Source organism: Oncorhynchus gorbuscha, linkage group LG04 (genome assembly GCF_021184085.1).
Source record: "Oncorhynchus gorbuscha isolate QuinsamMale2020 ecotype Even-year linkage group LG04, OgorEven_v1.0, whole genome shotgun sequence".
NCBI lineage: Eukaryota > Metazoa > Chordata > Actinopteri > Salmoniformes > Salmonidae > Oncorhynchus > Oncorhynchus gorbuscha.
Window position 1 is genome coordinate 68,560,198 of NC_060176.1, and position 72,089 is coordinate 68,632,286.

The 72,089-nt window shown below is 43.9% G+C and overlaps 1 protein-coding gene across 3 annotated transcripts; it reads right to left on the reverse strand.

Moving 5' to 3' along the window:
• Window positions 1–20,448: 20,448 nt before the first annotated feature.
• Window positions 20,449–44,284, reverse strand: LOC124034584 (noelin-like). Of its 3 annotated transcripts, none has more exons than XM_046347973.1 (6): window positions 43,859–44,284; window positions 36,966–37,115; window positions 36,055–36,210; window positions 34,654–34,873; window positions 23,212–23,318; window positions 20,449–22,641 (listed from the first exon to the last, which is right to left on the reverse strand). In XM_046347973.1, the coding sequence occupies exons 1-6, from the start codon at window positions 43,922–43,924 to the stop codon at window positions 21,964–21,966; spliced, it is 1,377 nt and encodes a 458-aa protein (XP_046203929.1). In that variant the 5' UTR covers window positions 43,925–44,284; the 3' UTR covers window positions 20,449–21,963. The 3 variants fall into 3 exon arrangements, with proteins under 3 accessions (XP_046203929.1, XP_046203928.1, XP_046203931.1); XM_046347972.1 differs by lacking the exon at window positions 43,859–44,284 and adding an exon at window positions 41,159–41,566; XM_046347975.1 differs by lacking the exons at window positions 20,449–22,641; window positions 23,212–23,318; window positions 34,654–34,873 and adding an exon at window positions 35,062–35,439 and having other exon boundaries at window positions 43,859–44,268.
• Between the last annotated feature and the right edge of the window lie 27,805 nt (window positions 44,285–72,089).

Genomic DNA, 72,089 nt, shown 5'->3' on the forward strand with positions numbered 1-72,089 from the left:
ATCCTAATGAACTGGAAATGGGATTGGAGTCACATCAATTAATTTATATTAATCTTTCTATTATTTATAGAGAGCGGGTTTCTTCAAAGCAGGTTTTTCGCTCCTTTGATTAGATTTTTTGGCACAGCCCTACTGAATGCATTACATGTAAGCCTTAAAAATGCACTTGCAGTTGCCTTTGTGGATACACTAGTTATGTATTGACAACATGAGTTTAGTGGTACTGGTGCTGGATGAGTATGTCTACCATGTTGGGGAGCATAATATGATTGCAAATGACTAGGCTACCAAGGAAAATACATGCCTTGTTCTCAACCCTTAGGCTACATAGCTTTGAACAAAACCCATCAGCAAATGCTGTAGTACAGAATATTACAAACATCAAATTTAGATTTTTCTCCCACGGAGAACTGTGCTGTGCTTGTCAACTAGGTTGTTTGAGGAGAACTCAGTCACTTGACACAGGAATAGAAGCTGTGGAATACACATACGACCATGCCATGCCAGGGTAGTCTCGATGTGCCTAAAGTGTCCTTAGCTCTCATTGTCTTGGCTTCAGCTAAAGCAAAATGAGAGCACTCCCCAGTACTTGTCTCCTTTCTCTTGGAAGCCTTTTAAATATTAATAACTGTGTTCCCTTCCACAAGGCATTGTTTGCCAATGTGGCCCTCTCTTTGGTTATGTATTCTGAGTGAACATAGGGTCAAAAGACTGATTAGATTTGACCGTTATATTGTAGGCCTACCTACCCCTTTTCTACATTTGGAAATATGAAGCATTGCTGCTATTTTTGTGATTAACTAGCTCAATGTCAATCCTGGTGCAATGGAAATCTTATTAAAAAACATATGCAAAAACCCACTTGAATGGAATAATGTGAAAATAAGTTTTCTCAGCTGTCAGTTTTTGTATCAATCTTTGATAGATAGGCGGCAGGTGATGTTTGATTCCTGACAGAACATTGTTGGTCTCCTCCACAATTCCTTCATATCGTTAATGTTTTTCCTTTTTCATCCTATTACTCACCAGAAATTCAGAGTGCCAACCTGCACATACCACAGGACTTGAGCCTCTGACATATGGCATTTGAAGTTCAGAGACCATCTGGGCCTTAGCCCTTCTATGGCACATTGCCCTGCTTCTCTCCTCAGTTGAGTAGGCAAATACTGGAGCTCATCCAGAATGTCAACCAAATGAGAAACTATGAGCAGACTTCAGCCAAAACAGAAATACTACATGTATCATTTATTTATAATAATCTGTATTCATCATGTTTTTATATATTGGAAGGGATCACATTTTGCATGTGGTCCAACTGTCAGTCCAGGTTATAATTGTGGATGATGAGTTGAGCCCCTGAGTTAAACAGCTCATTTCTAGTTTCCTATATTCCATCCTCTTCCGTGTAACCATCCTCACATTATCTGAGCATTCTAATTTCCCCCAAGTATATCTCCATATTACCCCTTTGATTTAGTCTGTGATGCATTCAACCCCCCCCCCCCCTTAGAGCAAGAGAAGCTCATCGCTTTCACTGAATACTGTTCATTCTCCTTAATTTGTTTCACAATATAATGTTTAGAAGGTGCAGCACAATTATTGCCCTTGAGCTATAGGCTAAGCTGGCTATTTATCTGAAAAGAACACCCCTATGTGAGTTTTTACAAAGCTTTGATAAAAACAGTAGTTCAGTCAGTTCATTTCCATTCATCTTATCATATCATTTGTTCTCTGTCGCTCTTAGGGGCTTCTAAATATCCTAATCACTTGAGAGGTCTAATGAGTTACTGCTGTGTTGTTTGCTGTCACTAAGCAGATGTGGCCTGGCATAGTAACGCATTATGCACAATGCCCTGTTGATATGTAATCTTGTACCCATTTCTTTGAACCACACTCTTAGATCTGCTATTGTTAGCTCAAAAGAGAAGCCAACTGGGGTCTGCTTACCCAGTGCTTTTAGTTCAAATGTGAATTCCATAAACTTGAATGTCGCCTCGGTTTTCAAATCACGCAGAGTGCGTGGGCTGTTGCACGATAGCAACCAAATATAACATTCTATCATTGGTTACACTGAGAGATCCTCATATTGACATTGGCTGGGGCCTTAGGCCCTTTGGTGCTAACTTTAGAAAAGTCAAATGTCTTGTCCTTCCTCTAATACTAATAGGGATAGATAGACCAAATGGTGTAGTTCTATGCAATCTTATAGCCATACCAACTACAGTATATCAATATCAACCATGAGACAGGGCCCGCAACTGCCTATTGAACGTAGCTTGCTTGCATGTGAATTTAAAAATTGTAAAGGACTTGATGAATCTGGACATTAGGAGCTTACTTCCTAAACTGGATTACATTAAGATCTAGGCTATGCAGACAAATCCGGACATTCTGGTACTGACTGAAACTTGGATCTCTGGGGACATTCTGGACTTGGATATTAATATTGAAGGTTACAGGGTAGAAGGTAGAGGTGGTGGAATGGCCATTTCTATTAAAAAAATAATTTCTCTGTCTCTTTACTGAAATCCATTTCCCTTGCCCATTTTTTTTAAACCTTCTATCTTTAAGACTTTATCTGGGGAAAAACATATCTATAACTGTTATAGGGGTTAACTAGTTGGTTGCTTTCTTTCACGATATCAGAAGTTATTATTCTGGGTGACCTGAATTATGATTGGGAAATGTACAATCTACAGTAAAACAAAACATGTGTAATGATCTAAACCTAACAAGGATGGTGACTAAGCCTACACGGCCCAACCCTAAAGACCCTTCAAGTAAACTCGAAACTCTGATTGATCTTATTTGAATGAATACACCAGATAAATATGTTTCTACTGGTGTCTTCACCCAAGACATTAGTGATCCTTGTCCAGTTGTTTGTGTTAGAGATGTGAGAATACAAAAATCGAAGCCTCGTGTCATCACAAAGAGAAACTTAAAAAACTTCAGTGAACAGGCTTTTTTACACAACCTTTATTTCCGTGACCTTGATTGTATTACAGCTGTCCCTGAACCTGATTTAGTTTTGAGTCTTTTTGCAGATTTCTTCAGTACTATTGTGGATAACATTCTCCCTTCCAAAAATGAAGGGTTAAAGGTAGATCGAATGCCTGGTATACTCTGGAATTATCAGAAGTAATTCATTAAATATATTATGCTTGGGTTAAGGCCCACTGATTAATCATTAATCATTGTGTAAAAAAATCTGAAAGGCTAAATCTGATTATTATGTAACTGCTCTTTCAGATTGTAATGAGAACTGGGCAAAATTCTGGAAAACTGTCAAATCCCTGAAGGGTTCTACTTCCTCATCTCTGCCACAACAAATTAATTCAGGCACTGGCCTCATTACGGAAAAAATCCATAATTGATGCATTTAATCAGAGGACTATCTCTGAAATAACTTCTAAGCCTATTCACAATGATATTGGGGTGGATGCTGATAAGGAAAACTTGCTGAATGATCAGAGAAATTATAGTCAAAGCATTTATTTTCGGCTATTTACAGAAAAATAAGTCCTGGATGCTTAGCTGGCAATCGACAACAAGAAATCCACAGGAGCAGACCAATTGGATCCTGGTCTGCTTACACCCTAACCATAGAGAGCACATCCCCAGTCCGGTACGTCCTGTGCCTCCAAGGCCGGAGCCTTCCTCTGCGCCAATGCCCAGTCCAGACACGGCATTCAGCCCGGTGCCATGGCCGGATCCGGGGTCTGGGCAGGGGCTACGACCCGCACCGGAGCCGCCACCGACACTAGGCACCCCCGCTACCCTCCCCATTTGATTTCAGGTTTTGCGGCCGTAGTCCGCACCTTTGGGGGGAGGGGAGGGGGGGGTGTTTAGGGCAGAGCATGACTAGGGCGGTGTTCTAGTCATTTTGTTTCTATGTTTTGGGATTGAGTATGGTTCCCAATTAGAAGCAGCTGATTATTGTTGTCTCTAATTGGGGATCATACTTAAGGGTTCCCTGTTCTCACCTGTTTTGTGGGATATTATTTTGTGTTTTGTGCATGTGCACCACGTAGTCACATTTCATTGTTAGTTTATTGATTTATTGTTTAAAAAAAATTAAGTTTCACTTTATTAATAAATTATGTGGAACTCAACATCCGCTGCGCCTTGGTTCGTCTCTCCACACAAACGTGACATTAAGTGTGCATTTTTGGCTCAATAACCCACATTCTTTTATTTAACATTGTCATTAGGAAATATTTAAAAAATATGGAAATCAGCTCTGATGCTGCCACTCCATAATGGTAGGGATAGTAGTGATCTTAATTATTGTCGCTCCATTTCAAGGCTTCCTTGTCTAGCTAAGATTCTCAAATTCTTGGTAAATGTAGACCTTTGTATGTTTAGACCTGGGCATAGCTGTAATGAGTGTGCTGAGAGTCGGGGAGCAAGTTCAGGGATTGAGTTTTTTAATAAATAAACGCAACTATATACAAAACAGGAAACTTGAACAGCACACAGAAAAGAAACAATGACACCTGGGGAAGTATCCAAAGGGAGTGACAAACTGTATTTAGGGCTGGTAATCAAGGAGTCCAGGTGAGTGATGACGCGCAGGTGCGTGTAACGATGGTGACAGGTGTGCGCCATAACGAGCAGCCTGAGAGGGAGCACACGTGACAATAACACTATTACTATTACATAGCACTATTTATTGTTCATGCTTTAGACGCTAAAATGAAATGTGCTGCTTTGTTTATGGACCTGTCATAAGCTTTTGATACTGTTGATCAGGCTATTTTATTGAATAAGTTGTCCCCGATAGGCCTGAGCTCTAACGCCTGTTCATGGTTTTATGATTATCTTAGTGACAGAACTCAGGCCATTGTGATTGATGGGTTTAAGTCTGAATTTCTTGAAGTCCATAAAGGTGTACCACAGGGGTTGATTTTGGGACCTGTTCTCTTCACTATTTATATAAACACCATTGGTCAATCTGTAAAAAATGAAAAATAATCTATATGCGGATGATACTGTTATGTATGCTATTGCCCGACTTGATCTGGCTGTGTCAAAACTACAGTCAGATTGTACAGCTATGCAGGAATCCCTTGCTGATTTAAAACTTGTGCTTAATACGGGCAAAACGAAATTCACGTTGTTTTTAACTCTCGTAAGAATGTTTCAGATTAATAAAATGTTCACTCATTAGATGGTTCTCCAATTTAATGTGTTCCCGCAATAAATACTTGATATGGATTTGACTTTAAAAAACATATAGATTAGCTGGCTAAGAAGCTAAGGTTTATAGTTGTTTATTTCTACAAACAGATCGTGCATTTCTCTAAGCAGTAGGAAGTAGATTATTCAGTCAACCTTTTTATCTGCTCTTGATTATAGTGATATTATTAATTATGTGCAGCTGCTACTACTCTTCAATCTTTGGATGCCATCTACCATAGTGCTCTTCGTTTTGTTACAGGCGGCAGTTTTGATACTCATCACTGTATCAAAAGGCTGTGTAGCTCAGTTGGTAGAGCATGGCGCTTGTAACGCCAGGGTAGTGGGTTCGATCCCCGGGACCACCCATACGTAGAATGTATGCACACATGACTGTAAGTCGCTTTGGATAAAAGCGTCTGCTAAATGGCATATATTATTATTATTATTATTATTAAAAAGGTTGGCTGGACTTCGCTAAAGACACATAGATCTCTACATTACTTCCGTTTTGTTTACAAGGCCCTACTTCATAAACTTCCTTCTTATCAAATGTGTCTGTTGACCTATAGACACCTTGCCTAACCCGTTCACAGGAGTGGTTAACTCTCCACCGTCTCCACCGAGTCTCCACCGAGCTACGTAAATCTGCTTTTAGTTTTAATGCATCGTATTGCTGGAACAAACTTATACATGCATTTCATCTTGATGTTCTGGTGCCGTTTGAGCAATTTAAAGTATTAATTGGGGACTTACTTGTGGAGGAATGTAACTGTTTTGGGTGATTTGTGATGTTTTATTTGTGCTTCCCATGCCTGTTTTTTTTATTAATGTGTACACTATGTGTATTTTTATGTTGTATTATTTAGGGCACATTTGGAAAAGAGACCTATGTCTCTTCAATGTCAAAATAAATGTTGATAAAATAAACACTTGTATTGAGCTTCCCAATGTCACTGTAAAGGCCACTGTCGTACATGTTTGACTTTTATCACAATTTTGTGCTTTATCTGCATGACCAAAAGCAGGTAGTATTGATGGATGGCAGTGAATGAGGCTGCAATCATGGCATTGTTTTTTCTCTTAGTGTGGACTTGAGGAATGGGAGAAAGTATTTCATACAGTATACTAGGTTGTCTTAGTTTTGGAAATGATGTGGTTGGCATATTAAGTATGTTACTGCTAATTACTGATTCATACCAACATTTAGTGCAGCGAAATACCAACATTTGCATTTCATAAGGATTTGTTACTTCAATGTCTGAAGTCCCCATGTGACATACTGCACAACAGGGAAACATACTTAATATGCCAACCCCATCTTTAGGAATCACAAGAGATGTGGTGGCTGACACAGAGGTGTATGTTCACTATTGTCACTTATTAAATAGTTTACATGTTGTTGCAGAAGCTTTCACAGCTATTAAGTAGACATGGCCCAGTTCTCTGACACGTTTCCAAGAGGATTAAGAGCAGCAGCTCCTACAGTACTTCTCCTTCTGTGAGAATCTTTAGCATCCTGACTGTCGGTACGCCTTTGTAGTCTGTGCTTTGACTCTCCCAAGACATCAACATCACAGCTCTGTACTGTACATCATCATCTGAAATTCCTTTAGATTTGAGATTTTCACTCAAGTCCTTAGGGATATCATACAAGTACAGACCTTTCACATGTATAAGGCTGAACAGAGAATTGGATAGAAGTTTAATTTCTCACACCTTGTGGGAAATAATATTTTAACATCAATGTGACACACAAAAACTGCATCACAAACACCCTCCTGTTTTGCATCACACACACCCTCCTGTTTTGCATCACACCCTCCTGTTTTGCATCACACCCTCCTGTTTGCATCACACCCTCCTGTGTTGCATCACACACACCGTACTGTTTTGTATCACAAACACCCCCCTGTTTTGCATCACACCCTCCTGTGTTGCGTCACACACAACCTCCTGATTTGAATCACACACAACCTCCTGTTTTGCATCACACACACACCCTCCTGTTTTGCATCACACACACCCTCCTGTTTTGCATCACACACACCCTCCTGTTTTGCATCACACACACACACCCTCCTGTTTTGCATCACACACACACACACTACTGTTTTGCATCACACACACACCCTACTGTTTTGCATCACACACAGACCCTACTGTTTTGCATCACACACACCCTCCTGTTTTGCATCACACACACACACTACTGTTTTGCATCACACACACACACACTACTGTTTTGCATCACACACACCCTCCTGTTTTGCATCACACACACACACTACTGTTTTGCATCACACACACCCTCCTGTTTTGCATCACACACACCCTCCTGTTTTGCATCACACACACACCCTCCTGTTTCACATCACACACACCCTCCTGTTTCGCATCACACACACCCTCCTGTTTTGCATCACACACACACCCTCCTGTTTTGCATCACACACACACACCCTACTGTTTTGCATCACAAACCCCCTCCTGTAATACGCAGTGATCTTTCAGGGAAGCCATGACATTGACCATAATCTCAGGGAAAATTTGCATGGAGCTTCTTTATTAGTGGCAAGATAACCTACTTATTTTTCCTTGCTTGTCTCCTTTAGCTTCTTTGCATGTCTTGAAGGTTCTGTGCTCCTATCCAACCCCCCCCCCCCCAGTCAAAACCATCACAGGGAGATGTGTGAAAGAGGTAAATACAAGAGCAAATACATTATTTTATTTTTTACCTCAAGCCATTATCAGTAGTCTGAGGTGTGGCTCTGGAGACTGGCACAGAGATGTCCTTTTAACACTTTACCACACTGACAAAGCGCAAGGTGATAGATAGCTGGATGATGACAGAAGTGTTAGAGAAAGTAGTAAGGCTGAATATGGGTGAAAAAGCAGGAAAAACATTTGCCTGAACTAGTGTGCATTACTTAAAATGTAATGTTTTATATTCCACGTACAGTACATATCCATTTATAAATTACGTAAACTGTTATGGATTGAACATTTAGAGATGATACTTTGAAATGGTAGAAAATCCAGAATGAATGAGTGATTGCCATCCCAGGTCATAAGAGGATGAAGAGCATGTAAACTCAGTACAGTTGATGTTGTGAGGATTGGAAAAACAAAGTGCACACTTAAGGCATTTCCACAGGGAAGAGATTCACTCTGTATTTTAGAGATTTATGTGTTAGTGCTGACCTCCTTTTCTAAGCACTGTAACTCATTCTAACGTAACATATTGTAGCATAGCCTCTAATAATAAAATATATAATTTCCAGACAACTAAGACTTGAAGGGGGTATACATTAGGCATTGATACCCTATTTATATTGGATGTCATCTTTTTTCATAAACAACTGTACAGATTCTATGAAGGCTTAATGTGCTTATGTACACTGTGGACATTCTGACAAGCTGACATCCAGAGCAGAATCTATTTCACATTGATATCTGGAAATTCAACAGATGCAAGACTCAATCCTGGTGATAAATATTTTAAATTAATTGGATTGAACTTTTCTGGCTCTGAAAGGAAATGCCTTTGTAGGCCTGCCGTTGTTATTGTGAATACTGAGGATAATACCGGATGATATTGCTATTCCTATTTGCCATATTTTCAATTTAGGCCTCCTAGAAAGTGTGTGCCCCCAGGCTTGGAGAGAAGAAAAGTCATTCTGCTACCTAAGAATAGTAAAGACACTTGTATGTTCATACGATTTTGTCATTTGAATTTGGCGCACTCCAATTTCACTGGATGTTGTCGACAGGTGTCCTGCTAGCGGTTTGCACGCCCTAAGAGGTTGGCTCAGATAGCCGACCAATCAGCCTGTTACCAACCCTTAGTAAACGTTTGGAAAATATTGTGTTTGATAAGATACAATGCTACAGTGCTTTACAGCAAACAAATTGACAAAAAACTTTCAGCATGCTTATAGGGAAGGACTTTTAACAAGCACAGCACTCAGACAAATATGACTGATGATTGGCTCAGAGAAATTTATGATAAAAAGATTGTGGGGGTGTATTTGTTAGACTTCAGTGCGGCTTTAGACATTTATCGTATGTGTTATGGCTTTACACCCCAATGCTATATTGTGAATAAAGAGTTATCTGTCTCACAGAACATAGAGGGTGTTCTTTAATGGAAGCCTCTCCAACGTTATCCAGGTAGAATCAGGAATTCCCCAGGGCAGCTGTCTAGGCCCCTTACTTATTTCAATCTTTACTAATGACACACATTTACATTACATTTAAGTCATTTAGCAGACGCTCTTATCCAGAGCGACTTACAAATTGGTGCATTCACCTTATGACATCCAGTGGAACAGTCACTTTACAATAGTGCATCTAAATCTTAAGGGGGGGGGGTGAGAGGGATTACTTATCCTATCCTAGGTATTCCTTAAAGAGGTGGGGTTTCAGGTGTCTCCGGAAGGTGGTGATTGACTCCGCTGTCCTGGCGTCGTGAGGGAGTTTGTTCCACCATTGGGGGGCCAGGGCAGCGAACAGTTTTGACTGGGCTGAGCGGGAGCTGTACTTCCTCAGTGGTAGGGAGGCGAGCAGGCCAGAGGTGGATGAACGCAGTGCCCTTGTTTGGGTGTAGGGCCTGATCAGAGCCTGGAGGTACTGAGGTGCCGTTCCCCTCACAGCTCCGTAGGCAAGCACCATGGTCTTGTAGCGGATGCGAGCTTCAACTGGAAGCCAGTGGAGAGAACGGAGGAGCGGGGTGACGTGAGAGAACTTGGGAAGGTTGAACACCAGACGGGCTGCGGCGTTCTGGATGAGTTGAAGGGGTTTAATGGCACAGGCAGGGAGCCCAGCCAACAGCGAGTTGCAGTAATCCAGACGGGAGATGACAAGTGCCTGGATTAGGACCTGCGCCGCTTCCTGTGTGAGGCAGGGTCGTACTCTGCGGATGTTGTAGAGCATGAACCTACAGGAACGGGCCACCGCCTTGATGTTGGTTGAGAACGACAGGGTGTTGTCCAGGATCACGCCAAGGTTCTTGGCGCTCTGGGAGGAGGACACAATGGAGTTGTCAACCGTGATGGCGAGATCATGGAACGGGCAGTCCTTCCCTGGGAGGAAGAGCAGCTCCGTCTTGCCAAGGTTCAGCTTGAGGTGGTGATCCGTCATCCACACTGATATGTCTGCCAGACATGCAGAGATGCGATTCGCCACCTGGTCATCAGAAGGGGGAAAGGAGAAGATTAATTGTGTGTCGTCTGCATAGCAATGATAAGAGAGACCATGTGAGGTTATGACAGAGCCAAGTGACTTGGTGTATAGCGAGAATAGGAGAGGGCCAAGAACAGAGCCCTGGGGGACACCAGTGGTGAGAGCGCGTGGTGAGGAGACAGATTCTCGCCACGCCACCTGGTAGGAGCGACCTGTCAGGTAGGACGCAATCCAAGCGTGGGCCGCGCCGGAGATGCCCAACTCGGAGAGGGTGGAGAGGAGGATCTGATGGTTCACAGTATCGAAGGCAGCCGATAGATCTAGAAGGATGAGAGCAGAGGAGAGAGAGTTAGCTTTAGCAGTGCAGAGCGCCTCCGTGATACAGAGGAGAGCAGTCTCAGTTGAATGACTAGTCTTGAAACCTGACTGATTTGGATCAAGAAGGTCATTCAGAGAGAGATAGCGGGAGAGCTGGCCAAGGACGGCACGTTCAAGAGTTTTGGAGAGAAAAGAAAGAAGGGATACTGGTCTGTAATTGTTGACATCGGAGGGATCGAGTGTAGGTTTTTTCAGAAGGGGTGCAACTCTCGCTCTCTTGAAGACGGAAGGGATGTAGCCAGCGGTCAGGGATGAGTTGATGAGCGAGGTGAGGTAAGGGAGAAGGTCTCCGGAAATGGTCTGGAGAAGAGAGGAGGGGATAGGGTCAAGCGGGCAGGTTGTTGGGCGGCCGGCCGTCACAAGACGCGAGATTTCATCTGGAGAGAGAGGGGAGAAAGAGGTCAGAGCACAGGGTAGGGCAGTGTGAGCAGAACCAGCGGTGTCGTTTGACTTAGCAAACGAGGATCGGATGTCGTCGACCTTCTTTTCAAAATGGTTGACGAAGTCATCTGCAGAGAGGGAGGAGGGGGGGGGGGGAGGAGGATTCAGGAGTTAGGAGAATGTTAGAAGAGCTTCCTAGGGTTAGAGGCAGATGCTTGGAATTTAGCGTGGTAGAAAGTGGCTTTAGCAGCAGAGACAGAGGAGGAAAATGTAGAGAGGAGGGAGTGAAAGGATGCCAGGTCCGCAGGGAGGCGAGTTTTCCTCCATTTCCGCTCGGCTGCCCGGAGCCCTGTTCTGTGAGCTCGCAATGAGTCATCGAGCCACGGAGCGGGAGGGGAGGACCGAGCCGGCCTGGAGGATAGGGGACATAGAGAGTCAAGGGATGCAGAGAGGGAGGAGAGCAGGGTTGAGGAGGCAGAATCAGGAGATAGGTGGGAGAAGGTTTGAGCGGAGGGAAAAGATGATAGGATGGAAGAGGAGAGAGTAGCGGGGGAGAGAGAGCGAAGGTTGGGACGGCGCGATACCATCCGAGTAGGGGCAGTGTGGGAGGTGTTGGATGAGAGCGAGAGGGAAAAGGATACAAGGTAGTGGTCGGAGACTTGGAGGGGAGTTGCAATGAGGTTAGTGGAAGAACAGCATCTAGTAAAGATGAGGTCGAGCGTATTGCCTGCCTTGTGAGTAGGGGGGGAAGGTGAGAGGGTGAGGTCAAAAGAGGAGAGGAGTCGAAAGAAGGAGGCAGAGAGGAATGAGTCAAAGGTAGACGTGGGGAGGTTAAAGTCGCCCAGAACTGTGAGAGGTGAGCCGTCCTCAGGAAAGGAGCTTATCAAGGCATCAAGCTCATTGATGAACTCTCCGAGGGAACCTGGAGGGCGATAAATGATAAGGATGTTAAGCTTAAAAGGGCTAGTAACTGTGACAGCATGGAATTCAAAGGAGGCGATAGACAGATGGGTAAGGGGAGAAAGAGATAATGACCACTTGGGAGAGATGAGGATCCCGGTGCCACCACCCCGCTGACCAGACGCTCTCGGGGTGTGCGAGAACACGTGGGCGGACGAAGAGAGAGCAGTAGGAGTAGCAGTGTTGTCTGTGGTGATCCATGTTTCCGTCAGTGCCAAGAAGTCGAGGGACTGGAGGGAGGCATAGGCTGAGATGAACTCTGCCTTGTTGACCGCAGATTGGCAGTTCCAGAGGCTACCGGAGACCTGGAACTCCACGTGGGTCGTGCGCGCTGGGACCACCAGAGTAGGGTGGCCGCGGCCACGCGGTGTGGAGCGTTTGTATGGTCTGTGCAGAGAGAAGAGAACAGGGATAAACAGACACATAGTTGACAGGCTACAGAAGAGGGTACGCTAATGCAAAGGAGATTGGAATGACAAGTGGACTACACGTCTCGAATGTTCAGAAAGTTAAGCTACGTAGCAAGAATCTTATTGACTAAAATGATTAAAATGATACAGTACTGCTGAAGTAGGCCAGCTGGCAGTGGGTGCGTTGTTGACACTACACTAATCAAGTCGTTCCGTTGAGTGTAATAGTTTCTGCAGTGTTGCTATTCGGGGGCTAGCTGGCTAGCTAGCAGTGTTGTTTACGTTACGTTGCGTTAAAAGAACGACAATAGCTGGCTAGCGAACCTAGAAAATCGCTATAGACTACACAATTATCTTTGATACAAAGACGGCTATGTAGCTAGCTATGTAGCTAGCTACGATCAAACAAATCAAACCGTTGTACTGTAATGAAATGAAGTGAAAATGTGATACTACCTGTGAATGCGACCGGGTTGTTGAGTTCTATTCAGAAGACGTTGGCTAGCGTTGGCTAGCTAGCAGAGTCTCCTACGTTAAGGACGACAAATAGCTGGCTAGCTAACCTCGGTAAATTAAGATAATCACTCTAAGACTACACACTCTAAACCTAATCAACACAATTATCTTGGATACGATGATACGAAGACAGCAAAGACAGCTATGTAGCTAGCTAACACTACACTAATCAAGTCGTTCAGTTGAGTGTAATAGTTTCTCCAGTGCAGCTAATCAGTGGACGTTAGCTAGCTGGCTAGTGAAGACTACGTTAGGACGGCGAAATACGATAATTACGCAATTATCTTTGATAGAAAGACGGCTATGTAGCTAGCTGAGAAGAAATTGCTAAGATTAGACAAATCAAACCGTTGTGCTATAATGAAATATAATGAAAAAGTTATACTACCCGCGGGAGCGAAGTGCAGATGCGACCACTCGCTCCAACCAGAAGTACTAGCTTTACTAGCTTTACCTTTGAGTAAAGCTAGTGTGTGTATGTATGCAGAAGACTCAACACTATACATGTCAATTACTACAGTGACTGAAATTACTTCAACACTTAACAAAGAGCTGCAGTTAGTTTCAGAGCGGGTGGCAAGGAATAAGTTAGTCCTACATGTTTCTAAAACTAAAAGCATTGTATTTGGGACAAATCATTCACTAAACCCTAAACCTCGACTACATTTTGTTAAAAAAATGTCAATTGAGCTTGTGGAGGTGACTAAACAGCTTGGAGTAACCCTTGATTGTAACCTGTCATGGTCAAAACATGTTGATATAACAGTAGCTAAGATGGGGAGAAGTCTGTCCACAATAAAGAGCTGCTCTACCTTCTTAATAGCGCTATCAACAAGGCAAGTCCTAGAGGCCCTAGTTTTGTCGCACCTGGAATACTTTTCAGTCGTGTGGTCAGGTGCCACAAAAAGATAATTGCAATTGGCTCAGAACAGGGCAGCACGGCTGGTCCTTGTACTGTATGTACACAGAGAGCTAATATGAATAATATGCATGTCAATCTCTCCTGGCTCAAAACTTGTATTTATGAGAGGTATTGACATGTTGAATACACCGAGCTGTCTATTTGAACTACTGTTGCACAGATCGGACACCCATGCATACCCCACAAGACATGCCATATTTCTGGATGTCTCTTCACAGTCCCCAAGACCAAGACAGACTAGTACTAGTACGGTACTACATAGAACCATGACTACATGGAACTCTATTCCACATCAAGTAACTGATGCCAGCAGTAAAATTTGATTAAAAAAACAGAAATACACCTTTTGTAGATATGTGGTAGTGATGGTGTATGGGCCTTTTTTTACCTTTATTTAACCAGGCAAGTCAGTTAAGAACATATTCTTATTTTCAATGACGGCCTGGGAACAGTGGGTTAACTGCCTGTTCAGGGGCAGAACGACAGATTTGTACCTTGTCAGCTCGGGGGTTTGAACTCACAACCTTCTGGTTACTAGTCCAACGCTCTAACCACTAGGCTACGCTTCCGCCCCGGCCTGAGGGCATACAGAGTGTTGTGAAATCAATGAATGTATTGTAATGTTTTTGAAATTGTGCCGAGACAGGTAGCCTAGTTGTTATCGCATTGGGCCAGTTACTGAAAGGTTGCTGGATCGAATCCCTGCGCTGACAAGGTAAACATCTGTCGTTATGCCCCTGAACAAGGCAGTTAACCCACTGTTCCCCAGTAGGCTGTCATTGTAAATAACAATTTGTTCTTAAGTGACTTGCCTAGTTAAATAAAGGTAAAAAAAAATATTTTGCCGGACCCCCACCGTGCTTCTACACCTGCATTGCTTGCTGTTTGGGGTTTAGGCTGGGTTTCTGTACAGAACTTTGTGACATCAGCGGATGTAAGAAGGGCTTTAGGAATACGTTTGATTGATTACCCACTACACTCTGGTCAAATCAATCAAATCAAATCAAACTTTATTTGCCACATGAGCCGAATACAACAAGTGTAGACTTTACTGTGAAATGCTGACTTACAAGCCCTTAACCAACAGTGCAGTTCAAGAAGAGGAAGATATTTATCAAGTAGGCAGAAAAAAGTTATAATAAAAAGTAACACAATAAGAATAACGAGGTTATATACAGGGGGCACCTGTACCAAAGTGACTATGCATAGGTAACAAACAAACAGCGAGTAGCAAATCAAATCAAATCAAATTTTATTTGTCACATACACATGGTTAGCAGATGTTAATGCGAGTGTAGCGAAATGCTTGTCTAGTTCCGACAATGCAGTAATAACCAACAAGTAATCTAACTAACAATTCCAAAACTACTGTCTTATACACAGTGTAAGGGGATAAAGAATATGTACATAAAGATATATGAATGAGTGATGGTACAGAGCAGCATAGGCTCTACAGTAGATGGTATCGAGTACAGTATATACATATGAGATGAGTATGTAAACAAAATGGCATAGTTAAAGTGGCTAGTGATACATGTATTACATAAGGATGCAGTAGATGATATAGAGTACAGTATATACATATGAGATGAGTGTGTAAACAAAGTGGCATAGTTAAAGTGGCTAGTGATACATGTATTACATAAGGATGCAGTAGATGATATAGAGTACAGTAGATACATATGAGATGAGTGTGTAAACAAAGTGGCATAGTTAAAGTGGCTAGTGATACATGTATTACATAAAGATGCAGTAGATGATATAGAGTACAGTATATACATATGAGATGAGTATGTAAACAAAGTGGCATAGTTTAAAGTGGCTAGTGATACATGTATTACATAAGGATGCAGTTGATTATATAGAGTACAGTATATACGTATGCATATGAGATGAATAATGTAGGGTATGTAAACATTATATTAGGTAGCATTGTTTAAAGTGGCTAGTGATATATTTTACATCATTTCCCATCAATTCCCATTATTAAAGTGGCTGGAGTTGAGTCAGTGTCAGTGTGTTGGCAGCAGCCACTCAATGTTAGTGTTGGCTGTTTAACAGTCTGATGGCCTTGAGATAGAAGCTTTTTTCTCAGTATCTCGGTCCCAGCTTTGATGCACCTGTACTGACCTCGCTTTCTGGATGATAGCGGGGTGAACATGCAGTGGCTCGGGTGGTTGTTGTCCTTGATGATCTTTATGGCCTTCCTGTAACATCGGATGGTGTAGGTGTCCTGGAGGGCAGGTAGTTTGCCCCCGGTGATGCGTTGTGCAGACCTCACTACCCTCTGGAGAGCCTTACGGTTGTGGGCGGAGCAGTTGCCGTACCATGCGGTGAAACAGCCCGCCAGGATGCTCTCGATTGTGCATCTGTAGAAGTTTGTGAGTGCTTTTGGTGACAAGCCAAATTTCTTCAGCCTCCTGAGGTTGAAGAGGCGCTGCTGTTCCTTCTTCACGATGCTGTCTGTGTGAGTGGACCAATTCAGCTTGTCTGTGATGTGTATGCCGAGGAACTTAAAACATACTACCCTCTCCACTACTGTTCCATCGATGTGGATAGGGGGGTGTTCCCTCTCCTTAGTTTTGTTGACGTTGAGTGTCAGGTTATTTTCCTGACACCACACTCCGAGGGCCCTCACCTCCTCCCTGTAGGCCGTCTCGTCGTTGTTGGTAATCAAGTCTACCACTGTTGTGTCGTCCGCAAACTTGATGATTGAGTTGGAGGCGTCGTGGCCACGCAGTCGTGGGTGAACAGGGAGTACAGGAGAGGGCTCAGAATGTACACTTGTGGGGCCCCAGTGTTGAGGATCAGCGGGGTGGAGATGTTGTTGCCTACCCTCACCACCTGGGGGTGGCCCGTCAGGAAGTCCAGTACCCAGTTACACAGGGCGGGGTCGAGACCCAGGGTCTCGAGCTTGATGACGAGCTTGGAGGGTACTATGGTGTTGAATGCCGAGCTGTAGTCGATGAACAGCATTCTCACATAGGTATTCCTCTTGTCCAGATGGGTTAGGGCAGTGTGCAGTGTGGTTGAGATTGCATTGTCTGTGGACCTATTTGGGCGGTAAGCAAATTGGAGTGGGTCTAGTGTGTCAGGTAGGGTGGAGGTGATATGATCCTTGACTAGTCTCTCAAAGCACTTCATGATGACGGAAGTTAGTGCTACGGGGCGGTAGTCTTTAAGCTCAGTTACCTTAGCTTTCTTGGGAACAGGAACAATGGTGGCCCTCTTGAAGCATGTGGGAACAGCAGACTGGCAGCAGTGTACAAGAGGGGGAGGGGGGTGTCAATGTAAATTGTCCGGTGGCGATTTTTATGAATTGTTCAGCAGTCTAATGACTTGGGGGTGGAAGCTGTTGATGAGCCTTTTGGTCCTAGACTTGGCGCTCCGGTACCGCTTGCCATGTGGTAGCAGAGAAAACAGTCTATAACTTGGGTGACTGGAGTCTCTGACAATTTTATTGACTTTCCACTGACACCGCCTAGCATATAGGTCCTGGTTGGCAGAAAGCTTGGCCCCAGTGATGTACTGGGCCTTTCGCGCTACCCTCTGTAGCTCCTTATGGTCAGATGCCGAGCAGTTGCCATACCAGGCGGTGATGCAACCGGTCAGGATGCTCTCGATGATGCAACTGTATAACCTTTTGAGGATCTGGGGACTCATGACAAATCTTTTCAGTCTCCTGAGGGGAAAAGGTTTTGTCATGCCCTCTTCACTACTGTCTTGGTATGTGGACACCAAGAAACATGAAACTCTCAACCCAGTCCACTACAGCGCCGTCAATGTTAATGGGGGCCTGTTCGGCCCGCCTTTTGCTTTAGTCCACGATCAGCTCGTTTGTCTTGATCACATTGAGGGAGAGGTTGTTGTCCTGGCACCACACTGCCAGTTCTCTGACCTCCTCCCTATAGGCTGTCTCATCGTTACCGGTGATCAGGCCTACCACTGTTGTGTCGTCAGCAAACTTAATGATGGTGTTGGAGTCGTGTTTGGCCACACAGTCGTGGGTGAACAGGGAATACAGGAAGGGACTAAGTACACACCCAGGATACAGGTGTAGAGGGAGGTGTTTAGCCCCAGAGTCCTTAGCTTAGTGACAAGCTTCGTGGGCACTATGGTGTTGAACACTGAGCTGTAGTCAATGAACAGCATTCTCACATAGGTTCTTCCTTTAGTCCAGGTGATAAAGGCCAGTGTGGAGTGCAATTGAGATTGCTGATCTGTGGGGGCGGTATGCAAATTGAAGTGGGTCTAGGGTGTCTGGGAGGAAGCTTTTGATGTGAGCTATGACCAACCTTTCAAAGCACTTCATGGCTACCGACGTGAATGCCACGGGGCGGTAATAATTTAGTCAGGTTACCTTCGCTTCCTTGGGCATAGGGACTATGGTGGTATGCTTGAAACGAGGTATTACAGACTTGGTCAGGGAGAGGTTGAAAATGTCAGTGAAGACACTTGCCAGTTTGTCCGCGCATGCTTTGAGTACACATTCTGGTAATCCGTCTGGCCCAGCGGCTTTGTGAATGTTGATCTGTTTAAAGGTTTTGTTCACATCGGCGACCGAGAGCAATATCACACAGTCATCCAGAACAGCTGGTGCTCTCATGCATGCTTCAGTGTTGCCTGGCTCGAAGCGAGCATAAAAGGCATTTAGCTCATCTGGTAGGCTCGCGTCACTGGGCAGCTCATAGTCCGTAATAGTTTTCGAGCCCTGCCATATCTTACGAGCGTCAGAGCCAGTGCAGTAGGATTCAATCTTAATCATGTATTTGCTTGTTTGATGGTTCATCTGAGGGCATAGCAGGATTTCTTATAAGCGTCCGGATTGTGTTATTAAAACAAGACCGCTACCACAGGATAGGTTATGTAACGGGCAGACAGCAGAATATGAAGACGTGGTCAGTACATTTATAATGGCCTGCTAGAGTTCACTCAGCATGCATTAGATAAAGAAGGACTACAACGATTGCATTCCGAAGGATTACAGTATCACAGTATTCTTTCTAGAGAAAGAGATGGTTGCACTGAATTCATGGAGCATCAGGAATGATCATGTATTAACCAAATAACCATATTCAAGATATTACATAAGATTCAACATTCCCACATAACAGTTGCAGTGAATGGTGTGCAACAACCTGGAGGTAGAGATGCTGATGTGTGATGTCTTCATTCATAGGCATCGTTGCTTCTGTGTTGTTCATCATCATTATTCACAAACTGAAACAAATCATTTTCTCAGTGTTGGGAGAAGTGGGGACAGCTAATAAAGCGTGTTGTGTTTTGTGGCAGAAGTTCAGTCAGCGATGTACGGCACTGTGTCCAGACCAGCTGTTCCCCTCTGCCAGACGGAAAGATGTTATTACAGTCTATCTCCGTTGCCATGGAGAGGTAATTGTGGGTCCAGATGAGCTACAATAGCAAAATGAGAAACTCCACTGGGCACAAACTGGTTGAATCAATGTTTTTTTCAATGCATTTTGTCAACTCAATTTGTCAATATATTGTGATATGGAATCTACATGGAAAATATATTGGATTTGAAAAAAGTAATCAACTGTTGTTTTGAGGGTAAAGATTCTACCACAGGATTATGTCATCATGCTAACCAAATTTCAACATAGACAAAATATGTTCCATTTGTACCTTTAAAACAACGTCACATTTAAAACGTTACATCCACTATGGGAAAAAACAATGCCTGGGCAGCACATCATACTAGAGAATTTATCTATCTACAGTACAGCTACCATGTGGTCTCCCATCCAGGCTTTTAACCAAGCCCAGCCCTGCTTAGCGATGAGGTTTGTCACTGACTATTACCAATGTGTGATCAGGGGCGTGATTGGTGAGAGGAGCTCTACTTAAAAATGAAATAGATGCACTGTTGCTATCAATGTCATTCCAAAGTGTAGGTTTAACAGAGCAAATGAACTGTGACCATACTCTATCATTCCTATATCATGATGAGATATCTGTAATTACACATTTAGATAAAACAATGTCTGATTTTTGGTATAGTTGATTTCATTTGGTTGTGCTTTTAAATAGTTGTGTGTGAAAATAAATTGTAATCTCATTGATCAATGTCTCAACCAAATATTACCCAATTATACACTTTCAAATGACGTGATGGACACGCCTTTAATGTACTTTCTGCCCTATTTTTTAATCATCTGGTTGTACTGTGTTTTTGTGTTAGATTGTCCTATGCCTCATTGACCAAACAGTTGAACATGTCAGTTGGACATTGAGATTTGTAGCACTTATCTAAATATATGTGAAATTAACAAATTGCAAATAGGAGATAATAGCTCAGATAATCATTGTTTTGACAAGTAACCTGCTCATTCAAAGGTGAATAGGTGCTCTGGTTGATGCCCTTTCCCACACTTCTTTAAACTGAAGACCTGTGCATTTTAAAAGCTGCATTGCAAAAAGGGTTTCGATTGAGGCAATTCATCTTATTCACAAGTTTATTTTCAGAGATTGAGAGAGTCAATGGTAGAACAAAGATCTTGTTCATTTATATGAATTTTATTGCAGATACGACACATATGCAAGCTCAACAGAATAACATGTCACAATTGATCTCTCTAAGAAACAGACAGTAGACTTGTGAAGTCAAATGGAATAAAACAGCCGGTGTATGTCACTGGCTCATAGATACATTGTTTGGTACATCCTCTTGTTATAGTTTTTTTTTTGCTAGACAGAACTATATGAGCTAGACAAATTATGTCAATACAATCCAATCTACAAAGACAGGCTATCACAGTAAATATCAATTCCAACAATAAGAACATATATCAACCCCAATGACAATAAGACAGTAAAAAGCCTGTCTCCTAACAGTGCTAAACTAGTCTCCTGCACTACAGCATCAAATATAGCAAAATACATCCGGAGAAGAAAACCATTTTGGTCGGTAAAAATGCCCATGCAAAAATAAGATAGAAAAAGATAAAATATGTTGTACCATCACAAATACACAGAAATGAAACAGGGTGCTCCCAACAGTCTGTAGTCGGTGTTCCCAGATATACAGGATTTTGTCATTGACTCGTGGTTTGACTGGATTCTTGAAACTGTGCTCCATTGGGCCTCCTTTATCAATCATAATCAGATCCTATAATGTCTGTGTAGATGACTCCATGCAAACGACAGGTGGTGTTATATTGGTTCCTGAGAGGTTGTATTGCGCAGGAAAGACTGAGTACATGTTTTGAGGTGCCATTACACATTTTCCAATGAGATATTTTGATACCAACACATGGGGATAGAATTGGCATTCTATTCTGCACAGGACTCTGTGACGATCACTAGTCTCCACCTTTACAGAAGCAGGAATCGAGTTATGTGGAAAATTGCTGCTACATTTGACCAACTTTACCATCTGATCATGTAATATAATTAATTAATTAATGAGGATCACTCACCTGGGGAAAATGGTCATGATTGTGTGTTTGTGTCCTACAGTTTGGCTTTATACAGGTTGATAAACAAGGCCCAGGATATAATCTCTCTTCAATTCCAAATGTAATTAAATTCAAAACTATGATACAATAGGCTGCACTATCTGTGATCAAATAAAAAACAAGTCAAGAGTGAGTAATTCCATAAAAACACAATCATTATAAGACATTTGAAGTCATCCAAAACAAGAAAGGCATGACCTTTTCGGTTCCTGTTCTACTCTTTGTTTCTATACATTATATATCATTAGGTACTGTATTTCTTGTTACTGATTAAAATATAGGATACTTCTATCCTTCCACATTTACATATAGTATCTCCTTTACTTTGAAGCATCCGTGGACCAGACCTGGGTTCAAATTTGCTTGATTTAGCCGGGCTTGATTAGGCTTGCCTGGTATAATGGAATTAATACAATTGTTGCAAAACTGCAAACCCTGCCCATCTGGCACTCCAGGCAGGCTGCTGCAAATGATAAAAGTATTTGAAAGTTATCCAATAGTATTTGAACCCAGGTCTATCGGTGACTGAGAAGGTAACAGCATGGCTAACTATCTACTGCTCCTGCTCTGACCGAATGACGTGGAACAAGGTGACATTGTAAAGCACCTGGTGACCGTTATTCCATGCGTACAGTGCTCTGTCTTTAGGGTTATAGTCCAGCATGGAGATGTGAGAGTACTTATTCTGGAACGGTATGTCAATGTACTCGTAGGTGGACGAGTTGGTGCTGAAGGCATAATAGACCTTGGTCCCACCGGAGTAGCCATTGGTGACATACAGCGTGCTACATATCATGAAGGCCTCTCCTGCGCTCCTCTTGGGGTGGTTGGTAGTCCAGCTCTTGATGATCTGCAGGGTGTTGGGGTTCAGTTTACTGATGACAATGTTCCCTGCATTCTGATTGGTGGCGTAAACGGCCCAGAGCCCGCCCTCATCTACCATGAGGTCGATGTCTGAGTGGCCGCCCCAGGAGTAGTGGTACATGTTGTTGTAGCCGGCGTAGTCCAGCTGGCGTGACTTGCTGATGACGGAGGTCTTGAAGTCAAACTTGATGATGGTGTGGCTCTGGAACTTGTTGAAGTAGATGGAGCCGTTGTAGACCACCTGGCCAGTGCCTGACCACGGGTGGGGGAGGCGGTGAGATGTAAAGTTGTCGGAATTCATGAAGTCGTAGATGGACTTGTACTCCCGCACAAATCGGTTGTTGTGGTAGCCATCCATGTACCACACCTAGAAAGGAATACAAGAGCATCAGAAAGTCGTACATCTCTGGTATAGTATGATATTGAATTTAGCAAGAGAACAGGTAGTACATGGGTAGAGTATGTGTACACCCCAATGTCAGAAGTATTCCTCAATGAATCAACACAAGTTCTGCAGGACAACCAGTGATATCTTAGTATGTGCTTTTATCCAACTTTTATCCCATCCTGTGATTCATGTCTTTCATTCCCTAGAAGGACATAGTTTATTGCAATGACAACCAGGAGATGTAGCTACCTTCCAGATTAGCATCAGAATGTGTTGTGGTACTAAGGTCTCTTTTCAGGCCAGTGAGCAAATCCCAGACAGTGAGGCATGGGAACACATTACTAAAGTTGTGATCCAATCTGGTCAATAATCACTGGTTTATAAAAACCTGTTAATACAAACATACAAGCTAACATTTTACAGATTATATTTTACAACACCGCAAATCTGTACTGAGTGTCCTCCCATTTGCATAATTGATAAGAACGTTTTTGTGAGTCTGTGTTAACTGTATAATGAATAGCATAGGCATTGAAGGACCAGACCTACCCTAGTGTCATCTTCAGGAGCCAGGGGGTCAGTCATCCAGGATCCAAACCTTGATCCAGACGTCTTAATGGTAATTGGATCACTGATCCCTGTCAGCTTCCCACATGCTGCAAGAGCCAAATACACAATGCAAGATACATGCAAGATGCATTCATCTCTGGACTATCAATGGTGTTTATAGGTTGGAAAACATAGTGTGTGTGTGTGTGTGTGTGTGTGTGTGTGTGTGTGTGTGTGTGTGTGTGTGTGTGTGTGTGTGTGTGTGTGTGTGCGTGCGTGCGTGCGTGCGTGCGTGTGCGTAGGTCAGTGACCTACTATACAATACTTTTTGTTGAAAATGATCATATCAATTTGACTTGTTTATCCAGCTTTAGTATTACAATCTATATATCAGTTTGGTGATTTATTCAGGTTTTGACAATACTGTTTTAGCTGGAGGTTTTCTAGAAAGAACTGTGTAGATATTGTATAAATGTATGTACTAGAATCTAGATCTCCTGCTTTAGCCATCCATTTCTCTGCCTCGGAATGATGTATTCGGACAGAAAAGTCCGTTTTCATTATTCATAAGTAATGTTATCATTTATCTATGACATTGAAAGGATACTGTTGTACAGAGACCACACAACCACAAGGTGTGAGCCAACGATGAGAAACAGGCAATTCCAAGGTAACAGAGTGATGCCAAACCTTGTGGCTTGTCGTTTCTTTGTACATCCTTTCAATGTCATAGATACATGATAACTTTACTTATGAATAATGAAAACTGACTTTTCTGTTTTTACATAAACCACACACTCAATTGCTCCCCTCTTCAAATGCTATATTAAGAACAGGAACAGTAAGTGCAATATTAAAGTTTGAGTTAATTCACACAATTCCTCCCCCTAACTTCAAGTCCAGAAGAAAAATGTTGGGGGTTACACAAATATCTGCCCCCATTTTCCCAAGATAACAAACTAGCATATAATGTTCTGAGAGCCAAATGTTTCTTAGAGCTTGGTGAGAACGTGGTTGTCCTATGGTTATTTTGCATACAACCTTCCCACAATTTTCAGGTAATGGTGCAGGATAGTTGCTTGGCTTTGGTATATTCTCATATTCTCATTTAAGGAACTTAACAAAAATACAACATTTTCTTGGTATTTCATTACTTTAACAGATCGTTTCCTGAAAGTTAAAATATGGTTACATTTCATAAAAATGTTGGTCATGTTCTGGGAACTTTCTCTAACTGGTTTGACGTTGGGAATATTCTCAAATAGTTCAGAGAACGTTAAGAAATAACGTTCTTCTGTGGAAATGTCTGTAGTGCAGCATTACGTTTCCTACAGAGTTGCATTCAACAAGGTAAAAAGTTTGTGAATGGTGGCGAACATTAGATAACATATTCAACTTATTTTGTATTAGCCACGACTGTTCGCTAACGTAAGATAACAGTCTGAGAAGGCAGAGTGCGGCGAACTTACATGTCTGTTTCCGGTCTAAACTGCCACTAAAAATAATCAAGTAGCCATGTAGACTTTCTACTACAGTTGAAGTCGGAAGTTTACATACACTTAGGATGGAGTCATTAAAACTCCTTTTTTCAACCACTTCACAAATTTCTTGTTAACAAACTATAGTTTTGCCAAGTCGGTTAGGACATCTACTACAAGTCATTTTTCCAACAATTGTTTACAGCCAGATTATTTCACTTATAATTCACTGTATCACAATTCCAGTGGGTCAGAAGTTTACATACACTAAGTTGACTGTGCCTTTAAACAGCTTGGAACATTCCAGAAAATTATGCCATGGCTTCAGAAGCTTCTGATATGCTAATTGACATAATGTCAGTGAATTGGAGGTGTACCTGTGGATGTATTTCAAGGCCTACTTTCAAACTCATTGCCTCTTTGCTTGACATCATGGGAAAATCAAAAGAAATCAGCCAAAACCTCAGAAAAAAAATTGTAGACCTCCACAAGTTTGGTTCATCCATAGGAGCCATTCCCAAATGCCTGAAGGTACCACGTTCATCTGTACAAACAATAGTTCACAATTATAAAAAACAATGGGACCACGCAGCCGTCATACCGCTCAGGAAGGAGCGTTCTGTCTCCTAGTGACGAATGTACTTTGGTGCAAAAAGTGAAAATCAATCCCAGAACAACAGCAAAGGACCTTGTGAAGATGCTGGAGGAAACGGGTACAAAAGTATCTATATCCACAGTAAAATGAGTCCTACATTGACATAACCTGAAAGGCCGATGAACAAAGAAGAAGCCACTGCTCCAAAACCGCCAAAAAAAGACAGACTACAGCTTGCAACTGCACATGGGGACAAAGATCGTACTTTTTGGAGAAATGTCCTCTGGTCTGATGAAACAAAAATATTACTTTTTGGCCATAATGACCATCGTTACATTTGCAGGAAAAAGGGGGAGTCGCAAGCTGAAGAACACCATCCCAACCGTGAAGCACGGGGTGGCAGCCTCATGTTGTGGGGGTGCTTTGCTGCAGGAGGGACTGGTGCACTTCACAGAATAGATGACATCACGAGGATCGAAAATCATGTGGATATATTGAAGCAACATCTCAAGACATCAGTCATGAAGTTAAAGTTTGGGTCTTCCAAATGGACAATGACCCCAAGCAAACTTCCAAAGTTGTGGCAAAATGGCTTAAGGACAACAAAGTCAAGGTATTGGAGTGGCCATCACAAAGCCCTAACCTCAATCCTATAGAAAATTTGTGGGTAGCACTGAAAAACCGCGAGGCCTACAAACCTGACTCAGTTACACCAGCTCTGTCAGGAGGAATGGGCCAAAATTCACACAACATATTGTGGGAAGCTTGTGGGAGGCTACCCAAACATTTGACACAAGTTAAACAATTTAAAGTCAATGCTACCAAATACTAATTGAGTGTATGTAAACTTCTAACCCACTGGGAATGTGATTAAAGAAATAAAAGCTGAAATAAGTCATTCTCTATTATTCTGACATTTCACATTCTTAAAATAAAGTGGTGATCCTAATTGACCTAAGACAGTGCATTTTTATTAGGATTAAATGTCAGGAATTGTGAAAAACTGAGTTTAAATTTGGCTAAGGAGTATGTTTTTAATTCTTTTAAATTATTTTTTCAATTTCACCTTTATTTAAGGCTAGTTGAGAATAAGTTCTCATTTGTAACTGCGACCTGGCCAAGATAAAGCAAAGCAGTGTGACACAGACAACAACACAGAGTTACACATGGAGTAAACAATAAACAAGCCAATAACACAAACATGACACAGTAGAGAAAATAAAGTCTATATACAGTGTGTGCAAAAGGCATGAGGAGGTAGGCAATAAATAGGCCATAGGAGCAAATAATTACAATTTAGCAGATTAACACTGGAGTGATAAATGAGCAGATGAGGATGTGCAAGTAGAGATACTGGTGTGCAAAAGAGCAGAAAAGTAAATCAAATAAAAACAGTATGGGGATGAGGTAGGTAGATTGGGTGGGCTATTTATAGATGGACTATGTACAGCTACAGTGATCGGTTAGCTGCTCAGATAGTTGATGTTTAAAGTTGGTGAGGGAAATAAAAGTCTCCAACTTCAGCGATTTTTGCAATTAGTTCCAGTCACTGGCAGCAGAGAACTGGAAGGAAAGGCGGCCAAATGAGGTGTTGGCTTTGGGGATGATCAGTGAGATATACCTGCTGGAACGTGCGCTACGGATGGGTGTTGATATCGAGACCAGTGAACTGAGATAAGGCGGAGCTTTACCTAGCATAGACTTATAGATGACCTGGAGCCAGTGGGTCTGGCGACAAATATGTAGCGAGGGCCAGCCGACTAGAGCATACAGGTCGCAGTGGTGGGTGGTATAAGGTGATTTGGTAACAAAACATATGGCACTGTGATAGACTGCATCCAGTTTGCTGAGTAGAGTGTTGGAAGCTATTTTGTAGATGACATCGCCAAAGTCGAGGATCGGTAGGATAGTCAGTTTTACTAGGGTAAGTTTGGCGGCATGAGGGAAGGAGGCTTTGTTGCGAAATAGAAAGCCATTTGTAGATTTGATTTTGGATTGGAGATGTTTAATATTTGGAGATTTGGAGATGTTTACATTCTAGCTAGACACCTAGGTATTTATAGTAGTCCACATATTCTAGGTCGGAACCGTCCAGGGTGGTGATGCTAGTCGGGCGGGCAGGTGCGGGCAGCGTAATGGTTGAAAAGCATGCATTTGGTTCCACTAGCGCTTAAGAGCAGTTGGAGGCCACGGAAGGAGTGTTGTATGGCATTGAAGCTTGTTTGGAGGTTAGTGAGCACAGTGTCCAAGTGGGCCAGAAGTATACAGAATGGTGTCGTATGCGTAGAGATGGATCAGGGAATCGGGCGCAGCAAGAGCGACATCATTGAAATATACAGAGAAAAGAGTCAGCCCGAGAATTGAACCCTGTGGTACCCCCATAGAGACTGCCAGAGGTCCGGACAACATGCCCTCCGATTTGACACACTGAACTCTGTCTGCAAAGTAGTTGGTGAACCAGGCGAGGCAGTCATCAGAAAAAACAAGGCTATTGAGTCTGCCGATAAGAATACGGTGATTGACAGAGTCGAAAGCCTTGGCTAGGTCGATGAAGATGGCTGCACAGTACTGTCTTTTATCGGCGGTTATGATATCGTTTAGTACCTTGAGCGTGGCTGAGGTGCACCAGTGACCGGCTCGGAATGTAAACTTGCGATTTCAACTGTATATTATCTAGAAATAGCTAACTTATTTTCAGGTTGAATATTGTCGCTAAAAAGTCACAGTAATCCTTACAAAAGTAGGTGTTTGATGTTTCACGGTAACATTTTTGAATGTTTATTCAAATCGTTCAACTGAAATTGTTCACCACAAACAGAAGCCTTGTTTGCTAACGTTTCCTCATGTTCTCAAATGAATTGTTCTGAGAATGTTAAGCAAACTTTCCATAAAAACTACAAGAAATGATTAGTGATGTGTCACGAATATTACCGAAATTGACTCCCCTTCTTGTTCGGGTGGCGCTCGGCGGTCATCGTCGCCGGTCTACTAGCTATCACCGATCCGTTGTTCTGTGTTCCTTTGGTTTTGTCTTATTGGTATCACCTGTTTCTTGTTTGGTTGTTAAGGTGGGGTTATATAAGGTTGTTCAGTCTGCTTCTGTTTCGTGCGGGCTTGTTCTTCTGTTTTTGTGTTAGAGTGTTGTTGTTTGTATTTCCGGGTTTTCGCACTGTCCGTTATTAATTCTGTTCATTTTTGTTTTTCTACTTTTGTTCATGTATTTTTTCCTGGACATTAAAGCGTGTTTTTCCCACATCCTTTTTCTCTCTGCGCCTGACTCCACACCTCTTCACATATTTTACATAACAGAAGCATGCACCACGATATGGACTCAGCAGGAGCAGCGACCACTCCTCCTGTCACGATGGAGGAGAGAATCCTTCATCACACGTCCATCCTCCATCACCTAGGATCAGCGATGGATCAAATGATGGAGAGGATGGATCGTTGGGAGAGGAATGGTCTCCCTACTACCCCACCGACCCTCCCACCAGCAACTCTACCTTCTCTCCCATCTGGATCCGGTTCCAGCGCTCTGCGCATTACGCCTCCGAGGGAGTACGATGGAGCAGCGACTGGGTGCCAGGGATTCCTGCTTCAACTAGAACTCTACCTGGCCACCGTTCGGCCGGTTCGCTCGGATGAGGAGAGCGTATGGGTCCTCATCACATGCCTTACGGGTAGAGCCCTTGAGTGGGCCAATGCGGTCTGGAACGGGCCCGACTCAGCGAAGGGCAATTATCTTGAGTTCACCCGCCGTTTCAGGGCCGTGTTCGATCACCCTCCAGAGGGTCAAGCGGCGGGTGAGAGGTTGTTCCATCTCGGACAGGGGACGAGGAGCGTGCAGGACTTCGCGCTGGAGTTTCGGACTTTGGCCACTGGAGCAGGGTGGAACGAAAGGGCCCTGATAGACCATTACAGGTGTGGCCTGAGAGAGGACGTCCGCAGGGAGCTGGCTTGCCGGGACACTACACTTAGCCTGGATGGACTGATAGACCTGTCGATCCGGTTGGACCATCTGCTAGCTGCTCGCGGACGTTCTGAAAGGGTCCTGTCAGTTCTACCTCCTGACCCTCCTGCTCCTATCCCGATGGAGCTAGGACGGACCGCGTCTAGGGAGATCGGAGGAGGAAGGTCCTCCTGTACCAGTTGTGGCCGGAGATTGCACACATCTGGTCGGTGCTGGAGGAATTCATCTGGGAATCGAGAAGGCAGGCAGAACACTCCTCGGTCACTCCAGGTGAGTAAGCACCACACTCTCCCAGAGTTTCCTGTTGGTCACATGTTCTTATTAATTTGTTTCCTTAATTATTCTCCTTCTCTCCAGCATAAGGCACTGGTAGATTCAGGCGCAGCTGGAAACTTTATAGATCGCGGACTCGCTCAGAGGTTGAGGATTCCGTTAGTAAAAGTAGAACCCCCTTTTCCCGTGCACTCTTTAGATAGTCGACCATTAGGGTCAGGGCTGGTGAGGAAAGCCACAATTTCATTGGAGATGATTACGCAGGGGAATTACAAGGAGCGAATTAGTTTGTTCCTTATCGATTCACCTGCATTTCCGGTGGTGCTGGGGATTCCCTGGCTAGCTATTCATAATCCTACGATTTCTTGGAAACAGGGAACTCTCCAGGGGTGGTCTGATGAGTGTTCAGGCAGGTGTGTAGGGGTTTCCATCGGTGCGATAACGGTGGAGAGTCCAGACCAGGTTTCCACCGTGCGCATTCCAGCTGAGTATGACATTTACATTTACATTTAAGTCATTTAGCAGACGCTCTTATCCAGAGCGACTTACAAATTGACGATTTGGCTATCGCTTTCAGTAAAAAGAAGGCGACCCAATTACCACCCCATCGTCAGGGGGATTGCGTGATAAACCTCCAGGGTAACGCTGCACTCCCCAGGAGTCATGTGTATCCTTTGTCCCAGGAGGAGACGGTGGCTATGGAAACATATATTACCGAGGCTCTGGGACAGGGGTACATTCGGCCCTCCATGTCACCTGTCTCCTCGAGTTTCTTTTTTTTTAAGAAAAAGGATGGTGGTTTGCGTCCGTGTATTGATTATAGAGGTCTAAATTCCATCACAGTGGGTTTTAGTTACCCACTACCTCTCATTGCTACGGCAGTGGAATCATTTCACGGAGCGCAGTTCTTCACGAAACTGGATCTCAGGAGTGCGTATAATCTGGTGCGTATTCGGGAGGGAGATGAGTGGAAAACTGCATTTAGCACTACTTCTGGCCATTATGAGTACCTCGTCATGCCATACGGGTTAAAAAAATGCTCCAGCTATATTTCAATCCTTCGTGGATTAAATTCTCAGAGACCTGCACGGACGGGGTGTAGTGGTGTATATTGACGATTTTCTGATCTATTCCACTACACGCACTGCGCATGTGTCTCTGGTGCGCAAGGTGCCTAGACGACTGCTGGAGCATGACCTGTATGTGAAGGCGGAGAAATGTGAGTTTTCCAAACGATCAGTTTCCTTCCTGGGTTATCGCATTTCCAGCTCTGGGTTGGTAATGGAGGGTGACCGCGTAAAGGCCGTGCGTAATTGGCCGACTCCAACCACGGTAAAGGAGGTGCAGCAGTTTTTGCGGTTTGCCAATTACTACCGGAGGTTTATCCGGGGTTTTGGTCAGGTAGCTGCCCCTATTACCTCACTGCTGAAGGGGGGGCCGGTGCGTTTGCAGTGGTCAGCAGAGGCGGACAGAGCTTTCCGTAGGTTGAAGGCGATGTTCACTGAGGCGCCAGTGTTGACGCATCCGGACCCTTCTTTGGCGTTTATAGTAGAGGTGGATGCATCCGAGGCTGGGGTTGGAGTGGTGCTCTCACAGCGTTCGGGTGCGCCACCGAAACTCCGCCCCTGTGCCTTTTTTTCGAAGAAACTCGGGCCAGCGGAGCGGAATTATGATGTGGGGGATAGGGAGTTTTGGTGGCTATGGTTAAAGCCCTGAAGGTGTGGAGACACTGGCTTGAGGAGGCTAAGCACCCTTTCCTTATCTGGACTGACCACCGTAACCTGGAGTATATCCGATCAGCTAGGAGACTGAATCCTCGTCAGGCAAGGTGGGCCATGTATTTCACCAGATTTCCTTTTACTATCTTGTATAGACCAGGTTCCCTCAACACTAAGGCCGACGCGCTGTCAAGACTCTATGACACTGAGGACAGGTCCATCAATCCTACTTCCGGCAGCTAAGCTGGTGGCACCAGTAGTATGGGATGTGGATGTGGACATCGAGCGGGCACTAAGGGAGGAAGCTGCACCTCCACAGTGTCCAGAGGGTCGTAGGTACGTGCCGCTCGCTGTTTGTGATCAATTGATTCGATGGGCTCATTGTCTACCCTCGTCGGGTCACCCAGGTATTTTTAGGACAGTGCGAGGTCTTCAGAGGAAGAACTGGTGGCCCACTTTGGTGAGGGATGTGCGATTCTATGTCTCCTCCTGTTCGGTGTGCGCCCAGAGTAAGGCTCCAAGACACCTGCCACGAGGTAAATTACAACCTCTTCCCGTTCCACAACGGCCGTGGACCCATCTATCGGTGGATTTTCTTACTGACCTTCCCCCCTCTCAGGGTAACACAACGATCCTGGTCGTTGTGGATCGGTTGTCTAAGTCCTGCCGTCTTATTCCATTGCCCGGTCTCCCTATGGCCCTACAGACTGCGGAAGCTCTTTTCACCCATGTCTTCCGGCACTACGGGGTGCCCGAGGATATAGTTTAGGATCGGGGCCCCCAGTTTATCTCCGGTGTTTGGAGGGCATTTATGGAACGTCTGGGGGTCTCGTTCAGCCTGACCTCAGGGTATCACCCGGAGAGTAATGGGCAGGTGGAGAGAGTGAACCAGGAGGTGGGTAGGTTTCTGCGGGGGTATTGCCAGGACCGGCCAGGGGAGTGGGCGAGATATATTCCCTGGGCAGAAATGGCCCAGAACTCACTAAGCCACTCCTCTACCAACATGTCACCATTTGAGTGCGTGTTGGGGTACCAGCCAGTCGTGGCACCGTGGCATCAGAGCCAGACTGAGGCTTCTGTGGTGGAGGAGTGGGTGCAGCGCTCTATGGAGACCTGGAGGGCTGTCCAAGAGTCATTACGCCAAGCGAGTGTAAGGCAGAAGAAGAGCGCTGACCGTCACCGCAGTGAGGCCCCCGTGTTTGCACCTGGGGACAGGGTCTGGCTTTCGACCCGAAACCTGCCCCTCCGTTTGCCCTGCCGGAAGCTGGGTCCGCAGTGTATAGGGCCATTTAAAGTCCTGAGAAGAATAAACTAGGTTTGTTATTGATTATTACTTCCTTCGTATTATCGTATTAACCCTCTCATTTCATGTGTCTCTTCTCAGGCCGGTGGTAACTGGTCCCATGCAGGAAGGTGAGGTTCCGGAGGTGACTCCCCTTCTTGTTCGGGTGGCGCTCGGCGGTCGTCGTCGCCGGTCTACTAGCTATCACCGATCCGTTGTTCTGTGTTCCTTTGGTTTTGTCTGATTGGTATCACCTGTTTCTTGTTTGGTTGTTAGGGTGGGGTTATATAAGGTTGTTCAGCCCGCTTCTGTTTCGTGCGGGCTTGTTCGTCTGTTTTTGTGTTAGAGTGTTGTTGTTTGTATTTCCGGGTTTTCGCGCTGTCCGTTATTATTTCTGTTCATTTTTGTTTTACTACTTTTGTTCATGTATTTTTTCCTGGACATTAAAGCGTGTTTTTCCCACATCCTTTTGCTCTCTGCGCCTGACTCCACACCTCTTCACAGATTTTACGTAACATGATGATCAGAGAAGGTTCTAAGAACATTATTTAAAAACATACATTCCGTTCTCAGCATCAACAAAACTCTATCATGTTATGCATGTTCAGGTGTGTTGGCCGCGACCACTAATTGGCCTCACCTGACCTTAATGAGTGCTTGTTTTCTTTGAAATGGGGTCTGTTTGAATAGACTCAAATTAACAGCTTAGTATTCGTTTAAAAAAAACATCCTCAATGCATCATGGTGATGCAGTGGACTAATTCCATGGATTCACAACAGAAGATTATATGTTCAAATCTCACTGATGCTGTGTCACAATAAAAACAAAGATGTTTGCATGATTAATGCCTAAGGAAATGCAGTTCCATGTGTTCTATCTGTGCTTGGAGTTCAATTTTTTTTGCCCAAAATAAGTTGGCAGTGTTATTAAAAGTCTTATTGATACATTCAGTGAAAGTTAAGGAAGTAATTCAAAAACCTCCAAATAACCTATTATTACCGTTCTCAGAGTGTTAATAGAAGTTTCAGGAAACAAGAGTGAATTTCCACTTCTGTTCTCAGAACATTTAAAAAAAACATGACATTTTACTAGGAAACAGTCATTCATTCCCACAACCAATGTGAAACCAAAAACAGTTGTTCCCACAACTTCGAAGGAACCAAATGTGCTAGCTGGGTAGTGTATGCTGTCTACCATAGCTATAGTACTTGGAGAGTTATAGCTGAGCACTTGAAACAAAAATGGATAATCCTCTGAAATTGAAGTGAGCCCTTCTTTAATCTCTAAGAATTTGCTAGCACATTGGCTCTACTCCCTGCCTACAGGGTCATCCCTAGAGCTACAGTCAGCATCCTAACAGTAAGCACAGTGGCACAAAGGAAAATGACTTCAATGCCTCATTCCTTACAATTGGATTTCTTCTACCTATTTCTTCCTATTTTATTTTGAATCATGTATTTTGCACCATTCATTGATTTGTTCAGCCTTTCACTTACTGTTAGCCTGTCACGACATCAACCGAACAACTATGGTGACAGATAGGATACTGTATATGCTGGGAGATCCCTTGGTTTAGACACACATCATGCCATCTATTTAGCCTTTTATACAATCCTGTGAACAACCCATGCAACAAAGAGATTACCGAAAGAAATAATCTGTCAATTGTTATATCCTGGTACTATTTTTAGATGACTGTCGCTACAATGGTGTGAAGCTTTTGGCCAAGAAGTGGACATAAGCTCACAGCTCATTTCTGGCACACATAACATGACGTGCTAGGGATGTAGTTTCGGTTTAATAGGATTACATTAGCAAAACTTAATCCAAATCACCATCTAACAACTCTAAATCCTAACATGTTTAAATAGCTTCTAACCTGACATATGAGAACGGTTTGTCTTTTTTCATCAGCAATATTATTATTCATTGATGTGCATTCTAGGCACGTGATTGCCTACCATCAGAGAATGACTGAGTATGTTCAAGCGATAATGTAGTGGTAGAGCATGTACCATAGTGGATAGATAGAGATCTATTGGTGTGAGTAGAATGACTACTGTAGATCTGATTGGCCCGTTGCACAAGGAAGCAAAGAGGGTGTTTCGGTGTTCTCTGAGCCTACCTAATTTTTGCATGCATGCACGAAGCCTCTCTTCAAGATTTGACACTCTGTTTTGTAGCTCCTCGTAGTCATAGGCGCCGATCTCCTCCTGGAGTTCGTTTAGCACAGACGTCAGATTCTGGAGCTCCTCTTTAAACCGCAATACCAATTTTGCATCGGCTTTGTACTCCTCCAACACTGGTATCAATGGCCTAAGTTCCTCCATTTTCGCTTTTATTGCCTGAAAGGTTAAAATAGGCTTGGTTCAGTGTTATGCGAGCAAATGGGTGTTCCACACCTGTCTTACCCTACTCTGGCTGTCTCCCTATGGTGAGTTCAGAGTGGACCTAACACATTCAACAGTATCATGAGTGGATGTGACATCATCACAAACATAAGCAGCATGAAACAAGTCCTCGGTACACCAAAAACAATTGGGAAAATATTTTATTTTCACCTTTTAAAATGCAACATCTTAGGGTTACATGCTTTTGTGTCACATTCAACAATGTTTCCTTATTTCTTGTGGTAACCAGTTATGCATTGACAAAACTAAACAGGATATGGAATTGAATAAAACAAAAGTAATATTAATTTTAAAAAACGGAACTAAATGTCTTGATGGAATGCATCGACACTAACATGCAGAAATGCAAAGAGCAGTGCAGGTCTGAGGGTGAAAAGGGTGCTCGTTTTCAAATAAACTGCATGGTGCAAATAGTCAGTGGTCAAGTTCAGGGATAGAACACTGGAATAGAACTGCCTCTTCAGTCTCTGCAGCTTTGATATAATTTCCTAAAGTTAGCCCTGCAAGCAAGAAAATGAGATACTGTTGAGTGTTGAATAATCTAACTCACTAGCCTAATATACACACACAAAACGTGCAAGGGTCATCACTCCCAGGGTTGCTCATGACAGACACATAACATAAACATAGCATTGGTGAGGATAGGTGGGGAACACACACAAACATACACACACTAACAAACATAAACGTCATCAGAATAGTTGATGATGTTACATTTTAATTCCAGAGACAAGCATTTAGGTGTATGGGTTTCATTCACAGCAGGGGCTGTATGTGTCATGCTTCTCAGAGAAGTAGTGCTGATCTCGAATGTGAATGAATACTATTATATGGACAATAAGGACCTGATCCTAGCTCAGCACTCCTACTCTGAGAGGCTTGATAAATATGGACCCAGAACTCCACTTACAGCACATCTCTTTGTACAATGTTGTCTATGTAAGAGTAAGGTTGCAAAATTCTAGGAACATTAAATCAATTCCCTGGTTTTCCCGGAATCAGGAGGGAGGGAATAAGCAGCAAATCCGGAATCCTCCAACCAGGATTTCAGGAAAAACAGGAAATGTATTGAAAGTTCACGGAATTTAGCAACCCTAAGAGAAATGTTGACATACCTTGTATTGCCTGGCAATGTTCTGCTTGTGGTTCTCCTCCACCTGTTTAAACTTGGTCTCCAGACCTTTCAGCTGAACCTCCATCCTCTCCACGTACTGCAGGTCTCTCTGGGTCCGCTGGTCTAGCACCTGGATAGACTGGGTCATGTTCTGGACCTAACACAGGGGAATAGAAAAACATGTCTCTTAAAGCCCTAAATGTACCTAAATACAGCCCAAACACTTGTGTATTCAGGTCTTCCCAGGCTTATTATTTAATTCCATTTTTGGAATCAAAATAAACAAATTATACACCCAATAAACACAAAGATATAGATTTTAGCCATCAATGTTTCTTCAACAATGTTGGTGCATGACACAATTTCTTGTATATATCTTGTGGATAACTGACTACAAATCTGACACTGTATAACCTCTGACGTGTGTAGGCAGAGAATACATCATTTCAGGTGCTCAAGAGAAACAAAGTGTTATGTGTACTTAAGGATCAAGCCGAATCAGAAAGACATCCATTTCTGACCCCAAATTACCCACAGCAGTGATAGAGATTGAGAGTATGCTATACATGGACTGCTGGTTGTTCCACATCAAGGTGCCAAAGTTGCACAACATCTAGCCTCCAAACAAAACTACTGCATAAGACTGAATGTCAGATCATATCAAATGATGATGACAGCAAATCAATATTGGCATTACAGGGTGAACTGAACTGCTATTGTCAAGGAGCCATACAAGTAACTCTAGTCCTCTGGCCAGTGGCTGCTGCTGAGAAGATGATGGAGGGAAATGAGTGTGGGAGATATGGTGGTCATGATGCAACTGGTGAATGGCGCTTGTTCTAGTGGCAGTCTGGTAGTGGGGGGTTATGGGTACTGTAGTATATCATGCTACATGGAGGGGGCGGGGGTTACTTTTTCTAGCAGCTGTCGGAGCTGTTTGGTCCTGGCGTCCCGCGAGCACATGGACTGTTGAGGCGCCACCACAGTGCAGACACAGCGGCCCTCCGTGTCCTGGGCTGAGCTGTAAACCTGCCATGACTCCTCAGGGTTGGCTGGGAGCACCTAGGATGGACAGACAGGGTGAGAGAAGGAGAGAGAGGGAAAGACAGACAGAGCGGGAGAGAGACAGATGGGGAGAGAGACAGACAGGGACGGACAGACAGACAGACAGACAGACAGACAGACAGACAGCCAGCCAGCCAGCCAGCCAGCCAGCCAGCCAGACAGACAGACAGACAGACAGACAGACAGACAGACAGACAGACAGACAGACAGACAGACAGACAGACAGACAGACAGTGTGAGAGAGGGAAAGACAGAAAGGGAGAGAGAGACACAGCCAGACAGGGAGATAGACAGTGAGACAGGGGGAAAGACAGACAGACAGACAGGGAGAAGACAGACAGACAGACAGACAGACAGACAGTGTGAGAGAGGGAAAGACAGACAGCGAGACAGGGAGATAGACAGTGAGAGGGAAAGACAGTGACAGAGAGGGAAAGACAGATAGGGAGAGAGAGACAGAGCCAGACAGGGAGATAGACAGTGAGAGAGAGGGAAAGACAGTGACAGAGAGGGAAAGACAGATAGGGAGAGAGAGACAGAGCCAGACAGGGAGATAGACAGTGACAAAGAGGGAAAGACAGATAGGGAGAGAGAGACAGAGCCAGACAGGGAGATAGACAGTGAGAGAGAGGGAAAGACAGATAGGGAGAGAGAGACAGACAGCCAGACAGGGAGATAGACAGTGAGAGAGAGGGAAAGACAGATAGGGAGAGAGAGACAGAGCCAGACAGGGAGATAGACAGTGAGACAGGGGGAAAGACAGTGACAGAGAGGGAAAGACAGATAGGGAGAGAGACAGACAGAGACAGGGAGATAGACAGTGAGAGAGAGGGAAAGACAGTGACAAAGAGGGAAAGACAGATAGGGAGAGAGAGACAGACAGCCAGACAGGGAGATAGACAGTGAGAGAGAGGGAAAGACAGATAGGGAGAGAGAGACAGACAGCCAGACAGGGAGATAGACAGTGAGACAGGGGGAAAGACAGTGACAGAGAGGGAAAGACAGATAGGGAGAGAGACAGACAGCGAGACAGGGAGATAGACAGTGAGAGAGAGGGAAAGACAGTGACAGAGAGGGAAAGACAGATAGGGAGAGAGAGACAGACAGCCAGACAGGGAGATAGACAGTGAGAGAGAGGGAAAGACAGATAGGGAGAGAGAGACAGACAGCCAGACAGGGAGACAGACAGTGAGACAGGGGGAAAGACAGATAGGGAGAGAGAGACAGAGCCAGACAGGGAGACAGACAGTGAGAGATAGACAGTGACAGAGAGGGAAAGACAGATAGGGAGAGAGAGACAGACAGCCAGACAGGGAGATAGACAGTGAGAGAGAGGGAAAGACAGATAGGGAGAGAGAGACAGACAGCCAGACAGGGAGATAGACAGTGAGAGAGAGGGAAAGACAGATGGGGAGAGAGAGACAGACAGCCAGACAGGGAGATAGACAGTGAGAGAGAGGGAAAGACAGTGACAAAGAAAAGACAGATAGGGAGAGAGAGACAGACAGCCAGACAGGGAGATAGACAGTGAGAGAGAGGGAAAGACAGATAGGGAGAGAGAGACAGACAGCCAGACAGGGAGATAGACAGTGAGACAGGGGGAAAGACAGTGACAGAGGGGAAAGACAGATAGGGAGAGAGACAGACAGCGAGACAGGGAGATAGACAGTGAGAGAGGGAAAGACAGTGACAGAAAAAGACAGATAGGGAGAGAGAGACAGACAGCCAGACAGGGAGATAGACAGTGAGAGAGAGGGAAAGACAGATAGGGAGAGAGAGACAGACAGCCAGACAGGGAGACAGACAGTGAGACAGGGGGAAAGACAGATAGAGAGAGAGAGACAGAGCCAGACAGGGAGACAGACAGTGAGAGAGAGGGAAAGACAGTGACAAAGGGAAAGACAGATAGGGAGAGAGAGACAGACAGCCAGACAGGGAGATAGACAGTGAGAGAGAGGGAAAGACAGATAGGGAGAGAGAGACAGACAGCCAGACAGGGAGATAGACAGTGAGAGAGAGGGAAAGACAGATAGGGAGAGAGAGACAGAGCCAGACAGGGAGACAGACAGTGAGAGAGAGGGAAAGACAGTGACAAAGAGGGAAAGACAGATAGGGAGAGAGAGACAGACAGCCAGACAGGGAGATAGACAGTGAGAGAGAGGGAAAGACAGATAGGGAGAGAGAGACAGACAGCGAGACAGGGAGATAGACAGTGAGAGAGAGGGAAAGACAGTGACACAGAGGGAAAGACAGATAGGGAGAGAGAGACAGACAGCCAGACAGGGAGATAGACAGTGAGAGAGAGGGAAAGACAGTGACAGAGAGGGAAAGACAGATAGGGAGAGAGAGACAGACAGCCAGACAGGGAGATAGACAGTGAGAGAGAGGGAAAGACAGACAGACAGACAGACAGACAGACAGACAGACAGACAGACAGACAGACAGACAGACAGACAGACAGACAGACAGACAGACAGACAGACAGACAGACAGACAGACAGACAGACAGACAGACAGACAGACAGAGACAGACAGTGATAGACAGACAGACAGTGAGAGAGAGGGAAAGACGGATAGGGAGAGAAAGATGAATGAAAACAGGTTATTCATATAGAGATGTGATGTGACAGTATTAGCATGTTTACACCATACTGCGCTGGTTCAGACATTTCTCTTTCACACTGTCCTCTCCAGCACGGTTCCAGCAGCCATGGAGGGTGCGTAACCAAGCCAGTACAGTTTAGCTTGCTTGGGCTCGGCAGGGCACGGCTCACATTGGCTCAGTAGTGTGTAGGATTTAAGATAGACTACATTACTACTCTTATCTAAAACACATTACTTTACTCCAAAATGATGTCATCACATTTTTGGAGGTTTGGACAAAAGCATGATCTCTGCCAAGAAATGTGTGCCAGTTTGATGCAGAATATTTTCACCACAGGGATTTACGTAACATTTTTCTAAAATGATGACATACGATTACATAAAATGCCATCTGTAGTGTTGAACCTTGCCGTATGCTCCCACCTAATCTCCGACCATCAAAATGACTATCCACATTCTAAAGGCAATGGGGCTGACAAAAGGAGTTGACATCAAATTGAGGGAAACAACTTTGTAAATCTACTCAAATAGCTTTGCTGGATTGTGATGGTATTAAATCATAATCTAGTATATCTAAACACTTAATGTAGCCCACAGGAATTTAATCTGTGCCATTTATGTCAATGAAACCTTACATTTTCAACTCTCCAATAAAGTCATGGCATAAAGTCAGTCAATTTATATATACACGTGCCATTTCGCATTTCTATCCAAAGCGATTTATAGTCATGCGTGCATACATTTTATGTACTGGTGGTAGGGGGAATCGAACACACTATCCTGGCGGTGCAAGAGCTATGCTCTGCTAAAGGAACAACAGAGGACCAAGCCTATTTACCACTAAGACTTCAGAGTAAACATCTGATACAGAGTCTGTTCTAAATGTGGATTGGTTACAGCTTTACAACTACATGGTTGAACCCAGAGCCAGAAATAGACATTTGGACAGAAATATGACTCTACATTAACCCTGGCAAGTGGTGACATGCAGTGTATTGTGCTAAAATCCATTGTCTACAATGTGTCTACATTATCTGTTAGTGTTCTTATATAATGTAGCATTATTCTGCTCTTTATATTCAATTACATTAGTCACAGACAATCTCACAACTGTTATAATTGTCCATCATTGCCACACTTCTTCTCCAACATATATCAGTTAAACCATTAAGCAAATGTGTGAAAGTTGTTGAAACCTACACTATGGCTAACAAGAATAGTAAGATAATGATTTGCCGTTTATTCAACTATATGTTTATGGATAGGCCTACTCGTCATTACAGTCCATTTTGATTTATTTTGATGCACAAGCAACACCTGTTTTCTTTCAATTTCCAACCAACATTAGGTATCAATTATAGGTATAGGCCTACTAAATAACTATTGCAATCTATCCTCTGCAGATTCTAATGGTTCCTGGATCTGCTGTCACTCACGCCGGTGCTCCGGTCCGCTGTCCCTCCTGATAATACCGATAGCTTGTTGGTGTTAAGTCCCACCAAGGACGGTAACGTCTGCGACATCCAGTTACTAATCATAGCCATCGTGCTCAACACCACTCCAATCTTCAGTAAAGGCACCGACATATCTGCGCTCTTGTATTACCAAAAATGTCCTTGTACACATTCCAGTGAAGAACTAACTAGACAATTCATATTGCCAATCATTGGATGCAACGGCAGGGCTGCAACAGCGGTGAGTTTAGGTTTGAACATCTTTGGCTGACAGGTGGTTTCTGCTCTCTTCAAAAGCCACTTTGATGATGGCTCAATGTAGTTGTTGGAAAATGTGAAGTGGTTCTCCCGCAATCGCTTTCGAGTTTAGAAGATGACAGGGATTCAGTCGCCTCTCCCATTCGCTGAATACCCCCGCCCACCGCGCACGGATAGAACAACTTTCCGTTGAAATGAAATTCATGGCGCCACGCTTTGGCGCTTGCCACAGCGAAACAGGACTATGTACCTTAACACAGCGAAACAGGACTATGTACCTTGCCACAGCGAAACAGGACTATGTACCTTGCCACAGCGAAACAGGACTATGTACCTTGCCACAGTGAAACAGGACTATGTACCTTGCCACAGCGAAACAGGACTATGTACCTTGCCACAGTGAAACAGGACTATGTACCTTGCCACAGCGAAACAGGACTATGTACCTTGCCACCAAATCCAAGAAAATGCCATGCCAGGAAAACAATATCTAAATAGCATAACTTCAGACATTGAAGTCAATTGTGTGATAGATTCAATTTAAGTATGAAACCCTGCAAACGCAATGGAGACAAAACGAACCCAGACGATATTTTCAGACTGGATAGCGTAATTGTGTAGGTTGGCTACTTTAATAACGGTGGCTTGATGACTCTATGGGGACAAGAACTGTAATAATCCAATCACATTGAAACCAACAGCCATAATAATTGCCATAGAAAGCAAGGTAGCCTACGAGTCCCATTTAATCCAATAAAGAAGTGCCGGATTTTGATTGTCATTCACAGAAAAAAACATGTAGACAATTCATAATCTACGTAAGTGTTTGACAGTAAATCTGATTAATCGTAGACATTTGAATCAGCATCAGATTCAACATAAAGCTTGTACAAGGTCCGTGGCGCAATAATGAGATATTCAGCATCTGTACTGAAATGCAGTTAATGCACTGTTCTTGACCTGTTTTATGCAACCAGGTCCAGGGATATCGAGGGACATTCCGCCACCTTGTCGTTACGAATGGTATTGCACGTCCGTTTGTCAGGTACTGTAGCCCAGTATTGTGTTTTTTTTTAAAAACAAGATAAGCTTTAAAAACTATATATTTCTGTTTGTTTTCTCTTTCATGAGTTACAGACATTTGTTTTTATCATTTCTTTTTTGGTTGCTTCTTTTTGTCTTTTTGTTTAAAAAATATATAATATATTTCTTCCACATTTAATAAGCTATATATATTTATTTTCTTTGTTTGGATGTTGTTGGTTATATTGCACTAGTTGTTTGGGATCAAAAAGAAGGGATTAACATACAATACATTACATCACATTTACTGTTCATAATACAAACAAATTACAAATGATTATAAGGAATTCAAAAGTCAATAATCTTCCTAGTATTGCCATAGCCTGCCATACCAACATCATGAATACGATGAGAATGATTAGTTGAATGAATCAGAACTTCGGTGCTTTCAAATGGCACCAAATGTATGATTCATTCAACTAATCACGAGCTTGATGATTAGTTGATTAAGTATGTGATCAAGTGTCTTAGTGCTCATCTAGAACAAAAGCTTGAACCCCTTGTTGTCCAGGAAAGTTTGACAGGTTGCATTGTGGCAGCCAGGAAGAGGCGCTGTGGCACTGTGAGTGCAATGCATCTCTGAATTGAGAAACAATTCCTTAGAAAGATGGAGATAAGAAGAACATGTTCATGGAGACCATTACAAATGAATACGAGTTATTAATCATAGAAAAAGTCAAATGTTTTGGAATTGTTTAGAAGTTTAGAGCAATAATAGCAGTCTATTATAATTGTGTTGAAATAGTTTTGTTTTCATATTTCTGTCTGCAGTGTTAGTATAACCAGAAGAGTCTATTCATGTTAGGCTACAATCTGGCGTTAATGCATTGTTTTAATAATATTTGTAATTAAGCCTTTTATCTGACATATTTGTTATATTCGGACTATCAAACCAAATTGCAATTGTCTAGATGCAAGGATGTCACTGTGACATTTCTCGCGTATTTCAATGTAGACATGATAAAGTAGATGACCCTATCGCTCACATAGCTTAATTGGAGTGAATTTGGAATTAGTTCGATGCATTGAATGTGAAACGCCAATTGAAACATTTCAGTATAGCCTACCCTACCTCACAGATTAAATACATTGATGATTTTGATTTTGTCAAATTTTGTTATAGATACAATAGATAGTTTGGCTACAGAAATGCCTCTGAACGCACATTAGCCCTTATCAATTTTACGAGAATGACAGAATCCCTTTATCGTTCAGCATAATCGATTTGAACCTCTTAATCTCGAGAACGACAACGTTGTTCAATAGGTCATTTGTACGATAATTTGCTAAGCATGGTTTGGATATTTTAAATGGGGAATAAAATGGCGTTTATAAACCTACTTGGGTGAGTTCGGTGCCCATCAAGACAAGGAGGGTGAGACTCAGGAGCTTGTTAGTAGGCTGCATCGCTTGCCTCCGATAGCACTAGATCCAGTGATTTCACATGCAGATTGTCTTTTTCCCCTGTAATGTCTTCTTCCTCTTTTATACACGTCGTCTCGCAATCTTCGTTGCAGCGCTAAAGCACACAGATAAAGGTAAAGAACAAATCTAGTGTGAGGATCGGTCACTGCATGATGTTCAATGCTTCTCAGTGCGTTGTGCAGAAGATCCCTTTCCTTCTGTCTTCCTTCTGTCAGCCACCTCGCATGAGAAGCATGGAAAGAAAAAACATTCGCAAAAGTTGGCTCCGCAAAACAAGGACAGAGGTGTGTGTGTGTGACAATGCGGGAGGGAGCTGGCTGTGGTGCTGAAACCGGATGTGACAGGAACGGGCGTGTGGAATTCAAGAATGATTGGGCGGGTTTGGAGGGGGCTCATATGAGAAGAGAGGTTCTATAACAGGTTTTTATCGAAAGAATGGGGTTAATAACATGCAGAATCCTACATAATGACTATGATTCAATGCAAAAATGGGGCCTGGGATCTGCTGAGATGTGAAGTCAGGCCATACTTAATAGTTGTAGGCTACAGCATAGTAGAATTCTCATATTTCTCTTTGCTTAATTAAACATACATCTCAAAATAATTTTGCATGAAATCATGGCATCCATCTAAAGCTTAGGCTGCACCCTTCATCTTGGTTACTATGTTCATGCTGTGAATTCTCAAAGTCATGTCTTACATGCCTATCCCCTATGAACTCTTTGTAGTTCAACTCTTTGATAATAGATTACTAGATTCCTGTCTCTAGAGTCCTTTTTCCCCTGTCTAGGTCTTTAGATGGCATTTCCTAATCTCCCGCCGTCCTCTTTACCTTCCTTGATCTTTTCTAAAAGGGTAGAGGGGAAACAAGAAAAGGAGGGGATATAATGGAAAGTGAGGTGCAGAGGAATGTGTGGTATAACCAGCCAATGTCACAAAGAAGACACAAGTCAAGGAAAGCAGTTTGTCTTTTTGCACCCAGTTCAGAAAGTGAATAGTAGCCCTGCTGGGATTTGATTTATCCTATGAACTGTAGGCTAGTGTAAATAGCTCCTCTATCTAACCATGTCAACCTGAAACACAGTGGTATTTGTGTTACTAGATGGGAGTCTTGCTATAAGGAAACAGTAGTATTTGTGTTAGTAGATGGGAGTCTTGCTATAAGGAAACATAGTGATATTTCTGTTACTATATGGGAGTCTCGCTATAAGTAAACAGTTGTATTTATGTTTCTAGATGGGAGTCTTGCTCTAAGGAAACAATGTTATTTATGTTACTAGATGCGATTCTTGCTATAAGGAAACAATGTTATTTATGTTACTAGATGCGATTCTTGCTATAAGTAAACAATGTTATTTATGTTACTAGATGCGATTCTTGCTATAAGGAAACAGTGTTTTTTCTATTACTAGATGGGAGTCTTTCTATAATGAAACTAGGATATGGAGATTGGGGTTTTGTTTAGATCTCTGGAATATTTCCAGTGTTTCAAATCCTTCCGGCAAACTATCAAAGCTGAATTAATAAAGCACAGACATTTTGTTCTTTGGTGTTTTCCTTCCTACATCAGCCTCCTACAGGGTTGGGGATCAATTCCAAGGGGCATGAGATATATAATTCAATCACACTTTCAAAGCAGCCTGCATATCATGCCTAATTGATACACACACATGCGCACGGTACTGCATGCTTCCACATCTGTTGCACTGCTGTGTAAAAATCTTGAAGTGATTTTAAAGCAAGCACGGTGCTGTGCCTACCCAGAAATTGTACTGAACAAGCAGTGCCTTTTCCCTAATCCAAGAAGGAGCCTCAAAGACTAAAGAGAATAGCCTAGGGATGAGGTGGCCCACTTTCTGACACTTCTTCCTGTTCTCCCAATAGTCCTAGAAGTATGGGGACACCACTGTTTGTGTTCATATAGTATTTCAGACTGTAACCCAGGATATTAAAGACCCTTGAGGCATTGATCATATTTGATCATTTAAAGTGGCAATCTGTAGTAGCTACATCCATATTTGCACTTGTAAACTAATGATGTCTCTTGACTAATATAACTTATAAATGCCTCGTGAGCTTAGTTCAACTGAATACTCGTTTGATTGGCAAGAAGGGCATTCTAGAATGGACATTAAAACCAGATAATATTCAACATTTTGGTGACTTTAATATTCACATGGAAAATAACACAGACTACTCCAAAAGGCTCTCGGAGCCATCAACTCAGTGGGTTTTGTCCAACATGTCTCCTGACCTACTCATTGCCACAGTCATACTCTGGACCTAGTTTTGGCCCATGGAATAAATGTCGTGGATCTTAATGTTTTTCCTCAGAATCCTGGACTATTGGACCACCATTTCATTACGTTTGCAATCGCAACAACTAATCTGCTCAGACCCCAACCAAGGATCATCAAAAGCCGTGCAATAAATTCTCAGACAACCCAAAGATTCCTAGATGCCCTTCCAGACTCCCTCCACCTAACCAAGGACGTCATAGTACAAAAATCAGTTAACCACCTAACTGAGGAATTGAATTTAACATTGCGTAATATGATGCAGTCGCACCTAAAAACAAAAAACATTTGTCATAAGAAACTAGCTCCCTGGTATACAGAAAATATCCGAGCCCTGAAGCAAGCTTCCAGAAAATTGGAACGGAAATGGCGCTACATCAAACTGGAAGTCTTCCGACTAGCTTGGAAAGACAGTACCGTACAGTATTGAAGAGCCCTCACTGCTGCTCGATCATCCTATTTTTTACAACCTAATTCAGGAAAATAAGAACAATCCAAAATGTACTTTTGATACTGTTGCAAAGCTAACTAAAAAGCAGAATTCCCCAAAAGAAGATGGCTTTAACTTCAGCAGTGATAAATTCATGAACTTCCTTGACGAAAAGACCATGATCATAGAAAGCAAATTACGGACTCTTTAAATTTGCGTATTTCTCCAAAGCTAAGTTGTCCCGAGTCTGCACAACACTGCCAGGACCTAGGATCAAGGGAGACACTCAAGTTTTTTATCACTATATCTCTTGACACATTGATGAAATTAGTCATGGCCTCTAAACCTTCAAGCTGCATACTGGACCCTATTCCAACTCAACTACTGAAAGCGCTACTTCCTTGTGCTTGGCCCTTCTATGTTGAACACAATAAACGGCTCCCTATCCACCGGATGTGTACCAAACTCACTAAAAGTGGCAGTAATAAAGCCTCTCTTGAAAAAAACAAACCTTGACCCAGAAAATATTAAAAAACGAAGATATAAAAATATAAAAAAGCTGTTGTGCAGCAACTCACTGCCTTCCTGAAGACAAACAATGTATACTAAACGCTTCAGTCTGGTTTTAGACCCCATCATAGCACTGAATTGCACTTGTGAAGGTGGTAAATTACCTTTTAATGGCGTCAGACGAGGCTCTGCATCTGTCCTCGTGCTCCTAGACCTTAGTGCTGCTTTTGATACCACCGATCACCACATACTTTTAGAGAGATTGGAAACCCAAATTGGTCTACAAGAACAAGTTCTGGCCTGGTTTAGATCTTATCTGTCAGAAAGATATCAGTTTGTCTCTGTAGATGGTTTATCTTCTGACAAATCAACTGTATAATTCAATTTTCTTCAAGCCTCTGTTTAAGGACCACTATTGTTTTCACTATATATTTTACCTCTTGGTGATGCCATTCGGAAACACAATGTCAACTTTCACTGCTATGCGAATGACACACAGCTGTACATTTCGATGAAACATGGTGAAGCCCCAAAATTGCCCTCCCTGGAAGCCTGTGTCTCAGACATAAGGAAGTGGATGGCACCCCAAAATTAGATCACATTACTCTAGCCTCTCTACACTGGCTTCCTGTTAAGGATAGGGCTGAGTTCAAGGTTTTACTGCTAACCTACAAAGCACTACACCTGCTTGCTCCTACCTACCTTTCCGATTTGGTCCTGCCGTACATACCTACACGTACGCTATGGTGACAAGACGCAGGCCTCCTAATTGTCCCTAGAATTTCTAAGCAAACAGCTGGAGGCAGGGCTTTCTCCGATAGAGCTTAATTTTTATGGAATGGTCTGCCTATCCATGTGAGAGTCGCAGACTCGGTCTGAACCTTTAAGTCTTTATTGAAGACTCATCTCTTCAGTAGGTCCTATGATCGAGTGTAGTCTGGCCCAGGAGTGTGAAGATGAGCAAAAAGGCACTGGAACAACAAACTGTCTTTGCTCTCTCTGCCTGGCCAGTTCCCCTCTCTCCACTGGGATTCTCTGCCCCAAACCCTATTACGGGGGCTGTGTCACTGGCTTACTGGTGCTCTTCCATGCCGTCCCTAGGAGGGGTGCGTCATTTGATTGGGTTGAGTTACTGACGTGGTCTTCCTGTCCGGGTTGGCAACCCTCCCCCCTCAGGTTTGTGCCGTGGGTGAGATCTTCTTGGGCTATACTCGGCCTTGTCGCAAGATGGTAAGTTGGTGGTTGAAGATATCCCTCTAGTGGGGTGGGGGCTGTGCTTTGGCAAAGTGGGTGGGGTTATATCCTGCTTGTTTGGCCCTGTCCGGTATCGTCACAGTGTCTCCAGACCCCTCACAGTGTCTCCAGACCCCTCCTGTCTCAGCCTCCAGTATTTATGCTGCAATAGTATATGTGTCGGGGGGCTAGGGTCAGTCTGTTATATCTGGAGTATTTATCCTGTCTTATCCGGTGTCCTGTGTGAATTTAAGTAGGCTCTCTCTAATTCTCTCTAATTCTCTCTCTCTCTCTCTCTCTCTCTCTCTCTCTCTCTCTCTCTCTCTCTCTCTCTCTCTCTCTCTCTCTCTCTCTCTCTCTCTCTTTCTCTCGGAGGACATAAGCCCTAGGACCATGCCTTAGGACTACATGACAGAGAGGTGTGGTAGAGATACTCTGAATGAAAAGCCAACTGACATTTACTCCTGAGGTGCTGACCTGTTGTACCCTCTACAACCACTGTGATTATTATTATCTGAACCTGCTGGTCATCTATGAACATTTGAACATCTTGGCCATGTTCTGTTATAGCTAGAAGAGGAATGGCCACACCTCATAGCCTGGTTCCTCTCTAGGTTTCTTCCTAGATTATGGCCTTTCTAGGGAGTTTTTCCTAGCCACCGTGCTTCTACACCTGCATAGCTTGCTGTTTGGGTTTTTAGGCTAGGTTTCTGTACAGCAATTTATGACATCACCTGATGTAAGAAGGGCGTTATAAATACATTTGATTGATTTGATTGATAACGGGACAGGTAGTAGGCAGTTGGGACAACAGTTGGAACAGTTGGAAAATATATTGTGACACCTTGCAATCATAACGCAATAAGCATCTACACATGCAGACCGTACTTTCTACAAAGGTACAGAAAGCTAAACCAACAACTACATACAAACTGAAATTTGATACATTGTAAACGCAGGTCCAAGAGGAAAAACCATAGCTAGTTAGCGTTGATTGTTTTTGCAGGGATATATTTTTTGGGGAGCATCTGATGACCTAACATGGTGAGTGATGAACATTAAATTTTCCTGTCCCCACCTCTGCTAAAGCTGTCAAATCCTCCCACATGTTTCTAGTTGGACCAGATGTTTTCAGCAACTGCTATTTTTGAATTCGGTTGTGTCACACCCTGATCTGTTCCACCTGTCTTTGTGATTGTCTCCACCCCCCCCCTGGTGTCGCCCATATTCCTCATTATCCCCTGTGTATTTATACCTGTGTTTTCTGTTTGTCTGTTGCCAGTTTGTTTTGTTTCGTCAAACCTACCAGTGTTTTCCCCTCTGTTCTTTCTCTCAATTGTTTCTGTTTGCTAGTTTTCCCGGTATTGACCTTTTCTGCCTACCCAAACCCTGAGCCTGCCTGCCGTCCTGTACCTTTGCCCCACCTATCTGGATTACTGACTGCCTACCCCAACCCTGAGCCTGCCTGCCGTCCTGTACCTTTGCCCCACCTATCTGGATTACTGACTGCCTACCCCGACCCTGAGCCTGACTGCCGTCCTGTACCTTTGCCCCACCTATCTGGATTACTGACTGCCTACCCCGACCCTGAGCCTGCCTGCCGTCCTGTACCTTTGCCCCACCTATCTGGATTACTGACTGCCTACCCCGACCCTGAGCCTGCCTGCCGTCCTGTACCTTTGCCCCACCTATCTGGATGACTGATCCCTGCCTGCTCTTGACCTGTCTTTTGTCTGCCCCTGTTGGATTAATAAACTGTTGTTACTTTGATGTTGTCTGCATTTGGGTCTTACCTGAAACGTGATAGGTTGTCTTATTTATTTTTGCAGGTTCATAGTCTGAGAGGACGTGCGCCCATAATAATGTTATTTGTACCACATAGAAGGTAAAGTATTGGATTCTTCACACACCACAATAAGATAGTACCCCATTAAATGAAAGCAAGCTTTGCTTTTATACTTACAAGACCATCAGGCTTGATTATGTGAGCTGATTTGTCTTGTAGTAATGTGGTGCATGCCTGTAATTCCTTAACCACTTGCTCCTACCTGGCACGCAGGCGTCCCATCTAGAGCTCTGGAAATGCAAATGCGCTACGCTAAATGCTAATAGTATTAGTTAAAACTCAAACGTTCATTAAAATACACATGCAGGGTATTGAATTAAAGCTACACTCGTTGTGAATCCAGGCAACACGTCAGATTTTTAAAATGCTTTTCGGCGAAAGCATGAGAAGCTATTATCTGATAGCATGTAACACCACAAAAGACCCGCAGGGGACGTAAACAAAATAATTAGCATATTCGGCGCTACACAAACCGCACAATAAAATATAAAACATTCATTACCTTTGACCATCTTCTTTGTTGGCACTCCTAGATGTCCCATAATCACTATTGGGTCTTTTTTTTCGATTAAATTGGTCCATATATAGCCTAGATATCGTTCTATGTAGACTGTATGATAAACTAAAAAAAAGAGCGTTTCATAACGTAACGTAATTTTTTTAAATTCAAAAAGTCGACGATAAACTTTCACAAAACACTTCAAAATACTTTTGTAATGCAACGTTGGGTATTATTACACGTTAATAAGCGATAAAATTCATCAGGAGGCGATGTAACTTCTATAGGTGTCGTCTGAAAAAAAACATGGCCGAGAGAGCTCGACCAAAACATCCGGTCAGAGAACGGAGGGAAGGAGTTCCCTTGAACCGGTTAGACCAAGAATCAATTGCGAATCAAATGACAAGACTCTAGACAACGTGTGGTAGCTGTAGGCGCTGAAACCTCGGTCTCATGTAATTCGGTTCACTTTGAACAATTCCTGGAGGTAAGCGCAAGGATATTTATTTCCATTTTCAGTGATCAGGTTTTCCTGCGCTATTCGATGAAACTCACGCTCTGTTAATGTCATGTTTTGTCATATATTGTCATGTCTTGTCCTTGTGCTTCCCCTTCTGTTCGTTTCCCCCTGCTGGTCTTATTAGGTTCTTTCCCTCTTTCTATCCCTCTCTCCCTCTCTCGCTCTCTCTCTCTATCGTTCCGTTCCTGCTCCCAGCTGTTCCTCATTCTCCTAACTACCTCATTTACTCTTTTCACACCTGTCCCCTATTTTGCCCTCTGATTAGAGCCCCTATTTTTCCCTCTGTTTTCCGCTTCTGTCCTTGTCGGATCCTTGTATGATGTTCGCTGTTCTGTGTCCTTGTTACGCCCTGTCGTGTTTTACCTTCTTCAGATGCTGTGTGTGAGCAGGTGTCAGTGTCAGCTACGGCCGGTGCCTTCCCGAAACAACCTGCAGTCTGTGATCGAGTCTCCAGTCATTCCTCTCTACTGACGAGTGGATTTCAGTTTTCCTGTTTTGTTTTCACCTAGATATATCCAGGATTATTACTTTTGTCAAATACTGGAATAAAGACTCTGTTTTCGTTAAGTCGCTTTTGGGTCCTCATTCACCAGCATAACAGAAGGATCCGACCAAGAATGGACCCAGCGACTACGGATTCTCTCTACTCTACTGTCGAGTTCCAGGGAGCGATGCTCGGCAGACACGAGCAGGAATTGTCTGCTGCTCGTCATGCCGTTGAGACCCTGGCCGCTCAGGTCTCCGACCTCTCAGGACAGTTTCAGAGTCTTCGTCTCGTGCCACCAGCTACTTCCTGGTCTTCCGAGTCTCCGGAACCTAGGGTTAATAACCCACCATGTTACTCTGGGCAGCCCACTGAGTGCCGCTCCTTTCTCACCCAGTGTGATATTGTGTTCTCTCTCCAGCCCAACACATACTCAAGAGAGAGAGCTCGGATTGCCTACGTCATATCACTCCTTACTGGTCGGGCTCGGGAGTGGGGCACAGCTATCTGAGAGGCATGCGCTGAGTGTACTAACGATTATCTGAACTTTAAAGAGGAGATGATACGGGTTTTTGATCGTTCTGTTTTTGGGAAAGAAGCTTCCTGGTCCCTGTCTTCCCTATGTCAAGGCAATCGATCCATAACGGATTACTCTATAGAATTTCGCACTCTTGCTGCCTCCAGTAACTGGAACGAGCAGGCGTTGCTCGCTCGTTTTCTGGAGGGACTCCACGCTAAGGTTAAGGATGAGATTCTCTCCCGGGAGGTTCCATCCAGCGTGGATTCTTTGATTGAACTCGCTATTCGCATTGAACGACGGGTAGATCTTCGTCACCGAGCTCATAGAAGAGAGCTCGCGTTAACTGTGTCCCCCTCTCCCCGACACTACCATCTTTCCCCACTGACTCAGGTGATGAGCCCATGCAGCTGGGGGGTATTCGCATCTCGACTAAGGAGAGGGAACGGAAAATCACCAACCGCCTCTGTCTCTATTGCGGTTCCGCTGGTCATTTTGTCATTTCATGTCCAGTTAAAGGCCAGAGCTCATCAATAAGCGGAGGGCAACTGATAAGCGCTACTAGACTGTCCTCTCCGTCAAGTACCTGTACTACCTTGCCGGTCCATTTACGCTGGACCGGATCGGCAGCTTCCTGCAGTGCATTAATAGACTCTGGGGCGGAGGGCTGTTTTATGGACGAAGCCTGGGCTCGGGAACATGACATTCCTCTCAGACAGTTAGGGGAGCCCACGGTCATGTTCGCCTTGGATGGTAGTCCTCTCCCCAGTATATTATGTGAAACACTACCTTTAACCCTCACAGTATCTGGTAACCATAGTGAGACCATTTCTTTTTTGATTTTTTGTTCACCTTTTACACCTGTTGTTTTGGGTCATCCCTGGCTAGTGTGTCATAATCCTTCTTTTGATTGGTCTAGTAATTCTATCCTTTCCTGGAACGTTTCTTGTCATGTGAAATGTTTAATGTCTGCTATTCCTCCTGTTTCTTCTGCTCCCTCTTCACAGGAGGAACCTGGTGATTTGACAGGAGTGCCGGAGGAATATCATGATCTGCGCACGGTCTTCAGTCGGTCCAGAGCCAACTCCCTTCCTCCTCACCGGTCGTATGATTGTTGTACTGATCTCCTCAAGAAGTGTTTTGCATCCGCTCCTATCCTTGTTGCACCTGACGTTACTAAACAGTTCATTGTCGAGATAGACGCGTCGGGGGTGGGCGTGGGAGCCATTCTGTCCCAGCGCTCCGATACTGACGATGGAGTCCACCCTTGCGCGTATTTTTCTCATCGCCTGTCGCCGTCGGAACGTAACTATGATGTGGCTAACCGCGAACTGCTCGCCATCCGTTTAGCCCTAGGCGAATGGCGACAGTGGTTGGAGGGGGCGACCGTTCCTTTTGTCGTTTGGACTGACCAAAAGAACCTTGAGTACATCCGTTCTGCCAAACGACTCAATGCGCGTCATGCTCGTTGGGCGTTGTTTTTCGCTCGTTTCGAGTTCGTTATTTCTTATCGCCCGGGTACTAAGAACACCAAGCCTCATGCTTTATCCCGTCTCTTCAGTTCTTCTGTAGCGTCTACCGATCCCGAGGGGATTCTCCCTGAGGGGCGTGTTGTCGGGTTGAATGTCTGGGGAATTGAGAGACAGGTCAAGCAAGCACTCACTCACACTCCGTCGCCGCGCGCTTGTCCTAGTAACCTTCTTTTCGTTCCTGTCTCTACTCGTCTGGCTGTTCTTCAGTGGGCTCACTCTGCCAAGTTAGCTGGCCACCCCGGCGTTCGGGGTACGCTTGCTTCTATTCGCCAGCGGTTTTGGTGGCCTACTCAGGAGCGTGACACGCGCCGTTTCGTGGCTGCTTGTTCGGACTGTGCGCAGAATAACTCTGATAACTTTTTTTCTGCTTCTGCTCCTGGTCTTGCTGGGTCTCAGTCTGTCCCCAGCCACCGCATCTCTCCTGCCCTTGCTGTGTCTCAGTCTGTCCACAGCCACCGCCTCTCTCCTGTTCCTGGTCTTAGCCTTGCTGTGTCTCAGTCTGTCCCTAGTTGTTACTCTCCTGGCCTGTTTGGTCCTGATTGCTCTAACGCTTACAGTTCTCTACCCGTGTCTCATTTTTAAAGAGTAGTAGCCCTAGATTCCCTCTTCATCGTCTCCCGTTACGGTCCTGAGGAGAGGAGTTGGGTTCTTTCTCGGGACGTGCTGGACCGTTTGTTGATCTATGATTTCCTCCGTTGCCGCCAGTGTTCCTCCTCGAGTGCGCCAGGAGGCGCTCGGTGAGTGGGGGGGTACTGTCATGTTTTGTCATATATTGTCATGTCTTGTCCTTGTGCTTCCCCTTCTGTTCGTTTCCCCCTGCTGGTCTTATTAGGTTCTTTCCCTTTTTCTATCCCTCTCTCCCTCTCTCGCTCTCTCTCTCTATCGTTCCGTTCCTGCTCCCAGCTGTTCCTCATTCTCCTAACTACCTCATTTACTCTTTTCACACCTGTCCCCTATTTTGCCCTCTGATTAGAGTCCCTATTTCTCCCTCTGTTTTCCACTTCTGTCCTTGTCGGATCATTGTTTGATGTTTGCTGTTCTGTGTCCTTGTTCCGCCCTGTCGTGTTTCTGCCTTCTTCAGATGCTGCGTGTGAGCAGGTGTCTATGTCAGCTACGGCCTGTGCCTTCCCGAAGCGACCTGCAGTCTGTGGTCGCGTCTCCAGTCGTTCCTCTCTACTGACGAGAGGATTTCAGTTTTCCTGTTTTGGATTTACCGGAGATAATATCCAGGATTATCGTTTTTGTTAACAACTGGAATAAAGACTCTGTTTCTGTTAAGTCGCTTTTGGGTCCTCATTCACCAGCATAACAGTTAAAGTCACAGCCGTGATTTAACCAGTTTTAGAAACGTCAGAGTGTTTGCTATCCACACATACTAATAATATGCATATACTATATTCCTGGCATGAGTAGCAGGGCGCTGAAATGTTGCGCGATTTTTAACAGAATGTTCGAAAAAGTAGAGGGTCGACTTAACAGGTTAAACCTTTATTTTAACAATACATATCATTGGTCAGTAGGCGCCCAACATAACAGGTGGTAGTGTGTTGGACACAGTAGTTCAGATAAATGGAGCCGGTTTGCATCCCTGATTTCTGTAACTGTTAGCTTACCTGTGTAATGTTGATATAAGCTCAGAACCACAATAACTCTGTCAGGTTGGATGGGGAGCATCGCCTCACAGCTATTTTCAGGTCTCTCCAGAGATATTTGATCGGGTTCAAGTCCTGGCTCTGGCTGGTCCACTCAAGGACATTCAGAGACTTGTCCCGAAGCCATTCCTGAGTTTTCTTGGCTGTGTGCTTAGGGTCGTTGTCCTTTTGGAAGGTGAACCTTTGCCCCCAGTCTGAGGTTCTGAGCACTCTGGAGCAGGTTTTCTTCAAGGATCTCTCTGTACTCTGTTCATCTTTCCCTCAGTCCTGACTAGTCTTCCAGTCCCGGCTGCTGAAAAACATCCCCACAGCATGATGCTGCCATCACCATGCTTCACCGTAGGGATTTTGCCAGTTTTCCTCTTGACTTGACGCCTGGCATTCAGGCCAAAGAGTTCGATCTTGGTTTCATCAGACCAGATAATCTTGTTTCTCATGGCCTAAGAGTCCTTTAGGTGCCTTTGGCAAACTCCAAGCAGGAGTGGCTTCCGTCTGGCCACTCTACCATAAAGGCCTGATTAGTGGAGTGCTGCAGAGATGGTTCTTTCTGGAAGGTTCTCCCATCTCCACAGAGGAACTCTGGAGCTCTGTCAGAGTGACCATCGGGTTCATGGTCACCTCCCTGACCAAGGCCCCTTCTCCCCAGATTGCTCAGTTTGGTCAGGTGGGCAACTCTAGGAAGAGTCTTGGGGGTTACAAACTTATTCCATTTAAGAATGATGAAGGCTACTATGTTCTTGGAGACCTTCAATACTCCAGAATTTCTTTCATACCCTTCCCCAGATCTGTGCCTCAATACAATCCTGTCTCTGAGCTCTACGGACAATTCCTTCGACCTCATGGCTTGGTTTTTGCTCTGATATCCATTCTCAACTGTGGGACGTTATATAGATGTTTACATAACATCCTAATTTGGTACTTTCAATACTTATATATGCCATTGGGACATTTCCTATACCATTTGGACATGGTTCAATGACTTTTGGGTTTGGAAGCCGACTTCCTATGATCACATATGGCAAATGGACATACCATCCTTATTTGGTACCTTCAATTCTGATATATGCCATTTGGACATTTCTTATGCCATTTGGACATGGTTCACTGACTTTTGGGTTCAGAAGCCGACTTCCTATGATCATATATGGCAAATGGCCAAACATAGGCCTTATGGACAAACTCAATAAAATAACACAAATGTATGTCCATATGGTTTCTCCAGATGTGTAATTGACAAACATCGAGTCTTTTGACAAGCCTTCCCCATGTATTGGCCTTAATGGTCATGCTTCCCAGTATCATTTGAGACACTACCTTTAACTAGAAGACATCCAAATAGCACTTTGTATGAGGTTTTAAAATGTCACTCACCCTGGAGACCTGACTTTGTGACCATTTCCCATATGAAATCCTACGGTGGAGCGTGTTCGCCCCTATGGGATTTTTGGTTTATGACACTTGGCATTTGCAATGTTCCGCTTGCAATATGTTTTTGATGAACTGCCGTCCATTTGAGTGGTATTTGCGATTGTGCATATGGTTCGCCCAATGCCAATAAGTAGCCATTCATTTTTGTAAATTTCACGGGCTCACTGAGTCTGTTCATAGTCAAAGCTTTCCTTCATTTTGGGTCAGTCACAGTGGTCAGGTATTCTGCCACTGTGTACTCTCTGTTTAGGGCTAAATAACATTCTAGTCTGCTCTGTTTATTTGTTAAAACTTTCTTATATGTCATGTAATTATCTTTTTGTTTTCTCATGATTTGGTTGGGTCTAATTGTTTTGCTGTCCTCGGGCTGTGTGGGGTCTGTTTGTGTTTGTGAACAGAGCCCCAGGATCAGATTGCTTAGGGGACTCTTCTCCAGGTTAATCTCTCTGTAGGTGATGGCTTTGTTATGGAAGGTTTGGGATTTGCTTCCTTTTAGGTGGTTGTAGAATTGAACGGCTCTTTTCTGGATTTGGATAATTAGCGGTAATCGGCTCTGCATGCATTATTTGGTGTTTTACGTTGTACACATAATATATATATTTTGCAGGTTTCTGCATGCAGAGTCTCAAAATTGTGTTTTTGCCATTTTGTGAATTCTTGTTTGGTGAGCGGACCCCAGACCTCACAACAATAAAGGGCAATGGGTTCTATAACTGATTCAAGTATTTTTAGCCAGATCCTAATTGCTATGTCAACTTTTATGTTCCTTTGGATGGCATAGGAGGCCCTTCTTGCCTTGTCTCTCAGATCGTTCACAGCTTTGTGGAAGTTACCTGTTGCGCTGATGTTTAGGCTGAGGTATGTATAGCTTTTTGTGTGCTCTAGGGCAACGGTGTCTAGATGGAATTTGTGGTCCTGGCAAGATTTACTGTCAGGGCCCAGGTCTGACAGAATCTGTGCAGAAGATCTAGGTGCTGCTGTAGGCCCTCCTTGGTTTGGGACAGAAGCACGAGATCATCAGCACCAGATCATCAGCAAACAGTAGAAATTTGACTTCAGATTCTATTAGGGTAAGTCGGGTGCTGCAGACTGTTCTATTGCCCTTGCCAATTTGTTGAAATACATGTTGAAGAGGGTGGGGCTTAAGCTGCATCCCTGTCATTCCCATGGCCCTGTGGAAAGAAATGTGTGTGTTTTTTGCCAATTTTAACCGCACACTTGTTGTTTGTGTACATGGATTTTATAACGTCATATGTTTCTCCCCCAACACCACTTTCCATTGCCAAATTGAGTCAAAAGCTATCTTGAAGTCAACAAAGCATGCCAAGACTTTGCATTTGTTTTGTTTTGTTTATTTGTCAATTAGGGTGTACAGGGTGAATATGTGGTCTGTCGTATGATAATTTAGTAAAAAGCAAATTTGACATTTGCTCAGTACATTGTTTTCACTGAGGAAATATACAGCTGTGCTGTTAATGATAATGCAGAGGATTTTCTCAAGGTTGCTGTTGACGCATATCCCACAGTAGATATTGGGGTCAAATTTGTCTCCACTTTTGTGGATTGGGGTTATCAGTCTTTGGTTCCAAATATTGGGGAAGATGCCAGAGCTGAGGATGATGTTAAAGAGTTTAAGAATAGCCAACTGGAATTTGTGGTCTGTATATTTTATCATTTCATGTAGGATACCATCAACACCACAGGCCTTTTTGGGTTGGTTTTTTTTTTATTTTGTCCTGTAGTTCATTCAATGTAATTGGAGAATCCAGTGGGTTCTGGTAGACTTTAATAGCTGATTCTAAGATTTGTAATTGATCATGTATATGTTTTTGCTGTTTTTTCTTTGTAATGGAGCCAAAAAGATTGGAGAAGTGGTTTATCTGCACATATTTGTTTCTGGGTCTCTATGTTTTTGTTTGAATAGGTTTCTCAATTTCTTTGTTAGGTTTTGGCATTCTTCATCAAACCATTTGTCATTGTTATTCATTTTCTTAGGTTGTCTGCTTGAATTTTTGTTGATTTGATAGGGAAGCTGAAAGGTCAAATATACTGTTTAGGCATTCTACTGCCAAGTTTACACCTTCACTATTACAATGACATTTTTTGTCTAAAAGGGATTGAATTTGTTGTTGCCTAATTGTTTTTTGGTAGGTTTCTACAATACTTTCCTTCCATCTATAGCATTTCTTAAAATTGTGCAGTTCCTTTGGCTTTGATGCGTCACGATTGAGTATTCCTCTGTTTAGTTAGACTGTTATTTTGCTGTTATCTGATAAAGGTGTTAGTGGGCTGACTGTGAACGCTCTGAGAGGCTCTGGGTTGAGGTCAGGGATAACGTACTACTGCCAAGGGATGAGCTGTAGGTTTACCTACCATAGGAGTCTCCTTGAAGCCTACCATTGGTTATGTACAGACCCACAGTGCGACAGAGCTGCAGGAATTGTGACCCATTTTTGTTAATTTTGTCATAGTTGTGTCTAAGGGGTCATATTTGGGAGGGAGTGTCAGGTTCTTGTCCAGTTCTAGCATTTAGGTCACCATTCACTAGTACATGTCCCTGTGCCTGGAAATGGTAATCTCCCCCTCTAGGATGGAGAAGCTTTTAATTTTTATTTCCCTTTTAATTTCTAGCGACATGTAAAATTTTCCTGTTTTGACTAATTTAATAGAGTGGGTTAGGTCTGCTCTATACCAAATTAGCATACCCCCTGAGTCTCTTCCCTGTTTCACACCTGGTAGTTTGGTGGATGGTGCTACCAGCTCTCTGTAACCTAGAGGGAAACCAGTGGGTCCGTCTCCTCTATACCATGTTTCTTGTAGGATGACAATGTCTGTATTTCCAATTTCTTTGATGAAGTCTTGGTTCCTTCTCTTTAGGCCAAAGACAGATGACCTCAGGTCTTGTATATTCCAGGATGAGATATTCTCTCTATCTCTCTCTCTCTCTCTCGCAACTGAATTCATACGTCCTTTTCTTGTATTCCTGTAATATACATAGCTATAAATGACTATTAAATGATTTATCTTGTTCACCATCATTTTGCCTTCGCCTTGTGAGTGTCAGAAAAACTGAAAGCTGTGTTGCTGTTTAAACACAGGTGGTAATTAACAGAATTGGTAAGTGGTGGTAGCTGGTGCCGAGCCATACATTTGTTCTCTTGTGCGTTTCCGCTGGGTGAATTTAGGACAGCTTGACTAGAGTCAAACAGTGAGGTGTGCAGCGCTGTCTTTGAAGTATGAGCCTGCTTAAAACAGCCTACCATAGGAACATCAAATACAATACCCCTTTGTGCTTGCACCTCCTATTTTACTCACCCTCCCCAAATGCCCTGCTTTAAACACCATTTTGATGGTTGTGATTTGTGTACATGCCTTTTTGAATTCCATTTGTCTCCATGGTTCACTTCTACACATTCACATTTTTTCTCCCTCTCTTTATGTTCGTTGTCTCTTTCTTTTCTACACTGACTTAGCTCAGCTTTCAGATAATGGTAGCCACAGTAGAGATTGCCAGTGTACCAGCATCATAAGAGAACACCACCTATGTACAGTTCAAACTGTATCTTATTTATATTCTAAGCATGCACACTGTATTTTGGGGCACATCTGAAATAGCTTTCCCTCTCCTTCGGCCAATGCGTGTTGTTGTGAGAAGTTACTTCCAAGTAACAGCTTACTTTTCATTTTCCCACCAAAATGTGTAGCAGGTCATCTCCGATGAGAAACATCTATTAAAACCTTAGCTGTGCCATTTTAGATGTCAATTAATGGGGATTGTGCTGCTATGAGGATCCTCATGCCAGTCAATTCTCACACATACATTTCCCCCATTTAATTGCAGGTGGAAAAGGTGACTGAGAGGCCAAACACATCTTAAAATCAATAAATTATACAGCACTTTTGGGTATCAAAGCTGAAATTGGCTTTTATTTTTTTGCTGAGTCATTTTAAACCAGCTCGGCAGTTTTCACATCTGGGTGATCATTCTGCCATGGTGTTGCTTCCCAGCTGTTATAGACTCATTTGGCCCACCGCAGATCTTTTTGACCGGCTGCCTGTCATCCAATCAATCTTCGCTATTATTTCCTGGTGGCCTCGACATCCTGTGTCATATGACAGGATAAAGCCAATCAGTCAATGGAGAAGATGTATTTTGCATGCTACAAATTCATTGACAAGGGTATTTATCTTCGGTAACTGTGGTTCTAACAGAAAGGATAGTACTCTGTATAGCTTGTACTGTACAACATGAAGTTTGTACTGTATAACATTAAGCTTTCCGTTCAAATTACGCTTCAACAGAATGTTCTCCAGGAAAAGCATGCACATTTTGTGTTTTATTGTAATCTTCATCTAAATGTGCACACAGCATATTTGACCAGGAGTGCTCTTCAAAGCCTTTGGCTTGAAATGGTTTCAAATGCACTGTGTAAATGTTTGATATGTCCAATGCTCAAATGTCTTTGAGTTTTGAAGGGAAGTGGAATGATTTCATTTGATGTGGATCTGCTCAGTAGTGTTGATGTTTCCAGATGAGCTGAGTAGGCTGTGTTCTGACCCATACTGAGTATGATTGGCAGAAACACAATGGAACACGTTCAGACGGACTCAGTGAACGTGTCGAGCAATTTCTCCATCCGTGGTTTATTTGGACATTTCTGGCCTTGGAGTTCTTTTTATCAAGCTCCATATCCTGCCTGATAGCAGAGAAAACACTGATTAGAGTAATGGTAATTTGAGCTCTGCTACAGTACTGCTATTTTTAGCATTATGGTAATACTTTACAGATTAGATTACTCAATAAGAAGTTTTCAAAATGTATTTTGACAAAATCCCCCAAAATGAAAGAAATCGATTGGTTAAAAACTTAGAGGTTGTTGAGCGAAATACTTATCAGCCTACCTTAGTTAAACAAAGACTTTCCTGGACTTCATAGGATTAAATATTACTTGAATTATTTGCACTATAGGTCTCTATGACGTGTGTTTCAGTGGAAGAAATGGCCATTTAAATCAACTATGCGTCCTCCGGCAGAGCTCACCACTCGTTTCAAGACGATTTGCAGTTTCACTTAAAGTAATCGCCAGTACATTATCCAACCGAGAGACTGGATTCCCGAAGACATTCTGAACACTATTCTGAACTAAATGGGGTCACTGTAGATGTGTCCCCATTTCAAAAGACCGAATCATGTTCTAATAATGTACTGGCCACAATTGCAATGAGCACTTGGATGAATGCACCAATTTCCTCTTTCTGAAAAAGATACCATTTGCTTTTGTGGAGCGTTGTCAATATCTCCGCCCAGAAGTGGTGAGCTGCATAATGAATCAAACGGCATTGTCCATTGAAAATGGGAAGCAGAGGGAACCGAGATGCTTTACAGTTAAATTATTATACTGAAATCAACAAAGCATGACACTATTCATTCTAGTCTGGCCTTTGGCTTGGCGAGCCTGCTCTTTGAACCTGAGGTGTTAAATTAACCCATTTCCTTGGTGATAGCGCAGAACTCCACACAGGTACTAAATCAGGAAAGCTTATCATTTATTCAAGGGCCTCTGCTGACTTTTCCTGAATAAATTTGCTCACCGTGATATGGCTTGGGGGTAGTAATATAATAAAGGATATTTTTTTGGCCTCGGAACTATTGTTTCGCAACGTCCGTCATTGGTGCCCTAACATCTTATGAGTTTAGTTTGCGCACTGACCGCACACTAATTTCTCAAAACATAATATGTTACTTTCAACACATGTGGATAATATCTTTACAAAGTATCCGTATTAACAGACTAATGACAGTTGGATCAAGCCGGCAGGTAGACTAGTGCTTAGAGCGTTGGGCCAGTAATTGAAAGGTTGGTGGATCGAATCCTCGAGCTGACAATGTAAAAATCTGAACAAGGCAGTTAACCCACTGTTCCTAGGCCATCATTGTAAATAAGAATTTGTTCTTAACCAACATGCCTAGTTAAATAAAGGTCCCATTTTTTAAAAGCCTAACAAATCTAAGATTTTGGTTGAGACCAAAAGCAGGATGCAGACAAGACCCGGGTGCTGACAACATCCCCTTGACATACACTACCGTTCCAAAGTTTGGAACTTAGAAATGTCCTTGTTTTCCATGAAAACATACATGAAATGATTGCAAAATGAATAGGAAATATAGTTAAGACGTTGACAAGGTATTAAATAATGATTATTGATTGAAATAATAATTGTGTCCTTAAAACATTGCTTTCGTCAAAGAATCCTCCATTTGCAGCAATTACAGCCTTGCAGACCTTTGACATTCTAGTTGTCAATTTGTTGAGGTAATCTGAGGAGACTTCACCCCATGCTTCCTGAAGCACTTCTCACAAATTGGATTGGCTTGATGGGCACTTCTCACTCCTCTTTCTATTCTGGTTAGAACCTGTTTGCACTGTTCTGTGAAGAGAGTACACAGCGTTGTACAAGATCTTCAGTTTCTTGGCAATTTCTTGCATGGAATATCCTTAAATACTCAGAACAAGAATAGACTGATGAGTTTCGGAAGAAAGTTATTTGTTTCTGGCCATTTTGAGCCTATAATCGAACCAGCAAATGCTGATGCTTCAGATACTCAACTAGTCTAAAGAATGCCAATTTATTTGCTTATTTAATGAGCACAACAGTTTTCAGCTGTGCTAACACAATTGCAAAATGTTTTTTTAATGATCAATTAGCCTTTTAAAATGATACATTTGGATTAGCTAACACAATGTTCCAAAGGTATGCCAAGGTACAAAGGCATGCCAATTGGTATTGGTATGTTATGCAGATCACATGGAACATCCTCATCGCATGCCTCTTCAAATGATTCCAACCTCCTAGTGTGGAAAGATACAGTTGAAGTCGGAAGTTTACATAAACTTAGGTTGGAGTCATTAAAACTTGTTTTTCAACCACTCCACAAATTTCTTGTTAACAAACTATAGTTTTAGCAAGTCGGTTAGGACATCTACTTTGTGTATGACACAAGTCATTTTTCCAACAATTGTTTACAGACAGATTATTTCACTTATAATTCACATTATCACAATTCCAGTGGGTCAGAAGTTTACATACACTAAGTTGACTGTGCCATTAAACAGCTTGGAAAATTCCAGAAAATTATACCACGGCTTTAGAAGCTTCTGATAGGCTAATTGACATAATTTGAGTCAATTGGAGGTGTACCTGTGGATGTATTTCAGGGCCTACCTTTAAACTCAGTGCCTCTTTGCTTGACATCATGGGAAAATCAAAAGAAATCAGCCAAGACCTCAGAAAATTGTAGACCTCCACAAGTCTGGTTCATCCTGAAGGTACCACTTTCATCTGTACAAACAATAATACGTAAGTATAAACACCATGGGACCATGCGGCCGTCATACCGCTCAGGAAGGAAACGCGTTCTGTCTCCTAGAGATGAACGTACTTTGGTGCGAAAAGTGCAAATCAATCCTAGAACAACAGCAAAGGGCCTTGTGAAGATGCTGGAGGTAACAGGTACAAAGTATCTATATCCACAGTAAAACGAGTCCTACATCGACATAACCTGAAAAGCCGCTCAGCAAGAAAGAAGCCACTGCTCCAAAACCGCCATAAAAAGCCTGACTACGGTTTGCAACTGCACATGGGGACAAAGATCACACTTTATGGAGAAATGTCCTCTGGTCTGATGAAACAGAAACAAAAATAGAACTGTTTGGCCATAATGACCATCGTTATGTTTGGAGGAAAAAGGGGGAGGCTTGCAAGCCAAAGAACACATGACTGTAAGTCGCTTTGGATAAAAGCGTCTGCTAAATGGCATATATTATTATTATTATTAACACTGGTGCACTTCACAAAATACATGGCATTATGAGGATTGAAAATGATGTAGATATATTGAAGCAACATCTCAAGACATCGGTCAGGAAGTTAAAGCTTGGTTGCAAATGTGTTTTCCAAATGGACAATTACCCCAAGCATACTTCCAAAGTTGTGGCAAAATGGCTTAAGGACAACAAAGTCAAGAGTAGCCATCACAAAGCCCTGACCTCAATCCTATAGGAAATTTGTGGGCAGAACTGAAAAAGCGAGGCCGACAAACCTGACTCAGTTACACCAGCTCTGTCAGGAGGAATGGGTCAGAATTCACCCAACTTATTGTGGGACGCTTGTGGAAGGCTACCCGAAACGTTTGACCCAAGTTAAACATTTTAAAGACAATGCTACCAAATACTAATTGAGTGTATTAAACTTCTGACCCACTGGGAATGTGATGAAATAAATAAATCATTCTCTCTGCTATTATTCTAACATTTCACATTCTTAAAATAAAGTGGTGATTCTAATTGGCCTAAGACAGGAAATTGTTACTAGGATTCAATGTCAGGAATTGTGAAAAACTGAGTTTAAATGTATTTGGCTAAGGTGTATGTAAACTTCCAACTTCAACTGTTTCTAAAACACAGGAAAATCCGGTTTTAGACGGCACTTGGCCTTTATAAGGTTTCCTGTAAACAGGCTAAATTAACAATGTCTACACTGTATTTCTGATCAATTTGATGTTATTTTTATGGGCAAAAATATGTGCTATTCTTTCAAAAACAAGGAACTTTCTAAGTGACTCCAAACTTTTGAACGGTAGTGTACAAACACATTGTGGAGACTGAATGGGAAACAATTGGTTTTGCATCTGAAAAGGCACCCTATCCCCTATGTAGAGAATTACATTTAACCAGAGCCCACATCCACTTGTTTAATGTGTCTGGAAGTGCTGACTCTCCACCAGTGGTGGAAAAAGTATTCAATTGTCACACTCAAGTAAAAGTAAATATACTTAAGTATCAAAAGTATAAATCATATCAAGTTCCTTACATGAAGTAAACCAGGCAACACCATTTTCTAGTTTGTTTTTATTGATGGATAGCCAGGGTCACACTCCAACACTTAGACATAATTTACAAACAAAGCATTTGTGTTTAGTGAGTCCACCAGATCAGAGGGAGTAGGGATGACCAGGGATGTTCTCTTGATAAGTGTGTGAATTAGACCATTTTCCTGTCAAAATGTAACAAGTACATTTGGGTGTCATGGAAAATGTAAAATGTACGTTATTTTCTTCAGGAATGTAGTGAAGTAAAATTAAAAGTTGCCCACAATATAAATAGTAAAGTACAGATACCCCCCGAAAGTACCCGCCGAAGTCCAGATCGGGTTCTGTTGGTTCCACCCCCCAGCACCGTCGCTCCATGAACGGTGCCCATGGAGCTGGGAGGTGCTGTGCATAGGGATATTGGAAGAGGATTCGGTTCGTGCACCATCTGTGGCCGGTCACACAGCCGGTCGGTGCCGGGTTGGTTCCTGTCAGATCACGGTGAGATACAGTTACCCGCTACCTCTAATCGACACGGCGATCGAGTCAATGCATAGGCCACACTTCTTCACCAAACTAGATCTCAGAAGTGCTTACAACCTGGTGCATATCCGGGAGGGAGACGAGTGGAAGACTGCGTTCAGTACGACCTCAGGGCATTATGAGTACCTCGTCATGCCGTACGGGTTGATGAATGCAGTTTTCCAAGCCTTTGTAGACAACATATTCAGGGACCTGCACGGGCAGGGTGTAGTGGTGTATATTGATGACATTCTGATATACTCCGCTACACGCGCCAAGCATGTGTCTCTGGTGCGCAAGGTGCTTGGTCGACTGTTGGAGCATGACCTGTAAGTCAAGGCTAAGAAATGCCTGTTTTTCCAGCAGTCCGTCTCCTTCCTATGGTACAGTATTTCCACCTCGGGGGTGGAGATGGAGAGTGACCAAATTTCAGCCGTGCGTAATTGGCCGACTCCCACCACGGTAAAGGAGGGTTTGCCAATTACTACGGGAGGTTTATCCGGGGTTTTTGTCAGGTAGCGGCTCCCATTACCTCACTGCTGAAGGGGGGCCCGGTATGTTTGTAGTGGTCGGCTGAGGCAGACAGGGCTTTTGGTCACCTGAGGGCTCTGTTTACCTCGGCTCCCGTGCTGGCCCATCCGGATCCCTCTTTGGCGTTCATAGAGGAGGTGGACGCGTCTGAGGCTGGGATAGGAGCCGTGCTCTCTCAGCGCCCAGGTACGCCACCGAAGCTCCGCCCCTGTGCCTTCTTCTTGAAGAGGCTCAGCCCTGCGGAGCGAAACTATGACGTGGGGGACCGGGAGCAGTTGGCTGTCGTCAAGGCTCTGAAGGCGTGAATATATTGGCTTGAGGGGGCTAAACATCCTTCTCTCATCTGGACTGACCACCGCAATCTGGAGTACATCCGGGCAGCGAGGAAACTGAACCGTCGCCAGACAAGGTGGGCCATGGTTTTAACTCGTTTAGTTTTTTCCTTTTCCTACAGACCAGGTTCCCAAAACGTGAAGGCAGACGCACTGTCCCGACTGTATGACACAGATGAGCAGCCCATGGATCCCACTCCCATACTCCCGGCCTCCTGCCTGGTGGCGGCCGGTAGTGTGGGAGCTGGACGTGGACATTGAGCAGGCGTTACATGCAGAGCCCGCTCCCCTCCAGTGTCCTGCTGGGTGTCTGTACGTTCCGTCTGCTGTTTGTGACCGGTTGATCTATTGGGCCCACACGTCACCCTCCTCTGGTCATCCTGGGATCGGTTGGTCGGTGTACTGTTTGGTTGGGAAGTCCTGGTGGCTTACCTTGGCCAAGGACATGAGGGTTTATGTTTTCTCCTGCTCGGTGTACGCTTACCCGTTCCACAGCGGCCTTGGTCGCACCTGTCGTTGGATTTTATTACCGATTCCCCCCCCCCCTCACAGGGAAACACCACGATCCTGGTCATTGTGGATCGGTTTTCTAAGTCCTGCCATCTCCTCCCTCTGCCCGGTATCCCTACAGCCCTACAGACTGCGGAGACCTTGTTTACACATGTCTTCCGGCACTACGGGGTGCCTGAGGATATAGTGTCTGATCGAGGTCCCCAGTTCACTTCGAGGGTCTGGAAGGTGTTCATGGAATGTCTGGGGGTCTCAGTCAGCCTTACCTCGGGGTTTCACCCCAAGAGTAATGGGCAGGTGGAGAGAGTGAACCAGGATGTGGGCAGGTTTCTGCGGTCGAGATGGCTCGCTCTGCCACTCCGCCACTCCTCCACTAACCTCTCCCCCTCCTTCCAGTGTGTACTAGGGTACCAGCCGCTTCTGGCGCCTTGGCATCAGAGTCAGACCGAGGCTCCTGCATTGGACGACTAGTTCAGGCGTGCGGAGGAGACATGGGACGCCGCCGATGTTCACCTCCAGCGGGCCATGCTGTGCCAGAAAGCCAGCGCAGACCGTCACTGTGAGGCCCTGGGGGACCGGGTCTGACCCTCGACCCGGAACCTGCCCCTCCGACTGCCCTGCCGGAGGCTGGGCACGTGGTTTGTGGGGCCATTTCAAGTCCTGCGGAGAGTGAACAAGGTTTGTTATAGGTTACAGCTCCCCCTGATTACCGTATTAACCCCTCGTTCCATGTGTCTCTCCTCAGGCCGGTGGTGTTTGGCCCGCTCCAGGAGTCTGAGGTGCGGGAGGTTCCTCCGCCCCCTCACTGAGGGGGCCCCAGCATACTCCATTCGCTCTATACTGGATTCGAGGCGTCGGGCGAGGGACCTTCAGTACCTCGTGGAGTAGGAGGGGTACGGTCCAGAGGAGAGGTGCTGGGTTCTGGTACACTGGGTCCTCATAGGCTATGCAGGTTTATAGTCTATCATATGAATCCTACAGACAAATATCATATGTGTGTTTTGAAAAACATGATATAGACCGGTCTACCAGCTTTCTTCAACTACTTGTAAAGGTTTCGACTGTCTCTTTTAGGCCTGAAAGGGATGAGGATTTAATTGGCTTGGATCCACTGTGGCAGTGTGCCAAAACGGCAGGAGAGATGGACTTCTCTAAACTGCCATTGATTCCTTTTTACATGGACCTTGGCAACAGAGGATGTTTTTCCTTTCAAAGGTCAAGCACTATATGGGATGTACTGCTCTGCTCTAATCTTTAATGGTGTGAGTAATTATTGAGAGAGAGAGATAAGATTGTTATCAGAGTATAGACAGAAAGGCTTGAGAATTCATTGACATCCCTTAGGCAAGAGCAGGACCTCAATCAAACGTCTGTAGAGGTGGTCCCTAACAACACAATTACTTTTACTTTGACGTCGCAAGATTATTAGTGATAACTACACCAAACAAAAAAGCAATGCAATGTACATAGTATTCTTTAGAGTCTAATCTACTCCTTCAGAACAAATCTGATTGTTCTAATATACAGCAATTTCCATCTACTTTGCTTCAGTCCCTTCCCTTCTACTAGAACAGCAGAACGAAAAGAAACAGCTTTGCATCTGGAACTGATGCTGATTAAACGAAACACTGGAGAGTGATGACCGATTCCAAATTGCACCTTACTCCTCCCCCTTGGCCCTAATAATCCGATGTTGGCAGATCTGTAGTGTCTGGATGGGTACCGGCAGTGTACTGATAGAGCTTCCACCATATCGCTTCTACCTTACAGATCTGCAAACACTGAAGGGTTAGTGCCAGGGAAAGGGGTAGGATGTGACTTATGACTGGTGATAGAAGTGTGAGTGGAGGAAGGGGAGGGGCTTGTGACAGGAAGTTGTAGTGTGATGTGCCAACCTCCATGTACTCCGTGCCCACCCATGGTGACCAGCAGGGGCTCACTGGGGAGACCATCTGTCTGACTCACGATCCATGGGACGTTTGGGAACAAACATACCAAGCACACCCCCGGGTTCCCACCCACTCATGCACAGCATGGTCAGACACAGACAGAAGCATCATGGCCAAGTCCCTCCCGAGAGCAACCTTTTGATGTATTCCCATAAGCACTACCACTGGACCACACTGCATTTTTTAGCTTCAAGCCTGTGTTGTAGAATATTCTTATTTTACGCACTCTCTGAAACGTGTCAAAAGCATCTCATTACTATATATCTCCTGTTTGTCTTGTGTGGACTGGTGACTGAGAAATGCATTAACATTTTTTCTAGGATACATTTTGCTCAGAAATGTAGTAAAGGAAATCAAACATGTCATTTGTTGCACAGATAGATCAAGATATGTATTTTTGTTGGGTTTCCTCATTCTCTGATCGAGAGAGGGTGATCACACATTTCATCTCCATGCAGGTTTTAGCAGTGGATGTAACGGGAGTGTTCCTCCGACTGTCACTGGTGAGGCTGCCCACTGAGGAGTGTAAAAGCCTTGGATTCATGACGAGGTGACATCAGCCATGGATGGCTGCCAGGGAGAACTGTGTGTGTGTGTGTGTGTGTGTGTGTGTGTGTGTGTGTGTGTGTGTGTGTGTGTGTGTGTGTGTGTGTGTGTGTGTGTGTGTGTGTGTGTGTGTGTGTGTGTGTGTGTGTGTGTGTGTGTGTGTGTGTGTGTACATGCATGTAGAATTAGGAGCAAGATGCTGTTTGGCTGAGCTTTCTGAAAAGCATAGTGACGTTGTAAGTTGTAGACAATCTTTGTCTATCCAGTCAGTGTATCAATTGCTGCTTTCAATAACTGCATTGCATTGTGGTTCTTACAGTAGCATGATGTCTATAATTACAGCCAAGTGTTTAGCTACTCTAACCTCCATTGACAACATGGCTCTTTAAGACAGGGGTCACACTGTATGGTCTGTTACATCCAGAGGTTATTTCCAGACAGAAAAGACATTGGTTTAATGAGTAGGTTGACTGAAGCATAATTCAACTTTCCTAAAGTGTGTCCCACAGTGAGTTCCAGTCGGATCATTACTGTACAGCTACTCCAACATGCTCTTTTATAGATTGAGCTGTCATTGTTCTCTGTGTTAATGCTTCCCACTCATTTATCATGGGATACGGCAGGGTATCCAGAACCGGTGTTCTTCTATAAAGGGCTTGAGTTATAGAAATGTGATTTACCTGCAAGACCTGGACCTAATAAATGAGTCATACGAGGAGGCCATAGTGCCTCTTGATAACAGGTATGGGTATTTATAGTGCACGGCTACGGCAGGTAGGTCAAGGTGATTTTCAAAGATGGGGACATTTTTTAAATTGAATATTAAATTGATGAAAATGGTCAGTCATGGTTCATTTAATAGATGGTTTGATTGTCCCAATGGAGGTTTGACTCCATAGGCGAGCGATGAAGGTGTCTGTTTTATGTTTTTTGAACTATGCAATTCCAGTGTCTTTGCCTCAGCTCCTCCTCCTCCTTTTACAAGCAGATGGCTAACGTGTAGGGGGGCTGTAGTGTGTGTGCGTTGGTGTGTGTGTGTGTGTGTGTACGTGAGTGCGCGCATGTGTGTGTGTGTTGGGGGGAGGGGGTGGTGGTGGGGTTTGGGTTGTGTGTGTGTGTGGGTGGGTGGGTGGGAGGTGGGTATGCTTTTTGTCATGCCATGCTTTTGTCACTTCTAGGTTAGACGACTGCAATGCTCTACTTTCCGGCTACCCGGATAAAGCACTAAATAAACTTCAGTTAGTGCTAAATACGGCTGCTAGAATCCTGACTAGAACCAAAAAATTTGATCATATTACTCCAGTGCTAGCCTCTCTACACTGGCTTCCTGTCAAAGCAAGGGCTGATTTCAAGGTTTTACTGCTAACCTACAAAGCGTTACATGGGCTTGCTCCTACCTATCTCTCTGATTTGGTCCTGCCGTACATACCTACACGTACGCTACGGTCACAAGACGCAGGCCTCCTAATTGTCCCTAGAATTTCTAAGCAAACAGCTGGAGGCAGGGCTTTCTCCTATAGAGCTCAATTGTTATGGAACGGTCTGCCTACCCATGTCAGAGACGCAAACTCAGTCTCAACCTTTAAGTATTTACTGAAGACTCATCTCTTCAGTGGGTCATATGATTGAGTGTAGTCTGGCCCAGGAGTGGGAAGGTGAACGGAAAGGCTCTGGAGCAACGAACCGCCCTTGCTGTCTCTGCCTGGCCGGTTCCCCTCTTTCCACTGGGATTCTCTGCCTCTAACCCTATTACAGGGGCTGAGTCACTGGCTTACTGGGGCTCTCTCATTCCGTCCCTGCAGGGGGTGCGTCACCTGAGTGGGTTGATTCACTGTTGTGGTCATCCTGTCTGGGTTGGCACCCCCCCCCCTTGGGTTGTGCCGTGGCGGAGATCTTTGTGGGCTATACTCAGCCTTGTCTCGGGATTGTAAGTTGGTGGT

Coding starts and splice junctions, on each gene's coding strand:
- LOC124034584 (XM_046347972.1), bottom strand. CDS start 41,308: ATGTCGGTGCCTTTACTGAAGATTGGAGTGGTGTTGAGCACGATGGCT. Junction 36,211..36,965: donor TCCGACAGCTGCTAGAAAAA/GTAACCCCCGCC, acceptor CCCCTGTGTTAG/GTCCAGAACATGACCCAGTC. Junction 22,642..23,211: donor CTCCTGAAGATGACACTAGG/GTAGGTCTGGTC, acceptor ATTCCTTTCTAG/GTGTGGTACATGGATGGCTA.